The following is a 72,089-nucleotide window of genomic DNA, read 5'->3' on the forward strand; positions in this document are numbered from 1 at the left end:
AGAGGCTAAATTGTAGGTGCTGCGGGTAGAGGAGCGCATAATGCCGCCCCCTGCTGCCTGCCGCTTGAGCAGCTGGTGCAAGTCGCCTCATTATAGGTGCGGCCCTGGGGAAACCCCTCACAGTGGGTGTCCCAATTCTCCCGTCGGTGAGTGCGCCTGCTGAAGTCATGACTGGGTGTCCTGTCACTCACAGTCAGCACTGTTAGCGGGACTAGGTACGTCGATGTCGGCAGTCTCTGTTAGCAGCTTTATTCCTCTGCTTGTTTTGGCCAGCTCTAGCAGTTGGTTTATTCGCAGAAGCCTTGGCACTGCCCTCCTGCGCGCTGCATGTTCCCACGGCAACCAAATGATTTTCTGCGCGCTGTCGCCCTTTTATCTTTGTCATGCCCCCTACTCCTAGGTGCAGAGGTCAGTCTGGGGCCTTAAGCATTCCCCTGTGAAACCTGGGTGACAGCGTCGTCAGTTCCGGATCCGTCACGGAGTAGGTAGGCCTGGTCTGTGTCATCTCCTTACAATCCCATAGAGAATCTAAGAATCTATGGGATATTGTCAAGAGGAAGATGAGAGACACCAGACCCAACAATGCAGACGAGCTGAAGGCTGCTATCAAAGCAACCTGGGCTTCCATAACCCCTCAGCAGTGCCACAGGCTGATCGCCTCCATGCCACGCCGCATTGATGCAGTAATTGATGTAGAAGGAGCCCCGACCAAGTACTGAGTGCATTTACTGAACACACATTTCAGTAGGCCAACATTTTGGATTTTAAAATAATTTTTGAAGCTGGTGTTATACAGTATTCTAATTTACTAAGACAATGGCTTTTGGGTTTTCATTGGCTGTAAGCCATAATCATCAACACTAACAAAAATAAACACGTGACGTAGATCACTCTGTAATGACTCTATAGAATATAGGAGAGTCACTTTTTGTATTGAAGAACTGAAATAAATGAACTTTTTGATGATATTCTAATTTTGTGAGAAGCCCCTGTATATCATTTATATTTTTATTTTTTTAATTTTCCATTTCATTCCTTAATTTGCTATTAGCACAAAAATGTATGTAGAAAATAATCCTGGTTAAAATTATACATCCCTTAGAAATGCTTTTAACACATCCTATGTGAACAAGAAATGTTCCCACATTCATCAACTCTAATTGCTGCTACAAAGGGCGGCTAACAACGCGAGCGGGAATTATTACTGACGGTATAAAGGTATTTCTACAGGTCCACACAATCTGCAGACAACATGTCATTCGCAGATAGCTTGTATAGATAAAATTTCTTTAATTATATAATGCGCCCATCTGAATGTTCTGTCCTAGACTTGCTGTTTTCTAATGAACAACCAAATGTGCGAAAACCAGGCTTTTTTTTTAACTCATTTGCCCCTGGAATAAAATTCTATACCCCAGTCTCCTACTGTGAAGATAAGCATCTACATTGTGGCCTTAACGGGATTTGCTCTGGGACATAGGGTCCAAACCCACTCATAAAAAGTTAATGGCAGTCGTTACACTGGCTGCCCATTCATTACAGGATACAATTCATAGTACTTGTTCTCACCCACAAAGCTCTCCACAGTGCGGCACCCCCTTACATCTCCCTCATTTCTGTCTATCGGCCTAACCGACCACTGCGCTCTGCAAACGACTTTCGACTAACCTCTGCCCTAATCCATACCTCCCACTCCCGACTCCAAGACTTCTCCCGTGCTGCGCCAATCCTCTGGAATGCTCTACCCCAAGATATTAGGACCATCCACAGTTTGCATAGTTTTAGGCGCTCGCTCAAAACACATTTGTTCAGAGCGGCCTATCACATTCAGTAATCAAAGTCATTTTATGCTTGTGTGTGTGTAGCCCATTCACTATCTCCACTATCTCCATCCATCCTTCACTCCCTCAAGATGGCTGGACCATCATTGTAAATACATCATTGTAAATACTAACCTGTGCTTTGTATCGCCCCCACCTCATTGTAGATTGTAAGCTCTCACGAGCAGGGTCGTCTTATTTCGCTTTATTGTATTGTTAACGTTATTACTTATGACTGTTGTGTTTGAAACTGTTCAACTGTAAAGCGCTGCGGAATATGTTGGCGCTATATAAATAAAGATTATTATTACTATTTATTAATGGCTGGTTTTCAGACTCACGAATGGCAGAAGAACTTCAAGAGTAGGCGGTAGACAGTTCAGCAACAGCTTTTCTTGAAGGGAGGCAATGAGTTTGGTGGTTTACCGAGTGTTACATGACCAAAACAAGGTTGATAGTTTCATCAGTCTCACAAAATGGCATCAGGTCTACCCTGGTGTGCCATTTCTCTTCACATGCAATAATAAGCCCTTTCATTTTTTGCAGATCAGTGGGTATCTGAGTGTTCTGCCACCTTCCACGTATGACGCTGTGTGGATTCCAGCATACGGCTTAACCTTTCATCCACTCCCAGAAACAAGACTGTATGGGTGCTTAACTCTATTATTTATTGGGATGATATGGACAACAATGGGAGATGATAACAGATGGTATAGTAGAACACAGTAGTAGGTGAGATCAGGGGTTGTTGTACAAAGTTGTAGATGATATCAGAGATTGTTGAACACAATGTGGATGATTCAGCAGATTGTTGTACAAAATGTGGATGATTCAGGTAAAAACTATAAGAGACAGATATAATAATAATAATCTTTATATAGCGCTAACATATTCCGCAGCGCTTTACAGTTTGCACACATTATCATCACTGTCCCCAATGGGGCTCACAATCTAATTTCCCTATCAGTATGTCTTTGGAATGTGGGAGGAAACCAGAGTACCCGGAGGAAACCCACGCAAACACGGGGAGAACATACAAACTCCTTGCAGATGTTGTCCTTGGTGGGATTCGAACCCAGGACCCCAGCGCTGTAAGGCTGCAGCGCTAACCACTGAGCCACTGTGATGCAGCATGTCAGTACTGGTAGGTAATATACAGCAATATAAGGTATTATCACAACAGTAACAATGGTACAGGATGCTGTTATCATGCATTATATAAGAACTGAGCAATATAACATGCACAGCAGCAAAAGGGAGAGAAATATCTAACAACTAATGGCTGCCAGCTTTACACTCACTGAACGGAGGATGCATAACTATCATGCAGTGTACTAGCATTACAGGAGCTGAACATGCATTGCAAACATCATGAGGAATACATTATGGCCAGCTAACAGGGATGCATAACATAATAATTGCATTATCTTACAGGAATCCGCTTGTTATAAGCAATGGTTTTGCAAAGAGCTGAGCAGGTGCGTGCTGCTCAGGAGACGGCTGGAAAATGGTTACATGTTGTTGGCCAAGGCAGGAAGAAGGGGCGGTTCTGAACAGTTAACCATTCGGGGAACAGAAAATTCCAAACACATGAATAAGAAAGAGAAGGGCAACTTATGACACCTACTGGCAATAGCTGGAACAGCACTTAAAAATATCTAACTGCAGAGAATGGGCAGAACACTGAGCTTTGAGACCCTGAGCTTGGAAGATCAGATGCTACATAGATGAAATATTCTCTTCAACCAATCAAATGGACTGTCCATGGAATGATGGGCTATTTTTCTTTAACTTCTTCACATATTTTGCATTTCTCTACAATAACTACTTTATGAAAATAATTCAATAAACTACTATATATTTTTTATAAGAATCATCGTGAAGAGCTTCTGGTGTACCAAAATACTGTATATACATCACATTTATCTAAAAGTGGTAATCGAGTACTAAGATGTCCCAGTGCTCGATACTCGAATCGACCAGGTCGGACGCTCAGACGGGCTCAACTGGAGTAACGAGCATAATGGAAGTCAATGGGAAACTCGAGCATTTTGCTAGAAGACCCTACTTGGACGGCAGGGGGAGGCAGTAAAATAGCTGAAATGGATGGAAACAGCAATCAAATGGAATGGGAACAGCATATGGAAGACATCGGATGCATCTCTGACTCCCAGATCGCTGCTGAGAACAATGTTGTCAGAGTATTACTTCACTTTTACTGACAATAAAAATGTTAGGAAACTTTGTTTCCTGCATAATGACTTGTATATAAGGCAAAAATAAAAAGAGAAGGAAAAAGAACCAAAGCTTTTTATACTTGCTAGCTGAGTCTTTTATAAGTATTAGTATAACAAGCATAACACTACAGGTTTATTCTTTACTAATAGGTTAATATTTATGTATTAATATAACAAGGATAAGTATTAGCATAAGGGGACAGACAGATGGCCATATAACTCATGGAGGATCGCATCGCAATCCTTGGACTTTCCCTCTCCTGACATGAGTGTGCCAGCGGGATGGATTGCTATGCAGTTGTCACTCTCAGGTCAGGAGGGCCGATGGTCAGTGCGAGCATAGTGATGCGATCCACGCACGAGAAAAACGTCCGTCTGTCTGACCCCCAACACGTATGATAGGGTGGACCTGCCGTCAAGAGCCCCCAAGACCACTGGTGCGATCAGGTGCGCGTGCGACCACGTTTGCTATTTGCACGGGTCACTAGATAAGTTTGACTTCTCTCAATAGAAGAGAATTGGGAGAAGTCGAAAGAGTCGTCACACGACCCCCTGTTCACATCAGCGATGATAGGGCCATTATTACTGTATATAGGGGGACTTATTGTTAAATAGGCACTTAACAAGCATTATTATTATTTGTAGGGTATCTAATGGATGGCAGGTGGTGCTGAGCCGGCTGTCAGTCAGTGCCGGGCTGAGGTTACAGCCGCTACTCTCTATACACAGAGCGGTGACTGAAACTGTGCCAGCGCAACCCGTATTACTGGAAGAGCAAGGCTGCTGGGAGGAATAAAGTTAGTTTCCTCCTGGCAGCAGGGCTCTCAGTGCGGGCGCGGCATGGTGCCAGAATGCTATTAACCTGCAGATTACCCCATATTTGCAGGTTAATAACATTACTTCACATGACAGGTTTCCTTTAAGCTCTGCAGTAGAGCAGGGAGACACGATCTCCCTGCACTACTGCTCTCCGTTTTGTAGACCACAGGTCGCTTTAAGCCTGCGGCCCACAGAACGGCAGGGGGATGCATGGGCTGAGTCACCAGCGCATGCACAGAACATCGGAGTGGGAGCTAATATGAGGGTCACTATACAGTTTGGGGGCCATCATACCATGTAGAAGCTCATATACAGTGTGGGGACCACTGCGGGGGCCATCATAAAGTGTGGGGACTACTGTGGGGGCCATTATACAGTGTGGGAGCTAATGGCCGGGAGGCCATTATACAGTGTGGACTACTGTACATGGCCCTCATAATGTGTGGGGACTACTGTGGCAGATATTATGAAGTGTGAGTGACATTATACAGCATGGGTGCTACTGTGAGGACCAATAATAATAATGTCGAAGCTACTCTGGGGGTGAATATACTGTGTGGGGGACATCATAAAGTGTGAGGACTACTGTGGGAGTCATAACATTGTGTTTTGGGACAGCAGCGGAGACAATTCTATGCATAGAGGAACTCTGGGGGGACATCATACTATATGTAGGGGAGCTGTGGACCCATCATACTGTGTATATGGAAGCTGTGGAAACATTATACTGTGTATAGGGGAGCTGTGGGCCCATCATACTGTGTATATGGGACCTGTGGGCCCATCATACTGTGTTTAGGGGAGCTGTGGAAGCTTTATACTGTGTATATGGGACCTGTGGGCCCATCGTACTGTGTATAAGGAAGCTGTGGAAGCATTATACGGTGTATAGTCATGCTCTGTCATCATTATACAGTGTATAGGGGAGCTGTGGGATCATCATACTGTGTATAGGGGAGCTGTGGAAGCTTTATACTGTGGGATCATCATACTGTACATAATGGAGCTGTGGGCCCATCACACTGTGTATAGGGGAGATGTGGGCCCATCATACAGTGTAGAGGGGAGCTGTGGGATCACCATATGGTGTTTAGGGGATCTGTGAGCCCACCATACTGTATATAGGCGAGTTGTACATGGGGAACTCAGGGGACATTAATAAAAATGTTAAGTGGCCACTTAAACATTATTGTTATATGGGCTCTCAGTATTGTGACCATCAAAGTTGTACATGGAGTATTATTACTTTCTAGGGACAAAATGTGGAGGGCCCATGCACAGGACATTAATATTTTCTAGGGAGCAATTTTACCATCTAGTGCACAGAAGAGGCATAATTACTACGTGAGGACACAGTGGTGGCATTATTATGTGGGGCGGTAAGAGGAGCTGTTATTGTACCACACAGTAGATGCAGAAATAGGGACTCATACGGTGGCAGTAGCTCAGTATTGGGGTATCGGCAGGATGAGGAGTTTGTGCAGGTTGGGAATAGATGTGAACAGTGCAGGAAATGTGAGAAGTCAGATGTGTCTTTGTTGTAATCTCTACAGATGTGTCCTGGCTGGAGAAGTCATTATGTCGGTCTGGGCCAGATGGAAAAGACAGGAAAAGTGAACAACTTCACCAGAAAGAATGTCTCCTGTAAATCACCATGTGTAACTGTACTGTGATCTCTGTACTGGTATCTACCACTACATGGTCATTACATGGCGGTAATACCATCATAGTTATAATCATGATTACCAAGTTAGGGCCCACAGGCGGACACAAAGAGAAAAGGGCCCATGTGCAAGGACAGTATATGGGCCCTTTGCAGCGTAAGAGCTCCTAAAAATGCACATTCGCACCTTCTTTAGATGTAGAAATGGGCCCCCTTACCTCTTGGACCCATGATATGTCCGCCTGTTAGGGGCCCCCTCACATATTTCGCCCCCTCTGAGCTGAACCCCTAGCTATGCCTCTGCTTTCAGGTTTCCATTTGTGGCTTGCATTGGCGAGTCTCGTTCGATATACGCGGCCACACTCAGCGCACTGCGATTTTTTTCCTTGCAGATGAGTGTGATGTTGTCACATCTCCTGTTGTTTGTGGGCTGTTGCCCTTGTTTGCATTCTTTGCCTAGTAACAGTGATGTAGGGGAGAGAAGGAGTCGGGGGAGGGACGTGGAGAGGAAGGAGGAAGTAAGGAATAAAGGAAAGCACGGCCTGGCAGCCAAGCACTAGCACATCAGTGTACGTCTCTGAATTCTTTATCGCCGACATCACGACACTACAACTGGCGACGAGGAAGCGTTCAGTCATCAGCCACAGGTATTTCAGTCCCACGAACAGTCTACAAGGCTATCAGCACTCACTATGGCTTGTCTACCCACATTTCCTGCTTTTGAAGTGCATCAGTCCCAAGCAAACCTGGCAGTATCTTGGGATAAATGGCTAAAGCGATTCGAGATATTTCTGCAAGCCATGAATGTCTCTGATGATACCCGGAAAAAAGCCATGCTGTTACACTACGCAGGGGAGCAGGTTTATGATATATTCACTACTCTGCTGAATACAGGGGAGGACAAGGACTATGAGCTCAGCAAAGCTGCGTTAAGCAAGCACTTCTCCCCTCACAGAAATCCGGCATTTGAAATTTTTAAGTTCAGGCAGTCAAAGCAGTCGCCAACAGAAAGCATGGCTGAGTATCATGTCCGGCTACGACACCTTGCAGCGCACTGTGAATTTGCGGAAGTAGACAAAGAAATCCAAATGCAGATCGTACAAGGATGTATTTCCTCCAAGTTAAGGAGACAAGCACTCAGAGACCCCACCATGACGTTAGCGAAGTTGCTAGATACAGCGCGTATAAATGATGCTGCAGACAAACAAGCTAAACTGATAGAGAACATCGAGCATGAGCCAGACGCGACATCTTCTATAGCAAAGCTTACACAGAAACCAAATGTGCCTCGCACACAGGCAGCCACATGTTACAACTGCGGTGGATTGTATCCTCACCAGAATGTCTGCCCAGCAAAGGGAGGAACTTGTCATAATTGCGGAAAGCAAAATCATTTTGCAAAGGTGTGTAGATCCAAGCCACAATCTCCTCATACCACCGCACAACCTAGGCCACCGAAGATCCAAACACTGCAGATTAATGACGAGTCCCACAGCACCTATTTATTCTCCGTGACGGAAAAGGGATCTAATACTGTGCACGCAGTTACTAATCCAAAACGTGTAATCCTAGTGAATGGCAATCCAATAGAAGCCCTGGTGGACACGGGGGCATCTGTCAACGTCATCAGTCATACAGTCTACAACCAGCTCCTAAACAAACCTACTCTACAAAGTACTAACATAAAGATTTTTCCTTATGGCTCAGCAGCTGCACTGCCCCTGTGCGGAAAATTTCAGTCAGAAGTAGCAGCTGAAGGAAAGTCCATCACTGACACCTTCTATGTGGTAGAATGCTCTGCGGACACACTTCTCAGCTTTACCAGTGCAATATCTCTGGGCCTTGTGAACCTTGTCAACAGCATTACAGGTCCTTCGGCCCACCACATTATGCAGAAGTACCCAAATCTCTTTAAAGGCCTAGGTAAGCTAAAGGATGTTCAAATAAAATTGCATATAGATCCGTCAGTACAGCCCTCTATTCAGCCCCACAGGCGCATTCCATTCCATGTCCGCAAGCTTGTGGAGCAAGAACTGCAAGACCTGGAGGCGTCCGATGTCGTCGAACGCGTTGAAGGCTCGACCCCCTGGGTTTCACCAATCGTTGTTGCACCTAAACCGAAGCAGCCAGGTAAAATCCGACTATGTGTGGATATGCGCCACGCCAATCGGACGATCCAAAGAGAAAGGCACATCACGCCCACTATTGATGACATTCTCGCAGACCTGAATGGTGCGAAGGTATTTTCAAAAATTGACCTAAACTCAGGCTATCATCAACTTGAATTGCATCCAGACTCCAGGTACATTACAACTTTTAGCACGCATGTGGGCCTGCGCAGATTTAAGAGATTGAACTTTGGCATCTCATCGGCCGCAGAAATTTTTCAAAATATCGTCAGCCAGGTTCTGTCTGGCATTGCAGGAGTCCTCAACGTCAGTGATGACATTCTCATTTATGGCACAACCCAAGAGGAACATGACAATCGCCTAGAACAAGTGTTTCAAAGACTCCAAGCCTGCAATCTCACTGTCCATCCGTCAAAATGTGAATTTAACCAAAAATCATTAACTTTTTTTGGATACATCTTTTCTGAACAAGGAGTTTCAGCTGACCCACAGAAAGTGGCTGCCATAAAATCGGCTAGCCCACCGCAAAATGTGTCAGATGTTCGCAGCTTCCTAGGACTGGTCACATACTGTGGGCGATTTATACCTGACCTAGCCACTGTTTCTGAACCTCTGCGAAAGCTCACAAAGAAAGACTCTCCGTGGACATGGGGTACTGAGCAGCAAGCAGCTTTTGACGCATTGAAAACCAACCTAACCAGCGACACTGTCATGGCCTATTTTGACCCGTCAAAACCCACACAGCTACTGGTGGATGCTAGTCCAGTAGGCCTAGGGGCAATTCTCACACAAGTGTCTAGCGCAGGCGACATATCCACAATCTCATATGCCAGGAAGACACTAACGGATACAGAGCAGCGATATTCACAAACAGAGAGAAGCCCTGGCAGTTGTGTGGGGGTGCCTTCATTTCCATTTATACCTTTTTGGACATCAATTCACAGTGATAACTGACCACAAGCCACTCGTTCCAATTTTCAATAAGCCCTCGTCAAAGCCTCCCCCGCATCTTGAACGCTGGTTGCTCCGCTTACAGAACTATCATCTCCAGTTGAGATACGAGGCGGGAGCTGGAAATCCCGCAGACTATTTCTCGAGACACCCAGCACCACAGCCCACCACAGACGACATCCCCGCGACGATTCTGGCAGAGGAGCATGTCAACTTTGTCGTCGCCCATTCGGTACCGAAAGCTATGACCATACAGGAAATTAAGCAAGCGCTGGATGCCGATCACCAACTTCAATTTGTGATAGAGACGGTTCGGTCCAAGAACTGGAGCAGTTTTCTCGCTGAGGCCCGCCTTCACCCTCCTGATCAGGCTGGGTACCTGGAGGTTTTCTTTAACGCGAGACATTCACTATCAGTATCAGACTCAAATATGCTCTTAAGAGATAATCGCCTGGTGATACCTCAGAAACTTCAGAGCAGGGTACTGGATCTGGCGCATGAAGCTCATCAAGGGGTCGTGAAAACGAAGCAGCTACTTCGGGAGAAAGTGTGGTTTCCCGGACTTGACAAAAAGGTAGAGGCACTCGTTGAAACATGCATACCGTGCCAAGCCACTACAGTTGCCCATAGACGTGCACCATTACAAATGACACCCCTGCCAGCCGGCCCATGGATAGCTGTTAGCATCGATTTCTGCAGTCTACCAGATAGCTCCTATCTGCTGGTGATCATGGATGACTTTTCAAGGTTTCCAGTCATCGAACATGTTTCTACAACCTCGGCCAAGGCTGTTTTACCAAAATTAGACAAGATCTTCTCGGCATATGGCATACCTGAGATCGTGAAATCTGACAATGGACCGCCTTTTAATAGCACAGACTTTCAGTCCTTCGCAACCTACCTGGGTTTCACACACCGGAAAATAACTCCTTGCTGGCCTCAGACCAACGGTGAAGTCGAACGATTCATGCAATCGCTCAACAAGACCCTAAGGATTGCTACCATGGAGCACAAGGACTTACAGCAAGAGTTGAACGCATTCCTCAGACAGTACAGGGCTACACCCCACTCTACAACGGGAATACCACCTGCAATGGCACTGTTCAACAGGCCCTTACGGGTCAAACTTCCAAGCATTCCAGCAATCTCCGTCCAGACCCCGATTTCTATTAATGACTCCATATCAAAGGAAAAGATGAAACGGTATGCAGATAAGCGCAACCATCGAGGCAGACAGCCGGCAATACAGGTGGGCGATTGGGTCCTGGCACAAAGGTTAAAAGCGACTAGCAAGTTTGTGTCACCGTACTATCCGGAACCCTTTCAAGTTATAGACTTTAAGGGCACCATGGTTACTGCCCGGAATCAAAGTCGTCAGGTCACACGGAATGTGTCCCACTTTAAAAAACTCCGGGGCCACGTCCCAAAAACCACGCCTATTGAGGAAGCGGAGAGTGACGACTCCCTGCCAGAGACTGGAGATGCCGTAAGCCTAACAGGGGATGTCTCCGGGGATACTCAGGGCTCATCTGGTGATGGGCTGTCTCACCGCTATCCGACTAGGACCTATCGAAGACCACCATGTTCTGCAGTGAGACTTAATGTTTGAACGACAATATTCTTCAAATATTTCAGTTTTTTTTTGTTGTGAGAAAAGAAGAGGTGTGATGTTGTCACATCTCCTGTTGTTTGTGGGCTGTTGCCCTTGTTTGCATTCTTTGCCTAGTAACAGTGATGTAGGGGAGAGGAGGAGTCGGGGGAGGGACGTGGAGAGGAAGGAGGAAGTAAGGAATAAAGGAAAGCACGGCCTGGCAGCCAAGCACTAGCACATTAGTGTACGTCTCTGAATTCTTTATCGCCGACATCACGACACTACAATGAGCACGGCCTCATTGAATAACATCGGTGCGAGTGCAGTGCGATTTTTCTATGCACTCGCCGATGTTATACGCAGATGTGCGCGAAGCCTAAAAGAAGGTAGGACTCCAATGTAAAAAGTCTCAGTGGTCACTAAGGGGTTACACCAATAACATCACTGTCCGTTGAAGTGTCTCAGCGCATGATGCAAGCAGAGGAGCCTTTCATTTCCTATATATTATTACTAATGCTTTCCAATAAGTTCACAGTGTTCCTCCGGGTGCTGGAAGCAGCGCAGACTACGTCCTTTTATGTATGGAGGAGTCAATATTTACCGTCCGAATGGACACGGAATATTCCTTAATATCTGCTATGAGGGTCCAAATCAGAATAAATAGTCACCTAGATATAGGCTGCGCTCTGTAATTGAGGGGAAAAGCCTATATAGCATTCAGCGATAATCCCAGTGATTGCATTACAGGAAAGGCCCTCCTGGCCTTTTTATATATTATTGTAACGACACAGTGAATCATAGTGGATTTAATATATTTATTTCCTTCAATCAATAGAAAATGTCTTTTAAAGTTGAAAAAAAACACTATTAGATTTGCAAGAGTTCGGAACCAGGGAGTGCTGTCACAGGGACATGGGTAAAGTAGCAACAAGCATAACAATAAGTGGGTGACAGATTCAAGTCACAATATTGATTTTGTATATGGGATTTCTATTAAACCTATGGGCACCTATGACATGTAAAATGTGATTTTTACATGTTACTTTACTTGATAAAATTTTACTTCATTTCAACCTGTAGCATTAATTATTCCCTTCATATTCAGATCGCCTTATAAGCAATTTCCATCCTGATCAAAGTTTCAGATTTCTTGCTTGTAAGAGTGTCTCTCCCAGTAATATAGGCTGGATGTGAAGCCTATGTCTCTCATAATGTAGGCTGGATGTGAAGTCTATGTCTCTCCTAGTAATATAGGCTGGATGTGAGATTTGTGTGTCTCTCCTAGTAATATAGGCTGGATATGAGATGTGTGTGTCTCTCAGTAATATAAGCTGGATGTCAGCTTCGTATGTCTCTCACAGTAATATAGGCTGGATGTGAAGTCTATGTCTCTTACAATGTAGGCTGGATGTGAGCTCTGTACGTCTCACCCAGTAATATAATGTGAAAAATGAGGATGAATGAACTCATGGAGATCAACATCCAACACTGCGGAGACACCATCACATGTTTCTCAACGCAGTGATTGTAGAGCAATGCCCCCATCCCTTATGGGAAATATGTAAACATATGCAAAACACAAGCCGCGGAGACACCATCACATGTTTCTCAATGCAAGCAATGACTAGCCAGGTCTTTCCCCGGGAAGGAACAACCACGGGAAGGGCAGTCTCCAATGAAGGAAACCACCTATGCCAAAACATGGTATCCATCCACAGACAGCTGTTTCGGGGTATTTGCCCCTCATCAGTGTGGAGTAGGAAACTGGCCTCAAAACTAATCAATGGGATTATATATTCAGTAGTAACACCAGAAGCACCAAAAAATAACCCCTAAAATTTAGCTTTTAATTCAATGACTAAAAACATTAGTGAAAATGACTAAAAGAAGTAGTAGTAGAGGACAAAAAATGAAGGGAAAAAACTGTTTTAGTTCTCTTCAGTAATCACATAATGGGCCACTGGCTAAATTGCCCTAGTCAGCCCTAGTCTCACCCTTCCTAACCGCGGAGGTTGGCACCCTAGTTGTAGACGATATGGCGCCCCCGCTCAACGTCGGTATCCCTAATAACCCCTATGTCTCCCTAAATATACAAAAAGGGACACAAAAAAGGAACACACACACACTTATAGTACCGAAAAAATATATAAAGAGACATGAATAGTCTCATAGATAATACTAAATTGCTATGAACTTATCTTGTAGTATTTCTAATAGTATGAGAACCCCAAAAGGAACTTATCTCGGAGTCAAAAAAATGATAGATGGGGTTAATATCCGGCAGCTTAGGGAAGGACTTATCTCGTAGTCACAAAAATGCTAATAAGCTGCAAATGGCAGACCCAATTACCAGATAGCAAAATTAAAAAACGGCTACAAGAAAATTCAATGAAAAGCACATAAACTAATATATTTATCCGGAACCCCGGACACACATTGGAAAATAGTACAAAAATTGTACATTAGAGGCAGTGAAAAAAACAGCCTATATAGCACATGCGGCAGCCATTACCTTGCAAGTGAGGGTAAAAATCACCCTAATTCACAGGAATACAATAAAAAATAAGGCTACCATATTCATCTCTGATTATACAACGTGGTACACCAATATTCAAGTAGCAATGCATACAGAGTCACATAGCATAATTGCTCAGTGGATTAAATCTAAATAGATAGTACCACCGCGGGATCTGCCAAAAGTAATGTACAACATTATACTTATCAGCCACTTGATGCATATGGAAACCCGACGCGTTTCCCCCTCTTAATCCTCTGAGGGTTCATCAGGGGTCAAAAAGTGGGGTCTCATTACCCCTGGCCGAGAGAGCAATACAGTGTGCTATATAGGCTGTTTTTTTCACTGTCTCTAATGTACAATTTTTGTACTATTTTCCAATGTGTGTCCGGGGTTCCGGATAAATATATTAGTTTATGTGCTTTTCATTGAATTTTCTTGTAGCCGTTTTTTAATTTTGCTATCTGGTAATTGGGTCTGCCATTTGCAGCTTATTAGCATTTTTGTGACTACGAGATAAGTCCTTCCCTAAGCTGCCGGATATTAACCCCATCTATCATTTTTTTGACTCCGAGATAAGTTCCTTTTGGGGTTCTCATACTATTAGAAATACTACGAGATAAGTTCATAGCAATTTAGTATTATCTATGAGACTATTCATGTCTCTTTATATATTTTTTCGGTACTATAAGTGTGTGTGTGTTCCTTTTTTGTGTCCCTTTTTGTATATTTAGGGAGACGTAGGGGTTATTAGGGATACCGACGTTGAGCGGGGGCGCCATATCGTCTACAACTAGGGTGCCAACCTCCGCGGTTAGGAAGGGTGAGACTAGGGCTGACTAGGGCAATTTAGCCGGTGGCCCATTATGTGATTACTGAAGAGAACTAAAACAGTTTTTTCCCTTCATTTTTTGTCCTCTACTACTCCTTCTTTTAGTCATTTTCACTAATGTTTTTAGTCATTGAATTAAAAGCTAAATTTTAGGGGTTATTTTTTGGTGCTTCTGGTGTTACTACTGTGGAGTAGGAAACTGGCCAGTAGAAGCAATGCCTAGTAGAAGACTGTGAAAAATGAGGATGAATGAACTCATGGAGATCAACATCCAACACTGCAGAGACACCATCACGTTTCTCAACGCAGTAATATAGGCTGGATGTGAGCTCTGTCTCTCTCCCAGTAATATAGGCTGGATGTGAGCTCTGTGTGTCTCTCCTAGTAATATAGGCTGGATGAGAGGTCTGTGTATGTCTCTCAATAAAATAGGCTGGATGTGAGCGATGTGTGTCTCTCTCAGTAATATTGGTTGGATGTGAGCTCTGTCTCTCTCTCTCTCCCAGTAATATAGGCTGGATGTGAGCTTTGTGTGTCTCTCACAGTAATATATAAAACCTACAAAAGACAATTGCTCATTTTGTCTTTTGTAGGTTTTATGTTTTATGGCCAATGTCAACATGCATTTATGTGCTGCATGTGTATCAACTCAAACCAAGCTCAATGTTTGTGTTTTTTCTCTCAGTAATATAGTCTGAATGTGATGTTTGTGTGTTTCCCCCAGTAATATAGCCTGAATGTGAGCTCTGTTTGTCTCCTCCAGTCACATAGGCTGAATGTGAGCTATATGTGTCTCTCTCAGTAATATAGGCTGGAAATGAGCTCTGCACATCTCTCCTAGTAATGTAGGCGAGATGTGGGCTCTGTGTGTCTCTCCTAGTAATACAGACTGGATGTGAGTTTTGTGTGTGTCTCCCAGTAATATAGGCTGGATGTGAGCTATGTGTATCTCTTCCAGTAATATAGGCTGGATGTGAGCTATGTGTATCTCTTCCAGTAATATAGGCTGGATGTGAGCTCTGCATGTATCTAGGGTGCTCAATATGAGAACATCTTCTATTCTGCTCTAATTTACTCTCCATGTAGAGCAGAGAGGAGTCAGGCTGGTTTCACACTTGTGTTGGGCAGAGCTGCGGAGAGCTGCATACTTCCTTTGTCTATCCCCGCCCACTGGCGCACCTCTTCCATTCAGCTCCACCTACGTCTGCTTGCATACCTATCTTTAACATTGGGTACGCAGGTCATGCAGATGTATGCGGATGCCTTCGCTTGCGTCGTTTTGCATTTTGCTGCGGTCGTCGCATCGTCAAAGCAACGCATGCGCAGGCATCTGCATATATCCGCATGGCCTGCATACCCAACAGGTACGCAGGATGCAGGCAGACGTAGGCGGAGCTGAATGGAAGAGGTGCAGCAGTGGGCTGGGCTCAACAGAGGAAGTACGCAGCCCTCCACAGCTCTGCCCAACGCAAGTGTGAAACCAGCCTCAGAGATGAGCAGGAACTGTGATGGATTTTTTCAGATCACTCAGATTGATATGGAACTTACAGGGGAAGAGTCTTGAGGAGATCATTTGCATATTCCCAGTGCCTTCTGGGATAAGTGAAGAGTCTCCGCGAGCTCAACGATCACTGGGTTTTGGCCGTTGCAGCTGAAAAGAGGAAATAGGAAAAACCAGGGGAAGAGAATTTTGGCTCATCTTTCATCGTTTTTAAGAAATCTCAAGATGGAAGAGGCCAGGAGCCATTTGGTGAGCTGCATTTCTTGCTACATGTTCACAGATTTACCAGTGGAAAAGCCAAACTTCCCATGCCACAAATGCAAGCTTGTGTCCCTGTTGGAGGAAAAGTTGCAAAATCTCGAAGAGAGGTTAGCTACGTTGAAGATCATTAAGGAAGGTGAAGAGTTCTTGGACAGAGCAGAATTATCTCTTCATGTTACAGAAAGAGAAGAAATTCGAAGTGCACCTGAAGAAACAGAGGAATGGAGACATGTGACCCAGAGAAGCAGGAGGATCAGGAGGCAGTCAGCACCCATACTGCTCAGAAACCAGTACCAGGCTCTCACGCAGGAAAACGATGAAGAAATACATCAGGATAAGACTTTGCCAACAAACAGCAACCTTGTACACCTTCAGAGTCCTCCTGGATGGAGAAAGAAAAATGTTGTGAAGAAGAAATGGAGAGTGGTGGTCATGGGGGATTCCCTGTTGAGAGGAACAGAAGCCGCTATCTGCAGACCGGATATAACTACAAGAGAAATGTGCTGTCTTCCAGGTGCAAAAATTAAAGATGTGTCTGACAGGATATCAGGACTCTTCAGACCTACAGATGACTACCCATTCCTGATACTACATGTGGGGACAAATGACACTGCAAGAAACGACCTGGAAACCATCTGCAGAGACTTTGAAGACTTAGGCAAGAAAGTGAAAGAACTGGGAGCGCAGGTGGTCTTCTCATCCATCCTCCCAGTGGATGGCCATGGAACAAGGAGGTGGAATAAGATTCTGCAGGTGAACAACTGGCTACGTCGATGGTGCCGTCAGCAACGATTTGGATTTCTGGATCACGGAGTGAACTACTTATACGATGGACTACTTGCTAGAGATGGGGTGCACCTTACGAAGACTGGAAAGCATGTATTTGGAAGTCGCCTTGCTACACTTGTAAGGAGAGCTTTAAACTAGAACAACATGGGAAGGGAAGCAAAAGACCAGAAAAAGCCATACACCTGACAAATGCTATTGAGAACTCTGCTATTAGAAGTGGAAAGGAAGAACAAAGACGAAAGAATCTAATTAATAAAAATATTGGAGAAAGAGAAACCTATCACAAACTAAAATGTTTCTATACTAATGCACAAAGCATGGGCAACAAACAAGGAGAATTGGAACTACTAACACAGGAAAAGAAATATGATGTCATTGGAATCACTGAAACTTGGTGGGACGATACACATGATTGGAATACAAGACTAGAAAGATACAACTTATTTGCAAGAAACAGACTTGATAAACGAGGAGGAGGTGTCGCATTGTATGTTAGAAACGCGTATATCTACACAGAGATTGAAGCTTCAGAGACTGGGAGTTCTGTGGAAACTGTTTGGGTAAGAATACAAGGACAGAACAATGGAAAGGACACCATTGTAGGCATTTACTACAGGCCGCCTGTGCAAGCTGAAGATATGGTTGAACTCTTTATGCATCCAATGGCCAAGTTCTCCAAAAAATATGACATAGCTGTCATGGGAGATTTCAACTATCCAGACATTTGTTGGGAATCTCTCTCAGGCATAACTAATAGGTCAAGGAAATTCTTATCCTCTCTTGCTGACAACTTTATCTTCCAAAAGGTAGGGGAGAAAACAAGGGGAACTGCTACCTTGGATCTAATCCTTATAAACAGGGAGGAAATGGCTGAGGAGGTAAAAGTGGATGGGACCCTAGGAGGTAGCGACCATGCTATTTTAGAATTTTGGATAACTAGAGGCGGAAGACCTGTGAAGACTCAGACGTCAAGGTTAGATTTCAGAAAGGCAGATTTTAAGGGATTCAGAAAGAGAATTGGAGGGATCCAATGGCTGGATATCCTTAAAGACAAAAATGTCCAGGAAGGATGGGAAATCTTGAAAAATGAAATTCTCAAAGCACAGTTGTTAACAATTCCGAAAAGAGGGAAGAATAGGAAGCATTTAAGGAAACCAGGATGGATGAACACAGAACTTAAGCACATGCTAAAAAGGAAGAAAAAAATGTTTATAAAATGGAAAGAGGGAGGCATATCTAAAGAAGAATATAATGCTGTCTGCAGAACCTGCAGGGCACAAATCAGATTAGCTAAAGCTGAAAATGAATTGAGGCTTGCAAGAGATGTCAAAAGCAATAATAAAGGATTTTGGGGATATGTCAAAAGTAAAAGAAAAGTCAAAGATGCTATAGGATTTTTACAGGATGAAAATGATGAAATGGTAAGACAGGATGTTGAGAAGGCTGAACTTTTAAATTCCTATTTTGCATCTGTTTTCTCTCAGAAAGGAAATGTAACATCAACTCTTCTTCACTGTCCTATTAAGGGAATAGAAGAATCCAGGATATCTATAAACAGAAAGATAGTGAGGAAACACTTAGCTAACCTAAATGAATTCAAGTCTCCAGGTCCAGATGAATTACACCCCAGAGTACTGAAGGAGGTAGCAGAAGAAATTTTTGAACCCCTCTCCATAATCTTTGAAAATTCTTGGAGAACAGGAGAAGTGCCAGAAGACTGGAGAAGAGCAAATGTTGTTCCTATCTTCAAAAAGGGGAAGAAGGTGGACCCAGGCAACTATAGGCCGGTGAGTCTGACTTCTATACCAGGAAAGATCTTTGAACAAATTATTAAACAACATGTATGTCAATACCTGGATAAGAATGAAGTGATTAAACAGAGTCAGCATGGGTTTGTAACTAATAAGTCATGTCAGACTAACTTAATTTCCTTCTATGACGGTATCACTGATTGGGTGGATGAAGGAAATGCTGGAGATATATCTTGACTTCAGCAAAGTATCTCACACAATCCTTATTGAAAAAATGACTAAGTATGGAATGGACAAGGCAACTGTTAGGTGGATTCATAGCTGGCTTAGTGATCGGACCCAAAGAGTGGTCGTAAATGGCTGCACATCCAGTTGGAAGAATGTCTCAAGTGGGGTACCACAGGGCTCTGTCCTGGGCCCTGTATTATTCAACATCTTTATCAACGATTTAGATGAAGGAATTGAGGGTAAACTGATTAAATTTGCTGATGACACAAAGCTAGGAGGGATAGCTAATACTAGAGAAGAGAGAGGATTCAAAAAGATTTAATAAACTGGAGAAGTGGGCAGCAACTAACAGAATGGTTTTTAACAGGGAGAAATGCAAAGTACTACATCTGGGCAATAAAAATGAAAAAAGCATATATAGAATGGGAGGAATAGGGCTAAGTGACAGCACATGTGAAAAAGACTTGGGTATACTAATAGATCACAGACTGAATATGAGTCAACAGTGTGATGCAGCAGCCAAAAAAGCAAATGCAATTCTAGGATGTATTAACAGAAGCATACAGTCTAGATCACGTGAAGTCATTATTTCCCTCTACTCCTCTTTGGTCAGACCTCATCTGGAATATTGTGTCCAGTTTTGGGCACCACATTTTAAAAAAGACATCAACAAACTGGAGCAAGTTCAGAAAAGAGCGACCAGAATGGTGACCGGTCTGCAAACGCTGTCTTATGAGGAAAGGTTGCAGGATTTGGAAATGTTTAGTTTGCAAAAGAGAAGACTGAGAGGACACTTAATAGCTGTCTACAAATATCTAAAGGGCTGTCACATTGTAGAAGGATCAACTTTATTCTCATTTGCACAAGGAAAGACTAGAAGCAATGGGATGAAACTGAATGGGAGGAGACACAGATTAGATATTAGAAAAAACTTTTTGACAGTTAGAGTGATCAATGAGTGGAACAAGCTGCCACAAGAAGTGGTGAGTTCTCCTTCAATGGAAGTCTTCAAACAGAGGCTGGACAGACATCTGACTGGGATGATTTAGCGAATCCTGCTTTGAGCAGGGGGTTGGACCAGATGGCCCAGGAGGTCCCTTCCTACTCTACGATTCTATGATTCTATGATTCTATTACAGACAATCTGCAGCAACAAAATGGTAGAAGATTTTTGGTAAAGACTCTTTAGAAAATTGCTTATTTCTGCATTTAGAAAGCAAATGAACAATCACAAATTGTCTGTGCAAAGGTGAATATAGATTTTAATACATATACGTTAATTACACTCAGTGTTACCTATCCATACATAGTGGCATTATTTGGAATATTTTGTGTATACTGGAGGATATTATTTGGGCACTTATTTATGGTATTATATTGACAATGTGCGGTTGTATTATTTTAGCACTATTTGGTAGTACTATGTGGGTGCTGAGATTTAAAGTATTACTTATATACTACAGTTGTTCTCAAAAGTTTACATACCCCAACAGAATTTTTGCTTTCTTGGCCTTTTTTCAGAGAATATGAATGATAACACCAAAACTTTTTCTCCACTCATGGTTATTGATTGGGTGAAGCCATTTGTTGGCTACTGTGTTTTCTCCTCTTAAAAAATAATAAGCCAAAATTTCCAAATGACCCTGATCAAAAGTTTACATACCCCATTTCTTAATACCATGTATTGCCCCCTCTAACATCAATGACAGCTTGAAGTCTTTTGTGTTAGTTGTGGATGAGGTTCTTTACTTTCTCAGATGGTAAAGCTGCCCAATCTTCTTGGCAAAAAGCCTCCAGTTCGTGTAAATTCCTGGGCTGTCTAGCATGAACTGCGCGCTTGAGATCTCCCCAGAGTGGCTCAATGATATTGAGGTCAGGAGACTCAGATGGCCACTCTAGAACCTTCACTTTGTTCTGCTATAGCTAATGACAGGTCGATTTGGCCTTGTGTTTTGGATCGTTGTCTTGTTGTAATGTTCAAGTACGTCCCATGTGCAGCTTCCAGGCTGATGATTGCAAATTTGCCTCCAGTATTTGGTGATAACACTTATCTTTCCTTCAACTTTGACCAAGTTTCCTGTGCCTTTGCAGCTCACACATCCCCAAAAAATCAATGATCCACCTCCATGCTTTACAGTCGGAATGGTGTTCCTTTCATCATAGGCCTTGGTGACCTTTCTCCAAATGTAACGTTTATCGTTGTGGCCAAAAAGCTCAATTTTGGTCTCATTACTCCAAATTACCTTGTTCCAGAAGTTTTGCAGCTTGTCTGTGTGCTGTTTTGCATATTGTAGGTGAGATACTTTGTGGCACCGCTAGAGAGTCCTGTATTTCAGCTGATGTTATTTGTGGGTTTTTCTTTGCATCCTGAACAAATATTCCTGGCAGTTGTGGATGCCATTTTTGTTGGTCTATCTAACCGTGGTTTTGTTTTTACAGAGCCCCTGATTCTCCATTTGTTAATCATAGTTTGAATTATCAATTCCATGGATATATTTTTGTATCCCTTTTCTATTTTATATAGTTCAACTACCTTTTCCCGTAGATCCATTGACAATTATTTTGTTTTCCCCATGGCTCACAATCCAGAAACTTCAGTGGCTGGATGAAAGAAGCAAGAGTCTGTCTGGATCCCAGAAACTCACTCAGCTTTTATGCACACACACTGATTATAAGTAAACAGGTCACAGGTGAGGATGTTATATTTAGTAGCCATTCAAACCCATTTGTGTCAACTTCTGTGCATGTTATCAGGCTACAATCACCAGGGTATGTAAACTTTGGATCAGGGTCATTTGGATGTTTTAGGTTGTCATTATGATTTAAAAAGAGAAAACGCAGTAGTTTGACAATAAATGGCTTCACCCAACCACTAACCATGAGTGGAGAAAAAGCTTTGGTGTTATTATTCATATTCTCTGAAAAAAGATCAAGAAAGCAAAAATTTTGCCGGGGTATGTAAACTTTGGAGCACAACTGTATGTAGAGATATTACATACATTTTGAGTTTAGGAGTTTTTTGGAAGCTGGCAGAATCATGTTGATACTGTATGATGGAAACTTTATTTGGCACTATATGGCCTTTCTGGTAACACAATACAGTATATTATACCAAAGCAGTCACCAAACTTAATTTTCATCCAATTGCTTTATTTCTTTCCCCAGGCATTTCCATCATACTCCCATACAATGCTCTTCCACTCCTGAACTCTTCAAAATATTACTGTTATTTCACTAGAACTGATAAGAGCAAATTCTAATATTTACTTTATAGCCTGTTATTGGAAAACCCAGGTGCAGATATCTCACAGAAGCAAAAGCGTCTCAGCCTGGACACGAGAAGTGCGTCAAGAGGAGGCAAGCAATTGTTTGGATAGAGCCGGTATGGCTTCGATGGAAAGCACAAGTGAAAATGAATAAAGAAATATCAAAAGACTCGTACTAGGCGAACACTGTCCTTTGTTGTTGAAAAAATGTATCTTCCCATATCAAAAGCACAGAACTGAATTGCATTCATTGAAAACATGCCTCCATTCTACTTTACAATACTGATACATCACTGACATTGTTGTATGACATAACTATCATTTAAACCCTTGACCTGGCAAAGAACTGAAAACTATTAGTATAGCATGCAGCAAAATTAAAATTAAATATAAAAAAAAATAATAATAATAATTAGCATGCAATACCTGGTCTAACCATTTGGAGTGCTGTTCAGAAAATATATTACTACAAGTAATGTGAAATACTTTTTGCATGCAATACCACATCTGACCATTTGGAGTGCTGTTTATAAAAAATATAATAATAAATAAAACAATATAAGTAAACATGATTTTTTTGCATGCAGTAACGTGTCTGACTTTATGGAGTGCTGTTTAAGAAAAATGTTATTATAAGCAACGGAGAATGATTTTCGCAAGCAATACTATGTTTGATCATTCAGAAGGCTATTTAGGAAGAACATTACTAAATTCATTGGAGAAAACTTTTACATGCAATATCATATCTGACCATTTGGAGTGCTGTTTAGAAAATAAATATTACTATAAGCAATACAGTACCATGTCTGGCCATGAGGAGTGCTGTTTAGAAAAAATATTAACACAAGCAATAGAGAATACTTTTGAATGCAATTCCACGTCTGACCATTTGGAGTGCTGCTTAGGAAAACTATACTACGAGTAATAGAGATTACTTTTAGATGCAATACTGAAGATGACCATGTGAAGTGCTGTTCAGAAATAATATTTTGAATGCAATACAATGTTACCAATATTACTGCCAGCACTGGAGAATACCTGTATGCATATCATGTTTGAACATTTGTACTGCTATTTAGTAAAAATATTACTACAAGCAATGGAGGATAATTTTTACATGCAATACCATGTTTGACCATTTGGAATGCTGTTTGGGATTATTACTACAAGCAATAAAGAATCGTTTTTTTTCAGGCACAGGCTGTACTTTAATCTTTTACATAGTAGTACAAATATAATGGGGAAAAAAACAATGCTTTTTGAACGGAGAACTTTGTATTATAATATCTGAAAGTGATGGATGATAATTTTGCATTTTATGGTGAGGCCAAAACCACCATAGTTGGAGCCATTCTTACTACTGGCTAAGCCTGAACCCACTATTATCCATTAAGTACATTTTTCCTAATTGAGTATGGAAACAATTCTTTTCCAGAATGCAATGTCTAAGTGCTCCTTCACACGTCCTGGTGATTTTTGTACAGGAAAAAACAGTACTGATAAGATCCGTAGTCCGTGTCCATGAGCCATCCGTATGGACGTATGAGATATCTGTGTGACATTCGTTTGATATCCGTTTGCTGTCAATGGTCCTTGTTTCCCATAGATATGTCCATGATTCAGGGTTTTCAGCCTGTACGGTCGCATCTTGGGATAGTTCAGGTTGAAAACCAAATATCACAGAGATCGATTAAAGCATGGGACAGTATTGCTAAACTTCACGTCGGACAAGTGAGGGATATGGTTGTTTATTATTTTTGTGTTTTTTTACAGGTGACAAGGGCTTCAATGCTTTAGGTGTAGGGTGAGTAAAACTTTGCTATTTATTCTTAAATAAATGTGTAAAAATGGTGTTTTGTATTATTTCAAATAAAGGACTTTATTCTTGCTGTGTGTTTATATACAAACATGCTATGGAGGTACTAATGAGAGTGTCTTATAGACACCTCTTCATTACTAACCCCTGGGCTTGACGTCACCTGACATTACAAGGTGACACCAACCCCAACCCTATTACCCCATTTGCCATCGCTACAGGTCAAGTGGGAAGAGTGAGGCTAAGCAATAGATTGGGTGCTTCTTATAGATGCACCATTTCTGGGGTGGCTGATGTTGGTAACCTGGGGCGCAATATCTCTGACCTCTTCCCAGGTTATATCAATATCACACCATAGCTGTCTGTTTAGCCTTTGCTGGTTTGAAATTATAGGGGAACACTACGTCATTTTTTTCTGGGGTCCCCTGTAAATTTAACAGGAGAGGCTATGCAAACAGCTGTGAGCTGTTAGTAATAGCCTGGGAGCCTTATGGGATATTGTCCCTCATCTCAGGTTATTAACATCAGCACCCAGCAGTGGACTTTCCCTCTGCTGGTTATTAAAATTAAGCAGAATCCCACGCGTTTTTTTAAATTTAATTCTTTATTTTATACAGGAGTTACACAGCGGGTGCTGACCACAACTCCCATCATTGTCTCCTTCATGCGCTGATCTCAGGGAGACCAAGCGACAAAGTTGAGGACTGCCTTCAGTAGCTACCGATAGCCTGGATGAGCGCGAACTGTACCGCTTCTCCCCAAACACCGGCAGCTGAATACATCATTGTCTCCTGGCCATGCTAGTCTCAAGGAGACCAAGTAACAATGATGACAGCTGCCTTCCACAGCCGGCAACTGGGAATAGCACGAACTGTACAGCTTGTTTCCAGGTGTCGGTATGTATCATGCTCATGACACATGGATGTCACAAGTGTGTCATCAGTGTGCAAGTGTGCGCAATGCATTTTCTACTTTGCGGGTTTTTCACATGGACGCACCACCACTGAATACAATGGATGCGCGTGTGTCCGCATTTGCGATCCTTAAAAAACGGACCACATACGGACATAAACGGACGCGTGAAGAAGGCCTAATGCTGAACCGGCTGTCAGTGTCGGACATAGTTATAGCCACTGATCACTATGTACTCAGCGGAGACTGAAGCCACGCCGCCCCTCCCCCCTATAACTGACGGCCAGATGCTGCTGGGAGGGATAAAGTTAATTTCCTCCCTGCAGTGAGGCTCTTGGTGCCAGCATTGTGCAGCTTCAGAATGCTAATAACCTGAAGATTCACTCAATATCTGCAGGTTAATAGTGTTTTTTTTTACATGACAGGATCCCTTTAAGAATTGGCCACACATCCCTTAGAATAACCAAGTCTACAATTGAGTTAGAGGTTTTTTTCCCATCAATTGCATTTGATTTTCTCATCTATATTTCTGGAATATTTTTTTTGTGCTCAAACAAATATTAATTTATTTTATTTTCTGACAACTAAAATTTGTTTTATATCTATATTACTAATCATCGACGGCGACATTTTTTCTAATTCTTGGATTTTCATTTTTTTTACCTTCTATTTCTTTTAATTTATTTTTCTTCTTATTTGTTTTTTTGTCATTTGTTACATTCTGCAAAAAAAAAAATTCAAGGAAAACTTGGATTTCCCGGAGTCTGAATTTTAAGTGGTTCAGTTTGAAGAAATGAAGTCAAATACTGGCCAGCTGAACAGGGTGATGTGATGGCAGGAAAGGTATAATTCTTTTCTAATTTTTAATCCCTTCCTGGCCCTCCGTTCATTACTTTCTGGAGAGAATAATAGACATATTATTTTGGTACATTCGATTCATGATGAATCATTCTGTCAAAATCTAAATTTTCTGATTTTCACTTAAAACCTAAGCACTTCTTACAGGTTCATTGTGGAGACACGGGGGTCGACGGGCGCCCAGGTCCATTAGCCGGAACCGCATGGACCAAAGATCTACCCCATCTGTGGCATGCAAACAGAGAGGTGGTAACGACAAGCTTAGGAAGACAACAGCTCATTCAGGTACAAGGCCAGGTGAACCGAGGGTCACAACCTGACTTCTCCAAACATCTCCATGGAGTCAGGCGACCAGCGGGTCCCAATCCTGGCTTTCTCCAAAAGTATCCATTGTTCGGCAATGGTCAGTGGAGCAGATCTGTATTCTTCCAACCAGGTCAGAGGTTCTCTAGGTTGCTTCCTGTAGAATGATAGATCTGAGTCCCTCGTGATGGAGCCATGATGGATTGGCATCAGTACTGAAGGGTCCCCTGGATGTTTGGATGTCTTGGCAGAATCTCTGCCTGTCTCTCTCTCTCTGAACACAGGCAGATCCTCATTTTATAGGTCACAACTTTACACTTAGGCGTTCCACCACAGGCTTGGGGGGAAGGTGGAAGGAGACCATCCCTCACTGCTGGAGTGTTCAAACAACATACATAGATTGTCCTTCATATTGCAGAGCACGAATGGGTCATCAACATATTAACAAACATCCAAACATTGTGCCTTTGTTTCCCAAAGATAGTAGAACAATACTAGGATTGCAATAAAAGGACAGATACAATAGCTAATCAGCTGCAAGTCAACAAATGGCAGCCATTGAACATTAAATCAATGACAATAAGGGTCAAGAGTCATTCTCACATGCTCTAGCTCATGTCCCTGGGCCTAGTGAAATAATAGTCGTCTGGTTAATTAAGATACAATGTTGTGTCTTCACAATCATAATTTAATTTTTTTTAAACATTTATATTTGCAGGATACTTTTGCATTATTTCTGTAAATAGTGCACAGTCACGGCAAACAATTTTTCTCATATTTATATTTTTATCTTTTTATTTTCAAGATTTTATTTTTCTTTGTTGTTTTTGCTGTTTTGCCAGTTATTACAATGATTTCCTCAGTTACTTCCCAGCAAAGTGCCTCTTAAAATAAAATGTCTTCCTAATCAGGATGATATTAGAGCAGCACAGAATCTGGATTCCACCAAGGAGGAAAGTGGATGAGTTTAATGAAGAAGACGGTATACAAACCATCCATTAGGTAGACTGCGGAGAAGCAGCGGCAAAGGAAATACGAGAGGTCAATAAAAGGAGGCTTTATAATAAACTCAGCGCTATTAGAAATACCGTACAAAAATAATAAGGATTTTCGAGAGCGATGAGATATAAAGCTTTCCATTATTACTTCATGTAAATGCGGCTCAGAATCCCTAATGGACGGACTGGCCAGTAGCACATTGAGTGGCTCCCGAGAATCGAACATTGCGTTGCTCTCCAATATTGAACCTTATTGTATATTTTCATATGGTTGTGGAATATGCTGCCATATACAAGAGTTAATATAGAGCTGTCAAAAAAATCTTGAAAAAAAAATCTAATAATAATAATGATATATGTACAGTATTTTAGGGGCAGGTGGCAGCTCTCGATGGCGGCCACTTTCCACTGGATACCATTCTAGTTAAAACTTGGTCTGTTCTTGGTGCCGTTGGCTTCTTGTGCTTCCGCTTTTTGCTTTGTAAGTGTGTGTCAGATGAATATAAATCTGCAAAAAAACCAGGAAAACGAAGCCACGCAAAATGGAAGCCATCCAGCGCAGATACGGTGCTGACGCCAGTGGTAGACAACTAACAGCACACCGGAGGAATGCCAACTCATTGAGAGGTGACTCTGGGCATAATTACCTGTTAAGTGGGTATTGTTATGTTTTACATTGCGTGCAAGGAGCATTATTATTTTTTTGGGGGGGGCAATAATAGTTTAGAACTGGGGGTATCAGCAGGATGAGGAGTGTCAATATAGGGTATGGCGAAACGGGGGTCAGTGGGAGCTCTCGTCCGCTCGCCCGGCTGTCTTTAGCAAGATTGCATGGACCAGGGCTCATACCACTGAACCCATGCTCTATCTCCCCATGGGCAATTCACTACACAGACAACACAGGGTTAGGGTAATTCAGTGTGGCAATACTTTATTGACTCACAACTCTCAATAGCAAACAGATCAGTCCCAGCAAATACCCCAGATGATGCAAATTACAGGGTCACACCCTTTCGCTAACTCCCCAGGATTAGAGCTGCCTCCAGTGTTGATGAGCAGTCCTGTGTTCTTCCAGCCGGGTCCTTCATACCCTCAGCTGAGATCCTGAAGAGTCACACCTACTAGAAGGAAAAGTCTCTTTATATAGTGGCATATACCCTAACAAGTGTCCTTTCATAGATAAGGGGAACAATGGTAATGAGATCAATAGCATTACTTGAATATTTAAACTATTTACATAGTTTTTCCCTCTCTGCTTTCGATGACAACAAACTGGCTCCGTAACACAATGCAAAGTTAGCATATCAGCAGACCTCACTATTGATCAAGGATGAGAGCACACTATGTTACATCAAAAAGCAGCTTATAATTCAATATCCCAGACTCACACAAACAAAAGTCTGTTTTCTTGACCAACCAGAAATCAACACTTAAATCCAAAAGCCAACAAACAGATCAAAAGTCAATTCTTCTTGGTTTGCTACACATGGTTGTCTGGGTAATTAAGATATCATCTGGTTTCTTCACATAGGGGTATCAGCCGATTGAAGAGTTTGTGCAGGTTGGGGATAGATGAGCACGGTGCTGGAAATGTGAGAAGTCAGATGAGTCGTTGTTGTGAACTCTATAGATGACTTGTGGTTGGAGAAGTCATCTTTGCGGTCTGGACCTGATGGAAAACATGAAAAAAGTGAACAGCTCGAGCAACATAGATTCTAAGCTGTAAATCACTAAATGTTCTATATTCCCTTACAATATATAGTCTGGGGCACTGGTATTTACCACTTTACAGTGACCGTACGGTAGTCATTTTGCTCTAGGTCTGTGTATATTGCTTTTATGCATCGTGGATTCATGTTTAGATGCCCACGTATGATTACGGTGCAGCTTTGCTATTGTAACCATGCACTATCTGAACTTCTAGCATTGATTAGCTCTTTCCTCTTCCTCTTTTTCCTGTAGTTATGAACAAAGCTGTCATTTTTAATAAAAGTAGGAGGAAAAGTAAGCTACTTCCTCCATCACTAACGTACCCGTTGAACTATTTTTCCAAAATCCAGATTTGTTTTAGAGTGGAGGCATCTTTGGTGTAATGACCCCCTTTGTACCCGAACAGAACTTTGGACTAAAGTTCAGTCTGGCACCAGAATCCAAACGGGTCCGCTCATCCCTACAGCTGACATGTTGGTGGCCGCTACGTCAATCATGGACATAAAAGAAGAACATAAGGAGCATAAATTCCATAAATGTAATCTAAGAAATAATGAAATAACCTCCAGAGAAAAGAGAGAAAGAGCTTGCAATCTAACACGCTATCTTCACATGCCTTCCAATGGAGCAGACCCCTTACTTTAAAAAAAAAAAAGGTAATTAAGGAAAATCCTAATGGCTAGCAGATGTGAGACCAATCACCTTGGATGCACAGGAATATGGAGAAAGGCAGATTTACAATCAGGTAGAGATAAGAACTAAAGGGAAAACGTAAAATCCCTTTGTCTACTTAATAGGAATTATGAAGTGAGGTTTTTATGAACTGCATCAATATAATAGATAGGAAAGTCATATTTCTGGAAATATGATCAAATGGAGAACTGAACGCAAAGCATGGTTTCACATTGCTGTGCAATGGCCGGCGTGCCGCCAACAGAACATCGGCCAGATAGATGACAATATCTATGCCATGTTTCCTATCTATGAACAAAAAAAAATTATTATGGAAAAGATGACAGTAATGTATTTTGCCTTGGACCATCAGGGGAAAATATATCATAAAAGCAGAAAATCTCATATTTTCTTAATTCTAAGATACATCCAATAGTTCTCTGAAGTCCAGCCCTGTTATGAATCACTGGAGGGGAGGCATGTGGTGTAACTTGAGCTCATAAAAGCCAATGCCAATTATGATCCTTTTTCAATGCCAGGAAGATACATTGCTGAGTAGGGTTGACCCACATTTTCACCAGAGCGCTTCCCTCAATAAACCTAAGCCATTTCTGTGACATCAGGCTTAGTGACTTTCTTTTGTTATTCCTTTTTATTTCATGTAATTGTATATACCGTATCTTTTTGTTCCCTTTGTAAAATCTTTTTTATATTTTTTATAATAGCTGCCTACATTTCTAGATTAAATATATAAAACTAGATGGAGGCCCGATGCGATAGGGCGGTAATGTCACTATGGGGGCAGGCTTTGCAGTGTTGAGAATCTCTCCCCTCCATTTGCTCACCCACCTATCCACTCTCTCTTTCCCCATGTGCTGACTTCTCCCGTCTGTGCTCTCTTCTTTGACCCCATGTGCTATCCCCTTGTTTGCTGTCTCTCTCCTTCCTGTGCTGTGTTCTCCCCTCAGGTGCTGTCCCGTTAGAGCTGTCTCCCCCCTGTGCTCTGTCTCTCTCACCCGTGTCTGACCGTATACAGAACATACCACAGCTCCTGGGCAGGGGAAGAAGCAAAAGACAATACTGACATTACAGCAGGAGATCGCAGAGGATGCATTTTATGAGGTAAAATATTGTTTAAAAACAGTTAGTGAAATATTTTCCCTCACAAAATGTATCCTCTGCGATCTTGTGCTGTACTGTCAGTATTGTCTTTTGCTTCCTCCCCTGCCCAGGAGATGTGGTATTCTCCGTACACGGTCAGACACAGACAATTTTTAAAATTAACTTTCGTTCATGGGAAAACTCTTTTAATGTGACCGGCTTCCTCTGCCTGTAGACATGTCGCGCATCTGCCACGGGGATCAGCCGAATGATTCACTGCGCCTGCACGGAATTCACGCAGGCGCAGTGTGACGGTGTTCCGCTGGTGGTACCGAGCAAGAGGCTGCATGAATGTGAGTGTGTGAGTGGGGGAGAGTGTGAGTGTGAGAGTGTGAGCATGTGAGAGTGTGTGATTGTGTGAGTGTGCGTATGGGGTATAGAGTGTATGTGGTGCGACGGTGTTTTGCTGGTGGTACCGCGCATCACTTGTGTGTCCCAATATGGCGGTCTGTGAACTTCGTCCACTGGGATACGGTGAAATCTGGACAGAACAGGAAATGAAAACATTACAAGGCAATATATATATAAAATTGAATTGCTCTGTTCCTCTTGCTCTGTAAACTGCATCCCTAAAGCCATCTGTTACCTGCAATGGGTGTCCAATCAGCCTGTATAAACGATTGGTGGTGGCAGTGAGCATTTTCCATGGTTATTGCGGTGTTAGCAGGGGTATATTCCTATGGTCCGTGCGTTGGAATCGGTGGAGTATATACCATACGCTCACTGCAATTTCCCTAATTAACTGGTCTAGCAGTGGGAGCAGCCGTGACCGCATCCATCACTCATCACTCAATTGCATAATCGTCATGAATGGAAGCAGAGTTGTTTTGCCTGACAAAAAATTAACAGTGGGTGGATCTGAGTGACCCTCCCGTCTGTGTATCCTTGACCACTGATGGGAGCTGTGGGATCTGCGTGACACTCTTGGCTGTGTATCCTTGACCATTGGTGGGAGCTGTGGGATCTGCGTGACCCTCTTGGCTGTGTATCCTTGACCACTGATGGGAGCTGTGGGATCTGTGTGACCCTCCTGGCTGTGTATCCTTGACCACTGATGGGAGCTGTGGGATCTGTGTGACCCTCCCAGCTGTGTATCCTTGACCATTGGTGGGAGCTGTGGGATCTGCGTGACACTCTTGGCTGTGTATCCTTGACCATTGGTGGGAGCTGTGGGATCTGCGTGACCCTCTTGGCTGTGTATCCTTGACCACTGATGGGAGCTGTGGGATCTGTGTGACCCTCCTGGCTGTGTATCCTTGACCACTGATGGGAGCTGTGGGATCTGTGTGACCCTCCCAGCTGTGTATCCTTGACCATTGGTGGGAGCTGTGGGATCTGCGTGACCCTCTTGGCTGTGTATCCTTGAGCACTGATGGGAGCTGTGGGATCTGTGTGACCCTCCCGGCTGTGTATCCTTGACCATTGGTGGGAGCTGTGGAATCTGCGTGACCCTCCCAGCTGTGTATCCTTGACCATTGATGGGAGCTGTGGGATCTGTGTGACCTTCTTGGCTGTGTATCCTTGACCACTGATGTGAGCTGTTGGATCTGCGTGACACTCTTGGCTGTGTATCCTTGACCACTGATGGGAGCTGTGGGATCTGCGTGACCCTCTTGGCTGTGTATCCTTGACCATTAATGGGAGCTGTGGGACCTGCGTTACCATCTTGGCTGTGTATCCTTGACCATTGATGGGAGCTGTAGGATCTGCGTGACCTTCTTGGCTGTGCATCCTTGGCCATTGGTGGGAGCTATGGGATCTGTGCGACCCTCCTGGCTATGTATCCTTGACCATTGATGGGAGCTGTGAGATTTGTGTGACCCTCTTGGCTGTGTATCCATGACCATTGGTGGGAGCTGTAGGATCTGCGTGACCTGCCTCTCACCAGCTGTGAATCTTAGACATCTCCTAAAAAACAACTGTGTGCACATTTCCTTAGGGTATATGAACACAGTGATGGATGCCGATTTCCCTCTGAGTTTTGACTATAGGAAGATGCTTCAGGAAAACTCTGGTGGTCTCATCTCTTTTGTCATTTTTGCGTCCACTTTTCGGCCAGATTCTTTTCTTTTCTTAATTATTCATCATATAAGGAGCAAGTGCCTTCCAAACAGACGCCATCAGAAGGATGGACCGGTTACTTATTTTAGCCTACTCATGGCTGAAAATATGCACAGCAAGTAGTTTTTTACATTGCTGTGCACATTTTCACTTTTTTTGCCAAAAGTAGTCATATGCTGTAGGAATTTTTTAGCATTAGAAGACATCTGTGACTGTTTTAGGAGCAATAAAACTCCTTAAGTGTGACTTCTTTTGCATCTGTACCATCCGTGCCCGTCAGTGCCAGCCTCACAATATCATGAGGCCATCACATTCTCGTGCTGCAGACATAATGTTCTCACCAGGACGTCTTTTCCTTTGTGGGTCCAGGATCGTCTGTCCTCACCATAATGTATTTCAGATGATGCCACGCGGCGGAGATGTACACATGGCACCAATCACGCTGGCACCTTTGATGTAGTGCTCTGGATAGGATTGCCCGTCACTTTCATACAGACACTTTTGGGTAGATTGGTTACGCGAGGGGCGACGTACAGCCAGTCTGACTCCACTCTCATTAAACATCAAGAGATGTTTTCCTCGAATTCTTTCTAATTTATCGATTTCTACACCGCATTCAAAAGCCACAAACGTTAATTTACTGGAGTCTCAAAAACGGCGACATTTCTGCGCCCATTGTTCTAAAATCAATCATATGGTTAAAAAAAAATCTTTTCCACCCAAAATCCGAAATGTGAGAGAAAGAAAGGAGAAATTGGCGATCCCCTCACTTTAATGGTTTGTGGGGAAGTACAGTGTTATTCTGAGGAATCTTCACAATGGATCTATCCGGATACAGAGACGATCACATACATTATAGCCCAGATGTGTTCAGATAATCCTCTACAATAGCATTTATTCTTCTTTATTAAAGGGAATCCCTCAGCAGGTTTTTGCTGTATAATCTGAGAGCAGTATGATGTAGGTGCCGAGACACTGATTGCAGCGATGTGTCACTTATTAGGCTGTGTTTTGCTGTTTCAACAAAATCAGTGTTTTATCAGCAGTAGATTATCACTACAGGACTGGGTATCTTGTGCCTCCTAGTCCAACCACGCCCCCAGCACAGAGTACACCGAAAGCAACCAATCAGGGGTGTGGGCGTGGTTATACATAGATCAGCATTCTGAGCTCTTCCTGGTCTCCAGCAGAGAAAACTGTGATTATATCAAAACTGCTGCATCCAGTAAACTAAGTGATACATCACTGGAATCAGGGTCTCTACCCCTACATCATGCTGCTGTCAGATTACATAGCAAAAACCTGCTAAACATTATCTAAAAATACATATACTACTGCCACATAGCTTAATACCATTTAGTTCTCAAATAATATCAGTATATATTATAAAATAATAATAATAAATAAACCTAATGGAAACTTGCGCTAATTAAATGTGTCTTGGTTAAATAAAGATATCTTATGAAGAAATCTTTTACCTTTACTGAAGCTAAAAACTGACGAGGCAGGGAAAAAGGTCTTCAGAATGCAGGGTGGATTTCCAGGTCCTTTCCCAATAATACTCCCCGACACAGGTATATAAAAAGTTACTGGAGCTAAAGGGTGCTACCTCCTAGCATGCCGCCGTCCCGGCCGGTGACTGGCGCGCAGCTGGAGGTGTATATCGGCAGGCTGTAAGAGTACCAGCCGCCGCTTGCAAAAGCAGGCCTGCAAGGTCCGAAAAAGCTGAAGGACCTTGCGTGACGTCACAGTCACGTGATAGATCACGTGACAGGCAAGAAAGCCCTATGGGGCGCTGATGGGGCCAGAAAGCAATGGCAAATCCTACGCGTTGCGGAATTCACTGATTCCTTCTTCAGGGATGGCCCCCTAGAGCAAGAGGAACCCTTATATAGCCTCCAGTATATAGCAATGGAGCATTATACTATGCATTAAAAGCAAATAGCTCAATCTCGCTATTTAAACCGTTTGGGATCAGAGTATTCAATTCAAATATCCATTTACTTTCCACCCTGGACATCTGATGGATAAAATTACCTTTCCTGATACTTCTTTTAACTATTTGAATCCCAGTCACTTTAGTGTCCCTTAGGGAGCTCCCATGATGTGTAAGATAATGATTAGAGAGGGGGTGACCTGTTAATTTCTTACAAATATTCCGTAAATGTTCCCCAATTCTGACATTTAAGGGACGTATCGTTCGACCTATATATAATTTATCACATGGACATGTGATACAATATATCACCCCCTTCGTGTCACAGGTAGAGTTGAGCGATACCGTCCGATACTTCAAAGTATCGGATCGGAATGGATCGGCCGATCTTAAAAAAAAGTATCGGTATCGCCGATTCCGAAACCGGAAGTCCCATTCAAGTCTATGGGACTTCCGGTATCGGAATAAGAAAAATCCTGTTTTTCCCTTGTACAGCCTCTCTGGGGTCTGTACGGGCCTTTCGGGGGGCTGTGCCGGCCTGCCAGGGGGTCTGTGCAGGCTCCGGTGGTCTGTGCCGGCCTGGCGGGGGGCTGTGCCGGCCTGCCAGGGGGGCTGTGCAGGCTCCGGTGGGCTGTGCCGGCCTGCCGGGGGGCTGTGCCGGCCTGCCGGGGGGCTGTGCAGGCTCCGGGGGGGCTGTGCCGGCCTGCCGGGGGGCTGTGCAGGCTTCGGGGGTCTGTGCAGGCATCGTCCGATGGGACTACAAGTCCCATCGGGCGATGCCTGCTACCATGACAGTGATTGACACATTAGCCAATGATGGGACAGTAGTAGTCCCATCATCCGGCTAATGTGTTAAATGTTAAAAAAAAAAAAAAAAATACTACATACATACTACATGCATGCTACATACATACTACATGCTACATACATACTACATACATACTACATACATACTACATACATACCACATATATACTACATACATACTACATACATAACACATATATACTACATACATACTACATACATACTACATACATACTACATACATACTACATATATACTACATGCATGCTACATACATACTACATGCTACATACATACTACATATATACTACATACATACCACATATATACTACATACATACTACATACATAACACATATATACTACATACATACTACATACATACTACATACATACTACATACATACTACATATATACTACATGCATGCTACATACATACTACATGCTACATACATACTACATATATACTACATACATACTACATACATACTACATGCATGCTACATACATACTACATGCTACATACATACTACATATATACTACATGCATGCTACATACATACTACATGCTACATACATACTACATATATACTACATACATACTACATACATACTACATGCATGCTACATACATACTACATGCTACATACATACTACATATATACTACATGCATGCTACATACATACTACATGCTACATACATACTACATATATACTACATACATACTACATGCATGCTACATACATACTACATGCTACATACATACTACATATATACTACATGCATGCTACATACATACTACATGCTACATACATACTACATATATACTACATACATACTACATATATGCTACATACATACTACATATATACTACATACATACTACATACAATACATCCATACAATACATACATAGACATACAGTACATATAACATAGAGTAACATACTTACCAATACTTGTCACATTGTTCCCCGAAGCCATTGTCTTTTACGGAATAAATATTAACATAACAAACCACAAAAATACTCACCCACGATCCGAAGCAGTCCACGAGTGTGTCCCACGACGATCTTGGGTAGAGAACTGCAGCATCAGCTGTTGCTGCCGTTCTCTACGGGCTGCAGGAATCCAATGACGGAAGGTAGGTATCCTTCCGCACTGTATTCCTCCGCCACTTAAAAAAAAAAAGTCCCTAGTCTCACTTTATGCCATTGCTGTGTGGGAAATTCCCATGCAGCAATGGCATAAAGTGAGACTAGGGACTTTTTTTTTTTTAAGTGGCGGAGGAATACAGTGCGGAAGGATACCTACCTTCCGTCATTGGATTCCTGCAGCCCGTAGAGAACGGCAGCAACAGCTGATGCTGCAGTTCTCTACCCAAGATCGTCGTGGGACACACTCGTGGACTGCTTCGGATCGTGGGTGAGTATTTTTGTGGTTTGTTATGTTAATATTTATTCCGTAAAAGACAATGGCTTTGGGGAACAATGTGACAAGTATTGGTAAGTATGTTACTCTATGTTATATGTACTGTATGTCTATGTATGTATTGTATGAATGTATTGTATGTAGTATGTATGTAGTATATATGTGGTATGTATGTAGCATGTATGTAGCATGCATGTAGCATGCAGTATGTATGTAGCATGCATGTAGTATATATGTAGTATGTATGTAGCATGTAGTATGTATGTAGCATGCATGTAGTATATATGTAGTATGTATGTAGCATGTAGTATGTATGTAGTATGTATGTGGTATGTACAGTATGTAGCATGTAGCATGCATGTAGTATGTATGTAGTATATATGTGGTATGTATGTAGCATGTAGTATGTATGTAGCATGCAGTATGTATGTAGCATGCATGTAGTATATATGTAGTATGTATGTAGCATATATGTAGTATGTATGTAGCATGTAGTATGTATGTAGCATGCAGTATGTATGTAGCATGCATGTAGTATATATGTAGTATGTATGTAGCATATATGTAGTATGTATGTAGTATATATGTAGTATGTATGTAGCATGTAGTATGTATGTAGCATGCATGTAGTATATATGTAGTATGTATGTAGCATGTAGTATGTATGTAGCATACATGTAGTATGTATGTAGTATGTATGTAGTATATATGTAGTATGTATGTAGCATGTAGTATGTATGTAGCATGCATGTAGTATATATGTAGTATGTATGTAGCATGTAGTATGTATGTAGCATGCATGTAGTATGTATGTAGTATGTATGTAGTATATATGTAGTATGTATGTAGCATGTAGTATGTATGTAGCATGCATGTAGTATATATGTAGTATGTATGTAGTATGTATGTAGTATGTATGTAGTATGTATGTAGTATGTATGTAGTATATATGTGTTATGTATGTAGTATGTATGTAGTATATATGTGGTATGTATGTAGTATGTATGTAGTATGTATGTAGTATGTATGTAGCATGTAGTATGTATGTAGCATGCATGTAGTATGTATGTAGTATTTTTTTTTTTTTTTTTTAACATTTAACACATTAGCCGGATGATGGGACTACTACTGTCCCATCATTGGCTAATGTGTCAATCACTGTCATGGTAGCAGGCATCGCCAGATGGGACTTGTAGTCCCATCGGACGATGCTTGCACAGACCCCCGGACATCAGCACAGCCCCCCGGCAGGCCGGCACAGCCCCCCGGCAGGCCGGCACAGACCCCCACAGGGTGCACAGACCACCGGCAGGCCGGCACAGCCCCCCGGCAGGCCGGTACAGACCTCCACAGGGTGCACAGACCACCGGCAGGCCGGCACAGCCCCCCGGCAGGCCGGTACAGACCCCCACAGGGTGCACAGACCACCGGCAGGCCGGCACAGCAGCCCCCCGGCAGGCCGGTACAGACCCCGGGCAGTCCACACAGCCCCCTGGCAGGCCGGCACAGCCCCCCGGCAGGCCGGCAGAGACCCCCGGAAGGCCCGAAATGACGGCGCATCATGATGCGCACACACCGCGCATCATGATGACGTCAGGCTGTCAATCAACTTTGAACTTCCGATTCCGATGCCGACTTCCGATATTGAAAAAATATCGGAAGTCGGTATCGGAATTCCGATACAGCAAGTATCGGCCGATACCCGATACTTGCGGTATCGGAATGCTCAACACTCGTCACAGGTGATAAAATCACGAATCTGAATCTCCATGGATTTATTTAGAATAGAGAATTGTTTCTTACTGCCTAATTTTCTGCAAGATACACATTTTTTGCAGGGAAAAAAACCTTTTAATTGCTGTTGTGAATGAGAATTGGGGCCTTTTTTAGATATTGAAATAGAAGGGGCTACCAGGTTACCTAAATTATTTCCCCTTCTAAAGACAAACCTAGGGCGGGCTGGTAGAGCTTCCCCTATGATTTTATCATTCTTCAAAATACCCCAGTGTTTATTTACAATTTTTCTGAGAATTTGACTATTTGAATTATACTGGGTGATGATAGGAATCTCGTCTATACTAATATTTTCTTTATTTTTTATTTTATGTCTGAGGAATTGTTCCCTTGGTATATGTCCAATATATTCCCTGGTTGCTAGCAGGGATTGGGTATCATAACCTTTTTGACAAAATTTTTTGATTAGAGTGTCAGCCTTAGTTAAATAGTCCTGTGACTTGGAACAATTTCTATGAGCCCGTATGAATTGGCTCTTTGGAATATTAAGAAGCCAACTTGGGAGATGACAGCTTTCTAGCGAAATATAATTGTTTGAATCAGTGGGTTTGTGAAATAGTTGTGTCTGAATGGTGTTGTCCTCAATAAAGATTTTTAAGTCTAAAAAGTTAATCTCTGTGAGACTAGTAGTTGCGGTAAATTTTAAAAAATAACAATTTTTATTCAATTCATCAATAAAATCTGTTAAAAGAGTAGGCCCACCAGACCAAATAAAAATAATATCATCTATGAAGCGGTGCCAGAGTACCAGATTCGCGCGCAGCCTGCCCTCGGGAAAGATGGTTTCATGTTCCCACTTGCCAACATACAAATTTGCATAACTGGGCGCGAATCTGGTACCCATAGCGGTCCCCCACTTCTCGGGGTAGTAGTTCGCTCCATAGTAAAAATAGTTGTGGGTGAGTATAAAATAAATACAATCGACAATAAAAGCAATTACTTCAAATACTTTGAAGTATCGGACGGTATCGCTCAACTCTAGTCGCTGGGAAAGCTTTTAGCCTCTGACATAAAGAATTCCGCAGATTTGCAACCCTTTTCATGTTCAATAACTGTGTAAAGGGAAGTTATATCTAAAGTCCCTAAGATGAAATGATCTTTCCATTCTATAGTATTTAAAACCTGTAAAACATGAGTAGTGTCCTTCAAATAGGCTGGAAGGGCAAGGACTAATTGCTGTAAATGGTAGTCCACAAACTTAGAAAGATTAGCCGTCAGGCCGCCAATAGCCGATATTATTGGTCGTCCCGGGGGTTTGATCAGTGTGGGTTTTAACAAGTTCCAGGCGTTTATTGGTATCAAAACTTTTATGAGGAGATTAGCTATAAAAAAATTCTATATGAAAAAAAGAGTGACTTCTAGCGACGTCACGAATCCGTTTGAAATTATAGACCCTTATCAGCATACCGGTCTAAAGAAGAAATCCAATTTCAATCCGATTCAAGAATACTCAGAAGCCTTTGAGGCATTTCAGAATAACGTGATACAGGATATTAGGAGTATATCTGATAAAAGATGCAGAAAATTTAAGTATAATTTATCTAGCAGTGAACGTTCAGCTATTAAACGGCTTCAGACAAATCATGCAATTACACTAAGACCGGCTGACAAAGGGGGCAGCATAGTAATTTTGAACACTTCTGACTATGAGGAAGAGTCTTTGAGGATACTATCGGATTCACGTACCTATGAATTATTGGACAGTGACCCTTCAGAAAGGTACCTTGCAGAAATGCAGGTCCTCATCAAATGTGGTTTCGATAAGGGGTACATAAAGAAAGAGGAATTTGACTTTATCAACACCACTCACCCTAGGATACCATATTTTTATTACATCCCAAAGATACATAAGAGTTTGATCAAACCCCCGGGCCGACCAATAATATCGGCTATTGGCGGCCTGACGGCTAATCTTTCTAAGTTTGTGGACTACCATTTACAGCAATTAGTCCCTGCCCTTCCAGCCTATTTGAAGGACACTACTCATGTTTTACAGGTTTTAAATACTATAGAATGGAAAGATCATTTCATCTTAGGGACTTTAGATATAACTTCCCTTTACACAGTTATTGAACATGAAAAGGGTTGCAAATCTGCGGAATTCTTTATGTCAGAGGCTAAAAGCTTTCCCAGCGACTAGAGTTGAGCGATACCGTCCGATACTTCAAAGTATCGGATCGGAATGGATCGGCCGATCTTAAAAAAAACTTCCGGTATCGGAATAAGAAAAACCCTGTTTTTGCCTTGTACAGCCTCTCTGGGGTCTGTACGGGCCTTTCGGGGGGCTGTGCCGGCCTGCCAGGGGGTCTGTGCAGGCTCCGGTGGTCTGTGCCGGCCTGCCGGGGGGCTGTGCCGGCCTGCCGGTGGTCTGTGCAGGCTCCGGTGGGCTGTGCCAGCCTGCCGGGGGGCTGTGCCGGCCTGCCGGTGGTCTGTGCAGGCTCCGGTGGGCTGTGCCGGCCTGCCGGGGGGCTGTGCAGGCTCCGGTGGGCTGTGCCGGCCTGCTGGGGGGCTGTGCAGGCTCCGGGGGGCTGTGCAGGCATCGTCCGATGGGACTACAAGTCCCATCGGGCGATGCCTGCTACCATGACAGTGATTGACACATTAGCCAATGATGGGACAGTAGTAGTCCCATCATCCGGCTAATGTGTTGAATGTAAAAAAGTCCCTAGTCTCACTTTACATGTAGTATGTATGTAGCATGCATGTAGTATATATGTGTTATGTATGTAGCATGCATGTAGTATGTATGTAGCATGTATGTAGTATGTATGTAGTATGTATGTGGTATGTATGTAGCATGTAGTATGTATGTAGTATATATGTGGTATGTATGTAGTATGTATGTAGCATGCATGTAGTATATATGTGTTATGTATGTAGCATGTAGTATGTATGTAGCATGCATGTAGTATGTATGTAGTATGTATGTGGTATGTATGTAGCATGTAGCATGCATGTAGTATGTATGTAGTATATATGTGGTATGTATGTAGCATGTAGTATATATGTAGTATGTATGTAGCATGTAGTATGTATGTAGTATATATATATATATTTTTTTTTTTTAACATTTAACACATTAGCCGGATGATGGGACTACTACTGTCCCATCATTGGCTAATGTGTCAATCACTGTCATGGTAGCAGGCATCGCCAGATGGGACTTGTAGTCCCATCGGACGATGCTTGCACAGACCCCCGGACATCAGCACAGCCCCCCGGCAGGCCGGCACAGCCCCCCGGCAGGCCGGTACAGACCCCCACAGGGTGCACAGACCACCGGCAGGCCGGCACAGCCCCCCGGCAGGCCAGTACAGACCCCGGGCAGTCCACACAGCCCCCCGGCAGGCCGGCACAGCCCCCCGGCAGGCCGGCAGAGACCCCCGGAAGGCCCGAAATGACGGCGCATCATGATGCGCACACACCGCGCATCATGATGACGTCATTTCGGCTGTCAATCAACTTTCAACTTCCGATTACGATGCCGACTTCCGATATTGAAAAAATATCGGAAGTCAGTATCGGAATTCCGATACAGCAAGTATCGGCCGAAACCCGATACTTGCGGTATCGGAATGCTCAACACTACCAGCGACCAAATTGCTTTTATTGTCGATTGTATTTATTTTATACTCTCCCACAACTATTTTTACTATGGAGCGAACTACTACTCCCAGAAGTGGGGGACCGCTATGGGTACCAGATTCGCGCCCAGTTATGCAAATTTGTATGTTGGCAAGTGGGAACATGAAACCATCTTTCCCGAGGGCAGGCTGCGCGCGAATCTGGTACTCTGGCACCGCTTCATAGATGATATTATTTTTATTTGGTCTGGTGGGCCTACTCTTTTAACAGATTTTATTGATGAATTGAATAAAAATTGTTATTTTTTAAAATTTACCGCAACTACTAGTCTCACGGAGATTAACTTTTTAGACTTAAAAATCTTTATTGAGGACAACACCATTCAGACACAACTATTTCACAAACCCACTGATTCAAACAATTATATTTCGCTAGAAAGCTGTCATCTCCCAAGTTGGCTTCTTAATATTCCAAAGAGCCAATTCATACGGGCTCATAGAAATTGTTCCAAGTCACAGGACTATTTAACTGAGGCTGAAACTCTAATCAAAAAATTTTGTCAAAAAGGTTATGATACCCAATCCCTGCTAGCAACCAGGGAATATATTGGACATATACCAAGGGAACAATTCCTCAGACATAAAATAAAAAATAAAGAAAATATTAGTATAGACGAGATTCCTATTATCACCCAGTATAATTCAAATAGTCAAATTCTCAGAAAAATTGTAAATAAACACTGGGGTATTTTGAAGAATGATAAAATCATAGGGGAAGCTCTACCAGCCCGCCCTAGGTTTGTCTTTAGAAGGGCAAATAATTTAGGTAACCTGGTAGCCCCTTCTATTTCAATATCTAAAAAAGGCCCCAATTCTCATTCACAACAGCAATTAAAAGGTTTTTTTCCCTGCAAAAAATGTGTATCTTGCAGAAAATTAGGCAGTAAGAAACAATTCTCTATTATAAATAAATCCATGGAGATTCAGATTCGTGATTTTATCACCTGTGACACGAAGGGGGTGATATATTGTATCACATGTCCATGTGATAAATTATATATAGGTCGAACGATACGTCCCTTAAATGTCAGAATTGGGGAACATTTACGGAATATTTGTAAGAAATTCACAGGTCACCCCCTCTCTAATCATTATCTTACACATCATGGGAGCTCCCTAAGGGACACTAAAGTGACTGGGATTCAAATAGTTAAAAGAAGTATCAGGAAAGGTAATTTTATCCATCAGATGTCCAGGGTGGAAAGTAAATGGATATTTGAATTGAATACTCTGATCCCAAACGGTTTAAATAGCGAGATTGAGCTATTTGCTTTTAATGCATAGTATAATGCTCCATTGCTATATACTGGAGGCTATATAAGGGTTCCTCTTGCTCTAGGGGGCCATCCCTGAAGAAGGAATCAGTGAATTCCGCAACGCGTAGGATTTGCCATTGCTTTCTGGCCCCATCAGCGCCCCATAGAGTTTCTTGCCTGTCACGTGATCTATCACGTGACTGTGACGTCACGCAAGGTCCTTCAGCTTTTTCGGACCTTGCAGGCCTGCTTTTGCAAGCGGCGGCTGGTACTCTTACAGCCTGCCGATATACACCTCCAGCTGCGCGCCAGTCACCGGCCGGGACGGCGGCATGCTAGGAGGTAGCACCCTTTAGCTCCAGTAACTTTTTATATACCTGTGTCGGGGAGTATTATTGGGAAAGGACCTGGAAATCCACCCTGCATTCTGAAGACCTTTTTCCCTGCCTTGCCAGTTTTTAGCTTCAGTAAAGGTAATAGATTTCTTCATAAGATATCTTTATTTAACCAAGACACATTTAATTAGCGCAAGTTTCTATCAGGTTTATTTATTATTATTATTTTATGGGGACAACTTGAGTGGTGTGTTGTCTTATTACTTGCTGCTTTGTGTTCTGTGGGTGTACGCTTTAGCGCCATTGGTATATACATATATTTATTATATTATAAAATAGGAGGAGATGAGATGTGGTCTGAGGAAAGGGGGCTGCCAGTTTAGCAGAATTTTGCACAATACTTCCATACACGTGAACTTGTGTTTTATTTTTGTTCCGCTCCGTTCTCTGACACCGATCTGGTAAATTAGCATCTGCTGGAAATTAACGTTCTTGTTTTTTACGAGAGCCATAAATTCATTAAGCGTATACCTTTTGAAGATAAATATTAGTTTGGCAGACGCCCGGAAACATTACACACGTTTATAAAAATGTTCTCCGCTACAGAATAGGACGTAATAAATAATTGTGCCACATTCTCTGGATAGATGTGGTTTACTTTTGGGAAATCTTAATATTTGGAGTTTTTTTTTCTTTGTCATAGCCTGGTGGGGGCGCTATAAAAACTCTTTGGGGGGCAGAGTTTCTATGGCAAAGCACTTCTGGGAATTTTTAAAAATTTGGGGGGGAAGGGATTGTGTCTTTTTTTTTACTTTTTTATCCTGCTTTTCTACCGACAGATGTATAGGGCTTTTTTGCAGGGAAAGTTGAGTTATTTATTTTCGCTGTCATTTCTTGGTCCATTTAAATCTATCATTTTAAATATTGCAAAATTTTTTTTTTGGTGTAAATAGGCCTTTAGTCACTGGGCGCATCCACTAGTCCCATGTACATAGGAAGCCGATGAAAATAGGAGAAGAGTTCCTCTTTAACTACGGGAAAAAAACTGAGTTTTGTACTTTTCTCCTGTTTCAGACCATACACCATAGCTAACTGTAAATGCTGTCATCCCCTTCCCTAATCTTCAAAATCAAATTATAACTCCGGCAGTAAAGAATCCCAAGATTCTTGGAGATTTCTTACATTTATATTGTTTTCTCCCATTGCTAGTTATGGCTGAATGGTTATCTTAATTAGCTGTTTAATTAGCTTTCTATCACGTTCGCCTGGTGGATTTAATTCTATAAAATGTTGAATGTCTATTCCGAAAACAAAGTAAATGAGCTGACTCACAATTTACAGAATTTAAAACCCAGTCTTATAGGCAGTGACTTTTTTTTTTTACCTTTATAAAGAAGTTAGAAGTCGAAACTGGGAATTGGTAACCTGAAAATTTAATTCGTCCCCTGAGGAGTACTCATTTTTTTAAACAAATCCCTGCCTTCTGCTTAGTTTCAAGATTTTTCTTAAAGCTGTATTTAAAAAAAAAATGTTTTTGCTTATATAGCACAGGCTGTGTAGATGTTTTGGTGTATGCCTTGTGTATACCTGTTTTAACTACCTGCCACCTTTATTCCGACTTACGCTCTGATATAAAGTCCCTAACACAAACTACAGTTCCCGTAATTCCTCTAGCTTTTTACTGTGTATGGAGTTTCATCACATTGTTTTTGTTTCTATCTAATGTAATCAGTGACAGCTTCAACCATTCTCTCCTGCCTTCTGCTGAAGATAAGTTTCTCTGTGTCCATTCTTAGCTGTGTGAAGCTGTATCTCACAGAATAACACTGGACATTTTACACACATTTATAAATATAACCAGGAAATGTGAAGTATTGCTTTTTCTCTTATGTAAAAGCAGCCTGTGGCAGTTTTAGCCCATCTCCTTTGCGTCATGCAAGTAATATGTGCATTCTGTCCTGACAGTTCTTAGCTTTGTGAAATGCACTGGATGTTTTGTACACAGCAGTTAAAAATATAAGCAGGTAATATGTGCCATTGCTCTTGCTTTTATCCAGTGGCAGCTTATGTCAGCTTTAGCCTGTCTCCCTTACTTATTGCAGGTGATACTTTTCTCCCTGCTACTTTTTTTTGTTTTGAACCTGAATCACATTTTGCAGACAGCACATATAGATATAGGTAAACAGTGTGAGCTATTGCAACAGCTTCCATCCAATGGCAGTCAGTGACACCTTCAGTCTGTCTTATCTCCCTCATGCTGGGGATAAGTTTCTCCCTGTCAGTTCTTAGCTATGTGAAGCTGCATCTCATAGAAATACAATGCAGATTGTGCACACAGCACTTACAGATGTAGGTAGGTATTGTGAGCTACTGTTCCTGCTCCTACGTAAAGGCAGCCAGACAGTAATAGCTTCAGCCTGTCTCCCTGCCTCCTGCTGGTGATAAATTTCTCCCAGTCAGCCTGTCTATGCTGGCCATAGCAACAATTTTCATTTTTAAGATAAAAAATACTCTTTGATTGATCGCCATCGGCAACAGAGACAATCATTTTCTTTAGTACCGTTGTATAAATCTCCTTTCATGTAGGGAGTAGGGACATTTGAATTAGACCCTTTTAATGCAAGATGCCAAAATGTACAAGAAGAATGGAACTAAAGCTCCACTAGGAGATCGACCATTGCCATGCCATCTGTGAGGGGCGGATGAACAACCCCTTTGTTTGCTGTATTTTTGGATCAATATAAGAGTTTAATTTTGAGTTCTGTTCACATCTTGTTTTTAAGGTTTATTGGAACCATACATTGCGATTCATTCCCAGCATCCACCTTTGTTCATTGCTTGGTCTACAGACCTCTCCAACCAAGTGTTTAATCTAGGGCTTTGTTCACATCTTATAGTTGGGGTATTTTAGAGGCATACATCATTTTGTTTCCTGACATATGCTTCCACTGGATGGCCAATGCTTTCTCCGCATGCTTATACAGTAGCACATGTCGGCCAATGTAAAAATCAAGCATGTGATCACTTACCAACCTAGTGAGGTTGATATGCCTCAGTCTGCAGAGCAGATCACCAGATCCATCGCTTAAGGCTATAGTAGTGGACGGACAGAAGGTCCACCTGGGTCAAGTTGCTCAATGGGACCCAATTATGTCTCTGCCACATAAGACTACTTTAGTAAGAGAAATGGCACGTGGCGGGATCCTGCTGCAAATTTTTTGCATTGAACACAAAAGTTGCACAGATCCAGACATATCATCCCAGGAAGACAGCTTGATAGCGATCATAACGGCGGGATCAATATAACACCCGCTATTACATCCTGAGGTCAGAGGTCGCGTCGTGAGTCCTATAAATAAACTGGAGCACTTTTCCACTTGGAACGATATTCAGTGTCTGCTCAGCGTCTTCCAAGTCATTACTGGAGCTCGGGAGAGATGGAAGTCGCTCTATGATCTTATCATCTAATGACTGCAAATCAGAAACCGCAAAAACCACCAACCAAGGAACAAAGGAGCAGGGTTACTGGAAGTCTAAGTGCGAGGTCAGGCTCCGGATCAAGAACGCGCTCTCTGCTATTTATTTCTTCTGTTTTGTTTGCTTAAGTCAATGTTTGTTTTTTGTTTTTATGTCTTTTCGAGCAAACTGGATTATTATTCACTGGATTCAAAGGAGCACTACATCTAGTGGAAACAACAAGAAAACACAGAATGACAGATTTGCAAAAATACTCTGCAATAAAAAAACGTATCGACTATATACCCTGTATTTGTTATCCAGCACTTGCTGATTACTGCCATTTTTTATTGCAGAGTATTTTTGCAAATCTGTCATTCTGTGTTTTCTTGTTGTATCTCAGTTAGTGGGTGGTGTGAGCATTGTCTGATCGACGTGTTCACAATTGTTCATGTCACATGTGTGTTTTTAATCTAGTGGAAACAGAAAAATAATTTACAAATAGTAATATTCCTGGTTGTTTGGCAATGGTGCAGGAGCTAAAATCTTTTATAGAGGTCTGTTTCCCTGATACAGAGCTCTGAATTGCCTGCGTCCCGCCACAGTGTTATAGAGGAACGTAATAAAATGTTATCATCTTTATTCAGACACCACTAGAGGGAGCTCACCGCTTAGGGATTTATACAGATCTCAGTGATAAATCTATATACAGTGAGCTCCCCTAGTGGACTTAGAACAAAACATAAAATAACCGCCGGACGAGACCCGGAGGGTTGGAGGTAGGCAGGCATGACACTGGTAGGGAGGAAGTGACAGGGGAAAAAAAGGGGAAAAAAGGGAAGTGACATACGCAGAGGAGGTGTCAGGTACAACAAAAAGGATACAGGAGGGGCTGCAGCCCTCTTTGACCAGGACGTCCGGACAACAAGAAGACATCCACCATCTGCGCTCCCCGCACCATTCGGGCCCCTTCTCTTACAGGCATGGATATGGTCTCCAGGCTTCAGGCGGCTGCCAGCTCTCACCCTCCAAGATGGCTTGAGGGTATAATTGAAGGTATCCTGGGGGGTGACGGCGGTGGGATCAGCCAGGGCCCTCCAGGAGCAGGGGGGAGATCAGGGCCGGGGTCCCAGGGTAAGTCGATGGCAGGAACCCATAGGGGTAGGGAGGAGGGGTCCCCTATAGGTAGCGGTGGGTCTCAGGGCCAGGGTTCACCAGGCGGACGCCGGCCGGCGGATGCTGCATGCTCCGCTGTGCAGCCGGCTCCATTAGACAGGGCAGCATCGCAGCGGAGTGGGCCGGTGGGCGGGTGCAGGAGAGAGAGACAGGCAGGGCACGTAGAGCAGCAGGGACAGAGGTCTGAGGGGCTGGTGCCGGCGGCCGCAATGTGTCCTGCCTTCTAAAATGCCGGGTAATGGAGCGAGGGCTCCCCGGCAGAGCAGGGGAGCCGCGTGGCCCTGGGCAGCACCATCTTGTTTTCGGGGTCCTTCACAAAGGACCCCGGGAAGCAGGCTGTCTAGCAAGACATCTGTTAAGAATGGAAATGAGGGGCTGTCCAGGGACATGCCTGGGGAGAGGAAAGAGCTAGGAGCACAGCCCGCAGGTTCAGGCCCCCTGAAAGGCTGTCCCTGGACATGACTGTTAGGACCCAGCAGCGCAGAGGCAGGAGTCCTTCTAGCGACCCTGGGGCAAATAGTATAAGGAGGCGCCACCCCAGGGCAGATAGTGCCCCCGCACACCCAAGGGTCACCATAGATTGGCATGGTGAGGGGGTTACACCACCCAGGACGACAGTGCACAGCGAGGCATCAGCAGGGTTCTGCTGCGAGAGTAATCAATCACCAAGTGGTGGCGCTGAAGACGCATGCCCATGGCAAGAACCACCAGGGCCCCTGACCCTGGACGAGGAGGAGGACGACGACAGCGACGATGGGGAGGATTCCAGGACATCAGCGGCCGAAGGGAGGATGACTCCCTAGCGGCCAGGTAATTATGAATCCATGTTTTGTTCGTCTACTTATGCAAGCCCATTATGGAGGGAGGGGGAAGTCAGGGATCACCCGGGGATAGCCTAGTTTCCAACACAGGGTCCTTGGGGTTTACCACCAGCGAAATTAAGGCATTGCTGACAAGTTTAAAAGACAGAATGGACCGCTTACAGGGGCATGGGCCAGCATACATTGCAGCTTGGACGAGTCCCTACGTTCCCCCAGGGACCATGGGCGGTGGGTTCTGGGTTGGTAAGTGGGTCAGAAACAGCATCAATGGGGGAGGAGGATAATAGTCAGTTGGATGACAGAGCACGGGGTGAGGTGTATATTTGTTTTTCGGGTCCACTAGGTGCTCACCTTAAAAGAGAGGTAAAAGAAAAAATCTGGAAGGGTGAATATGTGGACATTTTTTTTCATTACTACCACTAGACAGGTTTGAGCTCCGAAAAGGCAGGAAAAGAAGGGGGTAGAAAGGAGGAGGAGCGGCGGAGTCAATCAGTGCCACAAACATTTTCAAACTGGTCCAGAGCCTTTCGAATCCTAGCTAGTGTCATAGGGGAGAAAGCGCCGGAAAACTGTTCACAACTATTCTGCTATATGGACTCCATCGCAGAAGCTTATGGAGGGTATGGGGGACAGGCGTGGTTACGATATGACGAACAGTTTCGTCAACAGAAGACCATTTGCCCATCCATTAGATGGGACCAAAAAGATATTGGCCTCTGGCTTAATATTATGGCCATGAACAATAGAAATGGGAATTCCTTTCATGGGTAGGCCGGTAATGCCGGCCAAGCAGGATACAACTCAGGAAATGATCAGAGCCGTGGCGGGTCACAGAGACACGGTCTGTGTTGGCAATTTAATGAGGGACAATGTAAATTTGGCATGGGTTGTAAATTCAGACACCTGTGTGCCTCTTGTAGTGCAGAGTCACATGGGGCCAACAGGTGTTCAAGATGGTACGGGGGTAGGACGGGAGAAGCCGGCTATGGTCAAGGGTCAAATACCAGTCAGGCTACACGCGATGCTCCCCTACCTAAAAAGGGACCCAGACAGACAAAAAGCAGAATTATTAATCAAGGGCTTTAGAGATGGGTTTTTCATTCCCTCCCCAGTCTTCCAAACGCCACGCAAATTAAAGAATCTAAATACAGCCTATCAGGCGGGACCACACTTGGTGGTTTCTCCTTTGGGCATTGTCCCAAAGAAGGAACCAAACAAGTATCGTATGATCCATCACTTGTCCTATCCACATGGCAAGTCCTTAAAAACAATGGCATTGATCCTGATTTACATTCTGTCCAAAACGCATCATTTGACGAGGTGATGAAATGGGTGAAAAAAATGTGGAAAGGGGGCGATGATGGCAAAAACCGATGTAGAATCGGCCTTTCGGTTGCTGCCGGTACATCCAGATAGTCAACATTTACTCAGGTGCTACTGGGAGGGGGGAGTATTTTGTAGATAGGTGCCCATCTATGGGATGCTCCTTGTCGTGCTCTCTGTTTAAGACTTTTAGTAGATTTCTGGAATGGGTGGTAAAATGCATAACGGGACGGGGCTCGTTGATCCATTACTTAGTTGATTTTTGGTGTGTACAGTAGTCCTCGCACAATCGGAGGTGCGCAGTACTATCCTAGAAAGCCTGGAGTTGATCGCAAGGGAGTTCGGGGTCCCGTTAGCTCCCGAAAAAATGGTTGGGCCAACGACGTGCATTTCATTTCTGGGGATTGTGATCGATACAATTCATTGGGAGTGTCAGATTCAGGAAGAGAAGGTGGAGGCCTTGAAAGGGGAGATAGGCAGGGCATTGAAAGTGAAAAAACTGGGCAGGGTTTTCTCTATTAGACTAGTGGGTGCAATGTTCGGTTATCGGCAGATAATAAAGTGGACCTGGTTGTTTGGGAGACATTTCTGGAGAAGTACAATGGGCGTTACTTGATGGTGGAAGGGGTATGCTGTAATTCAGACATTGACCTATACATGGACGCAGCAGGCAATTATGGTTTCGGGGCATACTTCCAGGGGCAATGGTGTGTGACCAAGTGGCCAGAGGAGTGGGTGTGTTCGGGGCTGGTAAGGAACATTGTATTACTGGAGATTTTCCCTATTCTAGTCGCAGTAACATTATGGAAGATCTAAAAACAAAAAAGTGCGGTTTAAATGCGATAACATGGGCCTGGTGATGGCCATAAATAGCATCACTGCCTCCTCGCCACCAGTTATTAGAGTGTTGCGCCAGCTAGTGCTACAATGTTTGTCTATTAATGCTCATTTTACAGCTTCTCATGTCCCGGACAAATGTAACTCAGTAGCTGATGCGCTTTCTCGTTTCCAGTGGGAGCACTTTCTGGCCTTGGCCCCGGAAGCAGAAGAAGAGGGCCTACCCTGCCCTCCCGGACTCTGGAGTGTGGCATCAGGGCTGCCGAGCCGCTGATCAAGTCATCCGTAACAAGTAGCACTTGGGCAGCTTATTTATGGGCATGGGATTATGGGAACAGTGGTTGGGACAGGGCAGGGAGCACTTCACGAAGGACACCCCAGCACCCGCTAACCAAATAGTAATCTCTCCTTCCCTCTTGCCTCCCCACCTGACCTCCTCTGCTGAACTGCTCCTTAACCTCAGAGCTCTCCTAATAAAATGCAAAAAAAGCCGCCCACCCTCCTTCTCCCATATGCTCTCCCTCTCTCTGCTTCTCCTCACTGCTGGCGACATATCTCCCATCTATCGTTCAAAAACCAATACAAACACCAGAAATCTTTCCCACCTCAAATCCATGCCAATGACAACCACCACCCTGCTCCCACTCTTTGGATCACTGTGGAATGCCCGCTCCATCTGCAATAAACCTCTTTACCTCTCTTAATTTTTCCTTCCTTGGCCTCACCGAAACATGGCTGACACCCTCCCCTGCTGCACTTAGTTACGGCGGCCTCCACTTCACCCACACTCTTCGCTCTGGCAATAGACATGGCAGAGAAGTGGGCCTTCTCCTGTCTTCCAACTGCACCTTCAACCCAATCCCACCTCTACCCTCCCTCATCCTCCCCTCTTTTGAAGTCCACTCTGTCCGCATCTATTCTCCCTCCAACCTCCAAGTGGCCGTCATATACCGACCTCCAGGCCCGACCACTGCCTTCATTGACCAATTCTCTACCTGGCTCCTTCACTTCCTCTCTGCTGACATTCCCACCATCATCATGGGTGACTTCAACATCCCCATTGACACTCACCAGTCAGCTGCCTCCAAACTCCTGTCCCTTACTTCATCTTTTGGACTTACTCAGTAGTCATCCTCAGCCACCCACACAGATGGACATATATTAGACCTGATTTTCACCCGCCTCTGCTCTCTTTCTAACTTCGCCACCTCCCCTCTTCCTCTATCTGACCACCATCTACTCACTTTCTCATCCCTGTCCTCCTCACCTGTCACCCATTTCCAGCAACATGCACACCCCAGCAGAAACCTCGCACATCTAGACACTCGCACACTCTCTGACTCTATTCTACCACTGTCCTCCATATCTTCACTCCACAACACTGCCACTACTTTCTACAATGTCATGCTTGCATCAGCCATCGACTCGGTCGCCCCTGTCATGCATAACAGAGTGGGAGGAATCAATAGACAATCCTGGCACAATAACATCACTAAAAAGCTTTGGCAAGCATCCAGAATTGCAGAACGGCGCTGGAAAAATACGCATTCGCAAGATGACTTCACTGCACTCAAACAAGCAACACTTGCATTCAAATCTGCCCTCACCTCTGCTAAATAGGCCTACTTTACATCCCTTGTATCTTCCTAATCCCACAACCCCAAACAGTTTTTCAATACTTTTAACTCCCTCCTCTGCCCACCATTGCCCCCTCTGACTTCCCTAATCTCTGCCGAGGACTTTGCCGCACACTTCAAAAACAAGATAGACCAAACACGACAAGTCTTTATTGCTCAACCACTACAACCCCTTTGCATACCAGACCAATGCCCAAACCCCATAACCTCCTTATCCGACATCACTGAAGGGGAGCTTGCTCATTTTCTCTCCAAATCACACCTCACCACTTGTGCACTTGACCCGATCCCATCCCACCTCCTCCCCAACATCACCACCACTCTTATCCTATCCTTAACCCACCTCTTCAACCTATCACTAACTTGTGGTACTTTCCCTTCTGCTTTCAAATATGCCACAATAACACCTATCCTTAAAAAGCCATCCTCGATCCAACAGCCACGTCCAGCTATCGCCCAATATCGCTGCTCCCATTCGCTTCTAAACTCCTGGAGCAGCATGTCCACTCTGAACTTTCCTCCCACCTCTCATCTAACTTGCTCTTTGACAATCTACAATCTGGCTTCTGCCCCCATCATTCCACTGAGACAGCCCTGACCAATATTACCAAAGACCTACTTACAGCCAAAGTTAACGGAAAATATTCTACACTCCTCCTTCTAGACCTGTCCTCTGCTTTCGACACAGTTGACCACTGCCTACTACTACAGATCCTCTACTCCTTTGGCATCAAAGACCTCGCCCTATCCTTGATCTCCTCATACCTTTCCAACCGCACATTCAGCATCTCCCATTCCCACACTACCTCCTCATCCCACCCTCTCTGTTGGAGTCCCCCAAGGCTCTGTTCTAGGACCCCTACTCTTCTCAATCAATACAGATGGCCTGGGGTCACTCATAAAGTCCCACGGATTCCAGTACCACCTTTATGCCGATGATACTCAGATCTACCTCTCTGGCCCAGATGTCACCTCTCTGCTCTCCAGAATCTCAGAGTGTCTATCAGCCATATCCTCCTACTTCTCCTCTCGCTTCCTCAAACTCAATGTGGACAAATCTGAACTAATCATCTTTCCCCCATCTCACAGATCTTCCTTACCCGACCATTCTATAACAATTGACATCACGCTTTCCCCCGTACCGGAGGTCCGCTGCTTCGGAATAACCCTTGACTCTGCCCTGTCCTTCAAACCGCACATCCAAGCTCTCTCCACTTCCTGTCGCCTCCAGCTCAAAAATATTTCCAGAATCCGTCCCTTCCTCAACCCTCAATCTACTAAAATACTTGTGCATGCCCTCATCATCTCCTGCCTTGACTACTGCAACATCCTTTTCTGTGGCCTCCCTGCTAACACCCTGGCAGCTCTCCATTCCATCCTTAACTCTGCCGCCCGACTAATTCATCTCTCTCCTCGCTACTCCTCCGCTTCTCCCTCTGCAAATCTCTTCACTGGCTCCCATTCCCTCAGCGTATACAATTCAAATTACTAATACGGACCTACAAGGCCATCTATAACCTGTCTCCTCCATACATCTCTGAAATAATCTCCTGATACCTTCCCTCACGTAATCTCCCGTCTTCCCAAGACCTCCTTCTCTCCTCCACACTTATTCGCTCCTCACCCAACCGCCTCCAAGACTTCTCCCGAATAGCCCCCATCCTCTGGAATTCCCTGCCCCACCTCTTCAGGAAAGCCTACAGCCTGCAATGATCCCCGCTGCCTCCTCACCACTACTGGAGCTACCGCCTCATAATCACTGGAGCTGCTGCAACCCCCCCACCTACTGTCTCCTTCCCCACCATCCTGTAGCATGTAAGCCCGAAAGGGCAGGGTCCTCTCTCCCCTCTATATCAGTCTGTGATTGTTAGTATGTTTACTGTAAGTGATATCTGTAATTCGTATGTAACCCCTTCTCATGTGCAACACCATGGAACCAATGGTGCTTTATAAATAAATAATAATAATAGGGGTTTTAATGATGGAAGGCAGGCAGGCAGCCGATGGTAAGTGGTCAGCAGCCAAGTTGAACCAATTAATCACAGGGTTAGCGTTCGGGTTTAAATTGAGGAACAGAACAGACTTAAAGAATTTTTTGATAGTACAGGCCGTAAAGGGTTTTCAAAGAGGGAAAGGCCGGAGGGATAGCAGGCGGCCGGTGTCAATCGACTTATTGGAGAACCTAGGATCACAGTTACTGTAGTAGCGGTTTGCAGGTCACACTTTGAGATAGGCCTGTTTAGGTTGGCTTTCTCATTAGTAGTGTTGAGCAACTTTTGTTTTTTTAGGGTCGAGTTTCGTTTCATGAAACCCGACTTTTCCAAAAGTCGGGTCGAGCAAAATCGGCCGACTATAGGGAAAAGTTGGGGTCATCCTGAAACACGAAACCCAATGTAAGTCAATGGAGAATTAAAGTCGGCAGTGAGAGGAGGACAGGAAACACACCTACAGTGCTCATTTGAATGCCAAAAGCATAAATTCTTGTTACTGAAGCTTGTCAACCTTAATTAACTTCATAATACTAGTTACGCACTGAAAAATGAGGGTTATTTGGCTACAGTTGGGGGGAGGGCTGACTCCAGGTTTTCGTGGGCCCAGGGCCAAAGAGCGCCCCTTTAACACATACCACAACTCATGATGCTCCGATACGGCAGAGAAATAGCAGTATAGTACAATGAAAAATACTTCACTTCTTACATCTCATGACTGATATCCATTTTAAATTCTCCAATACCTCCAAAAACGGACAGTATATAACTCCATACAGTATTATGGCCAGCGCTTAGTGCGCTATACAGAGTAATGAGGCCCATATATTTCTCCATACGGAATCATTATTCCCATATAATGTTTGAAACAGTATATGATGAGCTCCACATAATGCTACAGTATATGTTGGTCCCAATGGATGAAGCTCCACTGTCTTATGGGCCCAAATAATGCTCCATATATAATGGGCCCCATTTCTACTGCTCTTGTGTATAATGGGCCCTGTAAATGCTGCTCCAGTGTCTGATGTCCACCTTTGGAATGCTCCAGTGTATGGTGGGCCCCATATATCATTCACCAGAGTATAGTGCTCCCCAAAAATTGCTGTCCCAACATTGAAAACAATTACATAAGTCTCCTTGCTAGGGAATCCCTGCACTACTCTGAACTCCTTGTCGTCCCCATCTTCCATCTCACTGCACCTGGCTGTTTAGGCCCTCCCACCGGCAGAGACACTTTTGCGTACTATGCAGTGCCCTGTGCCAATGCCATCGCCCATGAGTATGCCCCCCACCTGCTCAAGGAACCTGCACTTTCATCTGCACCTTCCTCTTTGTCACCGTGTAAGGTGGTATAGTATGCGGGAAGGGGAACCTGAGTTTCCTCTGGGTCAGATTCTGGCTGTGTAGAGTGCGAGGGGAATGTAGTGGTCTGGGTCAATGTACCAGCAGCATCATCCAGCAGTGGCTGGGCCTCAGTGCATTTGTGGCGTCCCCAAGAGTACGGTCGCCACTGTGGCATTGCCTTCCTCCTAGGGAGTGTGTTGTCAAGCTTGGGAGCAACGAAGGATCTCTCTAGCAGTGAAACCAACACACAACACATTTCCCACTCCAGGCCAGCAGGGAGACCTCTGAACCTGACTGCTGAGGAGCTGCTCTCTGTGGTCGGGAGGAGGTAAGTTAGGGCACTCTGTGCAGGGAAGGGGAAGTGTGTGGACGTCAGAAGGGGAGCTGGAGGATGAGCAGAGTTAAGGCTCACTCCTAGCTGGAGCGCATGGTCCGGATTCCGGTCTCCGAGTTTGTAGGGACACTGACGTTCCTGCAGCAGAAACCGGGGGAAGTAGCAGCTATAAATGCTCTGTACCCAACTAAGGCTCGGAGGCCCCAGCATTGACGTGTGCGAGGCAGAAGGAAAAGGCTACAGCTGTCTGTCATACAAGTAAAGTCTGAGGAACATCTGTTAGACAGGAGGCGTTTCAGTGAACCACGGTCCTGTGAGTGCTTCCCCCACAAGCGCTAGAAAGGAGACGTTCAGGAAGGTACATATTGGCGGAGTGTTGGAAGGGAGCTTTCCATTCTGGTCCCGGAGGTTGGCGGAGGTCCTGACCCGGAGGACACAGCACGGAAGCAGGAATCTGTGTAACCTGCAGACTGTGAGTAAAGCTTTGGAACTGCACGCTCTGGTGTCCTACAGTTATTCCAGCACCGCTACATCTGGGTACCAGCACCTACACCGCCTGTGCCTTTCCCCCATCACTACATCTACACTTCCCTGGGACTCCAGCTCCACCTGTGCACAACACCATCAGTCCCAGAGGATCTGCATGCAGCGTTGGCCTAACATCTATGTTGCCGAACACCACAGGTGGCGTCAAACTATCTATATAAACTCTTTACCATTATACCACGCCATTTACATGGGCGCCCAGGGCCACCGTCCGGGTCACCGCTGCTGTGACACATCCCACTGACACCGGCCCGGTACCGAGTACCCCACAGCCCTGGGAGGGCGACCCATATGCCGACTGCTGATCGGGCGGCGTTATTCCCACGAACCTCCAAACAGCGTCCCTGAAGGCAAAGTTTTTGGTTTCCGGGGGCAGTATGATTGCAAAGCTGAACCTTAAAGGAATGTCCAATAGGGCACCACCAGGAGTAGAGCCTGTGGCTTAATTGGACAGCACCCGGGAAACCACTACCATACAAGCTACAGAAAAGATGGACAGATTGAAAGCTTTGTCGATTCTGTGTGTGGTGTGGTATGTCCGTTTGTAGTTGTGCTAGCGATTTCTCAGCTTTATTCCGTTAACGTCCGAGACTCTGGCATGGCCCCGCGGTACGCGTCAAGCTTACTAGAGGGATACGCGAGGCTGTGGCACGTCAGATCGAGCAATAACAGGTCTAGCATTCCAGTACATGTCCAGGGCTGCATGCACGCTACACTGAAAGGACCAGCTTTTGTCGCTTACAGGTGCAGATAACCTGCTGAACTCCGTTAGTGATGGGGATCTGGGATTCAGATTATTCCCCGCAAACGATGATTTCCCAGTAAGTTCAGGTCAACCGCAATTCCGGAATTAGGCCTAACCGTCATTCCTGAAAAAATTACGTGTCCAAACCACAGGTGCTGTAGCTTGCTTAACAGCTCGGCAGCCGTTCTCAGGCCCAGTATGGATTCAACAACATTGTAGAAAGTTGATAAAGGGTACAGTTTCACCGGATAACACGTATATATGTAGCCTAGTTTACACATTAAAAATATATGTCTATAGATCAGGAGGCAGACTCAGATGTTCTCAGGCCGAGTATGGATTTGACCAGATTGTAAAAAGCTGAGAAAGGGTACTTTATCACTGGATAGCAGGTATATATAGCATAGTTTAAACATGTAAAATCTCCGTGTTCTCAGTATGGATTACACAGCAATCTAAAAAGTGGAAAAAAGGAAATGCATTTGAGGCGTACACAACTATATACTTTTGGTGTTATTTTTAAATCTTCATATATATTTCTGTCTCAGTAATACAGTCCAGCCTCTCCACAATAGGAAATGAGATGCATACAATTAGTGACATAAAGGCTATTGATTGCAGAAATCTAGGAATTATTATTCACGGGAAAAACTTCCGTCACAATTCTCATAGGCGATGCTGACCCTCAATTAATTTGTGTGTTGAGACAGTGAAAACATTTTTTTGTGAATAAAGTCTTGCTGTATCGCACTTCCGTTGATTCCATCACTGTTACTCATCTCAATCCAATTTTTATCACAGGGAGCGATGTAAACATGGTGCTCACTGGCTATCATGATCTGTCACGTAACTTTGGAGTGCAAAAGACAGAAGCCACAGGTCGTAGGCGATTCTATTTGATTGGCATGAGAGGGCACATTTTGAAATGTGCGCCGGAATGTCACACGTTTGTGAGTAGGAAAACTGTGAAAGCTGATGATAAACCACCACTGCATGTAATTGTGAGTCGACGTCCATAAGAAATGGAAGCCACTGATCATCTGGAGCTAGAGCCCGGCCAGCAGGACAGGGCATAGCTACATCTTAACCATCATCTTTCAGTTCAATCAATTTGTAGTGGCAGTCCCAGTGAAGGATTTGACAGCACAGACTAAACAGCGGAGGAGCAGGGAGAGGTAAACATTGCAAATGCTGGGGCCCTGCCCAAGCAAGGGGGGCACACTCGTGGGCGTCGGTACTGGCACTGGGCCCCTCATAGTACGGCGGTGTGTCTGACGGCGGGTGTGCACCACCACTGTCAGAGACACTTGATTGCACTATGAGGGACCCTATGCCAGTGCCTGCGCCCAAGAGTCGGCCTACCCACCTGTCCAGGGCAACGGCACTCGCACGGTTTTGTGCGCTAGGTGGTGACCCCAGCCATGGGGGGGCCGCCCACTTAGGGAGGTTTACAAAGTGGCATATGTAGATGTGGGTCATTCAGCTGCTGCAAAAGGCAAAATAGGTCAAGTTCGCGGAATAGGAGGAGGACCAAAGCAAGCCATTTTTCTGGCAACCTATGTGTCATCAAGGGAAGGTGGGACAAAATCCTTGGAAACCCATGCATGGTTCATTTTAATGAAGGTTAGATCATCCACATTTTGGGTTGACAGATGGGTCCTTTTTTCTGTCAGGATTGATCCAGCTGCATTGAGGACTCTTTCCGATAGCACACTTGCAGCTGGGCAAGCGAGCTCCTGTAAGGCATATTGTGCCAATTCAGGCCAGGTGTCTAGTTTAGCGGCCCAATAGTCAAAGGGGAATGACCTGTGCGGGAGAACATCGATATGGGAGGATAAGTAGTTGTTAACCATAGTTGACAACTGCTGTCTCCTGTCACTTTCCATCGATGCTGTATTAACAGTTGTGTGAGCGGTCCGTGAAAAATCAGTCCACAACATTGTCATGAAACCCCTGTCTCCAAGTTCACTTCTGCTGTGTGCACCACGAACACCTCTGCCAAGCTGCCCCCGGCCCGTACGGCTCGTGTGAGAACCATCACCGCTGCTGTGTGCTGGGAATGCCTCAACCAACCGGTTAACCAGAGTTGCTTGTTTAGTAGCCAATATTAGGTCAAGGTTTTCCTGTGGCGTGATGTTTTGTAATTTGCCTTTATAGCGTGGATCCAGGATGCTGGCCAACCAGTAGTCGTCATCGTTCATCATTTTGGCAATGCGTGGGTCCCTTTTTAGGATCTGCAAGGCATAATCTGACATGTGGGCCAATGTTCCTGGTGTCAATGATGCACTGCGAGTGCTGGGTGGAGGAGCACTTTCTGGCAAATCCACATCCCTCCAGTCACGCACAAACCCTGTACCAGACCTTGCCACGCCAACATTTTCACTTGCCCCACGAGATGCATCCTCCTCCCCTAAGTAATCATCCCCATCATCATCCTCCTCCTCCTCTTCCTCCAACTCGTCCAGGAAAGGTCCCTGAGCAGACAATGGCTGAATGTCATCAAGGATTCCCTCCTCGTCAACATTGGCTGCAGACGCCTGCTCCTTAAGGTGCGTCAAAGTTTGCATGAGCAGACGCATAAGTGGGATGCTCATGCTTAGGATGGCGTCGTCTGCGCTTACCAGCCGTGTGCATTCCTCAAAACACTGAAGGACTTTACAGAGGTCTTTCAGCTTCGACCACTGCACACCTGTCAACTCCATGTCTGCTCTCAAAGTGCCTGGCCGTGTATCCTCCCACAAATGCATTATGGCCTGCCTCTGCTCGCACAGGCGCTCAACCATGTGCAGGGTGGAGTTCCACCTTGTTGCAATGTCGATAATGAGGCGGTGGTTGGGAAGGTGGAGCAATCACTGCAGCTTCTGCATACGAATGAAGTGTACAGGCGACCGGCGGATGTGCACGCACAGTCTTCGCACCTTCTGGAGCAGGGCTGTTAACTCCGGATAATTATTGAGGAAGCACTGCACCACCAGGTTCAAGGTGTGGGCCAAGCAAGGTATGTGGCTGAGTTTTGAAAGGGCTATGGCTGCCACAAAATTACGGCCGTTATCACTAACTACCTTGCCTGCCTCAAGATGTACACTGCCCAGCCATGACTCAGTTTGTCGCTGATAGTACTCGGCCAGCACCTCGGCGGTGTGTCTGTTGCCCAAACACATCATCTGCAACACAGCCTGCTGACGCTTTCCACTAGCTGCTCAATAGGGGGACACCTCGTGTGCAACAGTGGCAGCTGCAGATGGAGTGCTCGTACGACTGCGCTCTGTGGAAGAACTTTCACTTCTGGAGGAGGAGGAGGAGGAGGAGGAGGGTCGAACGCCTACAGCCAAGTGTTTCCTATACCATGGGCTAGGCAGCACTGTCCCACCACCGCTGTCCCCTGTGGACCCTGCATCCACCACATTAACCCAGTGCGCAGTGATGGACACGTAACACCATGAGTTCACGGAAAGCTGCGCTTTCCACCAACCGATAGGGCATCATCTCTAACGAGATTAGTTTGGCAATGTGGGCGTTCAAACCCAGTGTACGCGGATGAGAGACTGAGTACTTTCTTGACCTACTCATAGTGTCTGGGAGGGTGAGCTGGACTTGAGAGCTGCATATGGTGGAAGTAGCGGTGGACAGGGCAGACTGAGAGAGGGTTGATAATGGTGATGGAGTTGGTGTTCTTTCTGATGGCCTAGATTCAGTCTTTCGTTGATATAACAGTGGGATTCCCTGACTGCTGTGGCCTTGCAACGACACCTCAACATTTGCTGCTGTGCTAACCGGTGGGCTTACAGTGGGGGAAACAATGTAGCATTGCTGACTACCTTCTTTGTGATCAGTTGCACATGTGGTACTTGAGGTTTGGTGTTGTGTCCACGCTTGCAAGTGCATGCTGGTTAAATGTCTAAGCATGCAACTGGTATTAAAATTTTTCAGATTTTTCCCTCGGCTAAAGGTCTTTGCGCACTTCTTACAGAAAACCTTGGCCTGATCATGAGGATTTTGTTCAAAAAAGTGCCACACTGCACTCTTCCTACTTTGGCAGACATTTTGCGGCCTAGCACGCTGTGATATTTTGACCCTATGGATAAGCTGTCCAGCAACTCTTTTGATTTTTGGAACCAGTCTTTGGAGTGCTCCGGTCCTGCCAGATAACAGCTGTTGCGATTTCGATGTCTGCTGTGGATGCTCCTTCTCCTCATCTGAGCTATTGGAAGCAGCACCCTCCTCCCACAATGGATGCCAATCTGGGCCAACAACTGGGTCATCCATCACCTCCTCTTCAATGTCATGTGCACCTTCCTCTGTGTCACCGTGTATGGTGGTATAGTGTGCTGGAAGGGGCACCTGAGTCTCATCAGGGTCAGAATCTGGCTCTGTACACTGCAAGGACAATGTAGTGCTCTGAGTGAATGTACCAGCAGAATCATCTATCAGTGGCTGTGCATCAGTGCACTCCATGTCAGATTCATCTTGGCCTGGGTAATTCACCATTTCACTTGATAATCCAGGCATGGTATGTGAAAACAGCTCCATGGAGTAATCAGTAGTATGGCCTGCGTCATCCTTCAATCTTGGTTGGGGTCAAGGACACAAGAAAAGGTGTGGTTCATGAACATGAGCCTCCAATGACGACTCAGTGCTTTTATTTTTTACAACTTCAGAAGAGGAGGCGATAGAGCTGGAGGCTGAGTCAGCAATGTAAGGCAAAACTTTTTCCTGAAGCTCTGGCTTTAAAAGCGGTTTGCCAACTCTTAGAAAACTAAGCCTTCGAGGCCTTGTGGAGCCAGACGATGACGCAGGCTCAACACCTCCTGCATTCGGTCCTATTTTGCTTTTGCCACTACCGTCAGATCCACCACCAACACCATCATTACCAGCTGCCATCCCCCGCCCAATTCCACGGCCTCTTCCACCAGCCTTCCTCATTTTTGGTAGAAATGTAGACAAAATCCAACAAACTATATAGTAATGTAAATCAAGGCACAAGGTGTCTATAGGACAGGGGAGATTTTGAATTTCTGCACACACTTGTGGACACTGGACACTTTTCGATTGTGTGAGGCCCACTGAATGTCACAGCGCTATGTCACAGGCTCGATGTCGCAGGTGTGAAAAATGTCACTAGAGGATAACGGAGATTTTGAATTTCAGCACACACTTGTGGACACTGGACACTTTTGGATTGTGTGAGGCCCACTGAATATCACAGCGCTATGTCACAGGCTCAATGTCGCAGGTGTGAAAAATGTCACTAGAGGATAACGGAGATTTTGAATTTCAGCACACACTTGTGGACACTGGACACTTTTGGATTGTGTGAGGCCCACTGAATATCACAGCGCTATGTCACAGGCAGAAATTGGCTAGTGTATGACAAACTACAAGGTGTATATAGAATTTGGCAGAATAGGAATCTCCCTAGAGTGTAGGTCTGTAAGAACGGAACAAGTCCTCGACTTATCCTTACAGAGCGACGCACAGATAGCGTCACTGTGGCCGTGATAACAGCCGTTACACGATACTGAGAGAGGAGCGTGCACGTACACGGCTGTCCGGTGTACGTAAAATTGTCAAGCTCCGTGTTTTTTAAGTATACGGACTGACACACGCTGTCTCTCTATAGTTTTGAATGTGATCAAACAGCAAATATATTTAACTGTTTGAAAGCTAGACAAAACTAGAAGGTGCAGGTCTGTAAGAACGGAACATGTCCTCGACTTATTCTTACAGAGTGACACACAGATAGCTTCACTGTGGCTGTGATAACAGCCGTTACACGGTACTGTGTGAGGAGTGTGCACCGCTGTATGGTGTGAAAAAATGCACGCTCAGTACCTCACCAGGACAAGAAAAAAAATTGTGATTGCTTTTAAAAAAGCAGTTTGCAGAGCAGTGGGTAAACAGCAATGCAGCTGTCAGGAAGCCTTAGAAGGCAGCCTAACAACCAACACCGCTGATCCAGCAAAATATAGCCTCCACTTGCACTGCACACACAGTGACTGGTGTGTTGTACAGGCAAAATCGCTAGCAGCAGAAGCAGTTTTTCGTGTCTTCTTCCCTGCCTAATGCTCTCCCTACAAAATCAGCAGCAGCAGCAGCTCTCCCTATTCTGAGATCAGCATGAGTAACATGGCGGTCGGCGTGCACGTCCTTTTATACCCCCTGTGACACCCACCAAAGCAAGCCAATCACTTGCATGCCCTTCTGAAAGATGGTGGTGACCCCTGCCTATGTCATCACGTTGCCCACAGTGTCCGTAGATCCTGATTGGCTGAAAAAGAGCGCAAAACAAACTTTTGAAACGCGACTTTGGCGCGTAAGTCGCCGACCTCGTGGCCGACCTCATCCTAGGGTCGGGTTTCGTTTCATGAAACACGACTTTGCCAAAAGTCGGCGACTTTTGAAGTTTTTCGACCCGTTTCGCTCAACTCTACTCATTAGCATTTTTCGGGGCAATGAGGATAGGGGAATTGGTAGCGTCAGGCAGAACGAAACCGGGGGGGGGCATTTTAGCCGAGGACATCATGGTTACTCAGAGGGGATCAGAATTGTGGATTAGAAAATCAAAAACAGATCAGATGGGGAAAGGAAAGAGGGTGCTGATAGGAAAAGCAGGAGATGCTGTCATGTGTCCCGTGAGGTGTTTTAAAGGATTCATAGCCACCAGGCCTCGACAGATCTCTTTTTCTTCTTTATTATGTCCTCTATCAGGTGGCCTGCCCTAGGAAGGGAAAGGGCCCTCCGCTGACTGGTGGAGATGGGAGGTACCCAGGGACGTGACGGTGTGAGAAGCAGGTCGGGCCTCTGTGGACCAAGGTTGCGGTGAAGACCCACGTGAGAGACGCGTGGCTGGACAACGGCCTCCATAATGGGGGCCCGTGGCTTGGACCATCCCTCCGGGGTAAGAGGCTGAGGTGCACTCACCCGAACAGACACAGAAGCATTGGCCGCGCCCGTCCCGTAGGCACTGTACTCCCCAGCAGCTGCTCTGACACACTCGTCAGGAAGATATAGCTCCAGCTCATCCTGGGCTTCCTGTAGTGGTTCCTCTGGGGTAGATGCCAGTTCTGGTCAACGCTGAACTAACAGCAAAGTTCCGGTCGACAGGGTTCCTCTGTCTGACGTCGTGCCATTGGTTCCGCGCGATATTCCGTTTTCAAAGAATGTGGAGAGTCATTCTCCACAGAGGATGTCTTCGCCAGCTGCCGACTCTGCATCCGATGCAAGGAGATCTGGGCCAAATTGCGCCAACCTGGAGGGGGCGCTTTGGCTGGTCGACACACTTATGGTCGGCTGATGTATACTGACGTTGACAGGGGATACGGTTTCATCAAGGAGGATGGAACTGGCACTAAGATCTACATCAACATAGCATCACTAAATTTTGGCAAACACCTGCATGAAGGGGATTATGTGTCATTTTTTAAAGAGGACTGTCCCCGGGGGTATTTTGCAGTGGCAGTCACCCTCTGCAGTGAAGATGACCTGGGACGCTCGTTCACCAACTGAAACTTAGGCCACTGTTATGGTGTCATCTTCTGTGGCTGCAGAGTCTTCTACGGCCCAAAACCGGGCATGGACCACGTTTACAGCGGCGCGAGAAACCCGTTGCTGATTTGTTTGAACTAAACTGTAAAAAATGTTGCGCACCTTGCTCCATCTTGAAATATTGTGGGACTGTTCTGCGTCCCTGTGAGCAAGAAAGCCTGAAGGGCACACTAAAAAGAAGGGGGTGAAATGTGGCTGGATGTCCTGAAGTGAATGGTATTTACCTTTTGTTTTTGTATTTTTGATGCACCCGTTGTGCCCATTCTGCAGGAAAGCAGAGACTTCCTCTTCGGTTCTGTTGCCTCGGGACTGTGCTCTCCTTAAGGGAAGGGGGAGCCCAACTGAGACTTTTGGGCCCAAAACCTGGGTCATAACTAGGGATGAGCGAGTATGCTCGTTAGGATTCGGTACTCGGCGAGTAATGCGGTACTCGCGGTACTCGAATCCTGGCGAGTATTTCACTACTCGCCTCGCAATATTCGGCACAGCCTGCACAGTCCCCGCACAGCCCAGCACAGTCCCACACAGTCCCCGCACAGCCAGCACAGTCCCGCACAGCCCGGCCTAGCCCCCACAGCCTGTCACAGTCCCACACAGCCAGCACAGTCCCACACAGTCCGGTATAGTCCCGCACAGCCTGTCACAGTCCCCACACAGTCCCCCACAGCCAGCACAGTCCCGCACAGCCTGTCACAGTCCCGCAAAACCAGCACAGTCCCGCACAGCCCGGCATAGTCCCGCACAGCCCGGCATAGTCCCGCACAGCCTGTTACAGTCCTCGCAAAGTCCCACACAGCCAGCACCTTCCTGCACAGCCAGGCATAGTCCTCGCACAGTCCCCGCCCAGCCCAGCCCACACACACAGCCCATTACCCGCATTTCCCATAGACTTACATTGGACTCGTTACGAGTACCCGAGTATTAGGAGGTACTCGTAACGAGTATAGCGAGTCCGAGTATTTCACTACTCGATCATCCTTAGTCATAACCTGTATATATTATGACACCTGGAGGACTGTGAACCAGGATAACATTTCTGCAACATGGACTGTGCTGCGTCATTTAAGAGTCTTGGCTCATAATAATGAGTTTATCCCAAAGAGACTACCTCATGTTTTCTCCCTAGGCGGAGTGTTGATTGTACTAATAGAAATTTTTCTCATATACTTGGTCAGGGATGACCAAGTTAACGGGAAGGGGAAATGTAAGGGCATGAAGGAATATTTTCCCTTGTTTGTCCTCCTTTACAGGTCCTGATATTGTCTATGATGTACTTTATATATATGAATATTGAGTGGTACTGCCACATGATTACATGTGTTACCGCCTGTCGATAATGGTATTGCTACACTTTGAGTGTATTACCGTTTCTTGTAAACATATATTGTGTGCTTTAGTAAAGCATGTTTTATTTGTACTAGTTTTAGGGAAAGTGTAGTTCACCTGTTTGCCACTAGATGGGGGACATTTTAGTGCACATGGTTCCTAGATAGAACACCAAGTAAGCACATGGTTAATTGTAGGAGGGGCTGCTGCATAGTAAGGTTGTGCATAGTTAGGCTGTGTTCACACACAGCGGTTTTTTAGCGATTTTTACCACGGTTTTCACTATAAAACCGCTATAAAACCGCTAAAAATAAGCTTCCCAGTCATTTCTATGCATTTTGCACTTTTTGTGCACATTGATGCGTTTTTTTACCACGAAAAAAACGCATCGCAGTAAAAACCGCAGCATGCTAATTAATTTTGCGGATTTTTCCGCGGTTTTGGCTTCTTCCATGCGGTTTGAAACCGCTGCGGAAAAAAAACCGCATCAAAAACGCAGCAAAACCGCTCAAAAAACGCACAAAAGCCACCGAGGAAAAATAGGTGCGGTTTCTGGGAAGGGCTTCAGGTTTTTGAGCAGAAATTTTCTGCAACGTGTGCACTTAGCCTTATACTACAGGGCATTTCCTTGCTATGCTACAAGACAAGTTTGCATGCATCGCTGCTGTTAACAATTGCCCTTTTGAAAAATACCAAACTACATTTGCTCCTTTGTTATTCCTATTATTAACTACATCCCTTCTGGAAGATACCAGTTTTGTAAACAGTTAGTTTTGCTGTGTCTATCTGCACATCTGGCTTAGTTTCATCTGGTTCTACCTGCTCGTCTTGTTTGTCTGCTGTCAGGCTTACCCTGCTGTTCTGGTCCTCACTGATCCATGTTTGTCTCCCAAGAACTGCTTTGATGCACCATAAACCTCTGGTCCATGCTGCTCATTAAATCTTGCAGATTAGAGAATCTATTTAACCAGTTGCACCCATAACAATTGCGTGTTCATACAGTTGAAACCAGAAGTTTCCATCCACCATATAAAAAGACACATCTGCAGGTTTTTCTCAATATGTGACATGAAATCGGAATAAACTTTTCCTGTATTAGGTCAGTTAGGATTACCATAATTATTAATATTTGCCAAATGCCAAAATAATGAGAGAGAGAGAATGTTTTAAGGCATTTTTATTACTTGCTGCAAAGTCAAAAGTTTACATACACTAAGATTACTATGCCTCTAAACAATTCTGGACTGCCCATATAATGGTGTCAGGTGTTTGGAAGCTTCTGATAGGTTTTTTGGCAATATCTGAGTTAATTAGAGACACACGTGTTTATGTATTTGTAATGTACACCTGAAACACACTGCTTCTATGTGTAGCATCATAGGAAAGTCTAAAGAAATCAGGAAGATGTCAGGAAGAGAATTGTGGACTTCCACAAGTCTGGCTCATCCTTGGGTACAAATTCAATATACATGAAGGTGCCTCGTTCATCTGTACAAATAATTATATACAAGTACAAACAAGATGGGAATGTCCAGCCATCATACCGCTCAGGAAGGAGATGGGCTCTGTGTCCCAGAGATGAACGTGCTTTGGTCTGACATTCATATCAACCCAAGGACAAAAACAAAAGACCTTGTGAAGATTATGATGGAAGCTGGTAAGATTGTCTCAATATCCACAGTGAAATGAGTACTGCATCAACATGGGCTGAAAGGCCACTCTGCCAGGAAGAAGCCCTTACTCCAAAAGAAATATAAAAAGCCAGATTGATGTTCGCAAATGCACACAGGAACAAAGAGATTAATTTTTGGAGACATATCCTGTGGTCTGATGAAACTAAAATTGAACTTTTTGAGTATAATGACCATTGTTACATTTGGAGGAAATAGGGAGAAGCTTGGAAGCCTAAGAATACCATCCCCACTGTGAAACACGGTGGTGGCAGCATCATGTTGTGGGGTTGTTTGGTAGATGGCATCATGCGAAAAGAAGATTATGTGGCAATATTGAAGCAACATCTCAACACATCAGCAAGGAAGTTAAAGCTTGGGTGGAAATGGGTCTTCCAAATGGACAATGACCCAAAGCATACTGCGTATTTTATCCTATCCTGTGTGATACTGACAGCTGAGCTGTGTATCTAATACTATTCTGTGTGATTCTGTGTGCTAAGCTGCATATCTAATCCTATCCTGTGTGATACTGACTGCTGAGCTGTGTATCTAATCCTATCCTGTGTGATACTGACTGCTGAGCCATATGTCTAATCCTCTCCTGTGTGGTACTGACTGCTGAGCCGTGTATCTAATCCTCTCCTGTGTGATACTGGGCTCCCCCTGCAGTCTGTGTCAGAGGGTGGTCTGTGTTGGCACGCTAATAAATTGTGTTATTTCCAGCTTTACAGAAGGACGATAACACCGTAGAAATGATAATAATAGGCCTCAGTTACCACAACTGTCTGCAAAGAAAACTGTTGCTGATAGCAGCCAATCACAGCTCATTTTTCATCTATTAAACAACTCTGTGACAGCGTGGCGGATTTTACGTGGCGAGGTTGGTGTATGTGTGGTGAAATGTGTGCTGAGGGTGGTATATGTGGTGAAGCACGTGGTAGTGTGTGGCACATTTTGTGTGTGTTCATATCCCCGTGTGTGGTGAGTATCCCATGTCAGGGCCCCACCTTAGCAACTGTACGGTATATACTCTTTGGCGCCATCGCTCTCATTCTTTCAGTCCCCCTTGTTCACATCTGGCAGCTGTCAATTTGCCTCCAACACTTTTCCTTTCACTTTTTCCCCATTATGTAGATGTTTATGTACTGTTTAATTACAGAAGATGGAGTTCTGCGCTGCGCATTTATCAACATTTAATAAGTCCGTTACAGCAATCAAATTTTTTATGACACTTCTGCCACCTGCTGGATTTAACTTAAAATTGCATTCAACCTTGCTCTGCATGCGACTCAAGTCCAACTCTTAATTATTTTTGTGGTTTTCAACTTGTTTTATTGTGTTTTCTTTCTAATATTGCAATTAACAATGTCTCTTGCAGCATAAAAGTGACCGCAAACAATCCCACGACGCTTACGCTGAATGCGAAAGTGGGTGCATCGTAGCCACATAATAAAAAGAGGATTGTGGCCGTGACATTGATCCAGTGCTGGTGACAGATCTCAGTGGGGAGCAGATGTTAAGAGCCGAGGATGAGGGAATTGTACTCGGCAAGGAAATGTGGTATTTTTATGGACCCGCGCTGCCTTCCCATTAATGTCCTCTATGAAAGATGAACCATTTCTGACAATAAGCAAGTAGAAAAATATATCTGAGAGCGGCAATTAAGGGATATTCCCATTTCAGACAATTATGGCCTCAAGATATCTAGATATCTCGGAAGCCATCACCTATTTTGAGAACAGGCTGCTGTTAGTGGACGGGCAGCCGCGCATGCTTAGCTCTCTTGAGCATGCGCAAAACACCTATCTGTGTACAGTGGCACAAGATGAGACCCCATTCTTGAGAAAGGAGCAGGTGTCTTAAGGGCTTGTCACATTAAGCGACATCGCTGTGTCTGATACTTACCTACGACCCGCTCCCCCGCTGCTTATCGCTGATCGCGCGAGAACATCCAGGACTGTTTCTCGTCGTCAGCTTCCTGCGGCGCTTCCTGCTGTGATGATGAGCGTTGAGCCGGGCGGGAGGACGCAGGATCGCCTCGTCGGACAGGTAAGTAGCGACCGCTGCTATGTCGATGGTGAGATCTGCCTGTGTGGCAGCTCACTAGCGACCACTTAGCGATGTACCAGCGATCCTGACCGCGTCATATCGCTGGTTGGGATCGCTGTTACATCGCTAAGTGTGACAGTACCTTAAGTTCGGACCTGCATCTATTAGATAACTATGTAAATCGTCTCTTTACAGAGGCAGAGGACTTGGTCTATAGAGTCTCCTATTGGAAGTGGCAATCGATAACCCCTTCATGACGGAGCCCTTTTTCGTTTTTCTGTTTATCACTTCCCTTCTTCCCAGAGCCATAACTTTTTTTTATTTTCCATCAATATGGCCAAGTGAGGGCTTGTTTGTTGTGAAACGAGGTTCACTTTTGAACGACACCATTAGTTTCACCATGTTGCGTACTAGAGAACTGGAAAAAAAATTCCAACTGCGGTGAAATTGCAAAAAGAGTGCAATCCTACACTTTGTTATTATTATTATTATTATTTATTGTTATAGCGCCATTTATTCCATGGCGCTTTACATGTAAGGAGGGGTGTACATAATAAAAACAAGTACAATAATGTTAAACAATACAAGTCATAACTGGTACAGGAGGAGAGAGGACCCTGCCCGCGAGGGCTCACAATCTACAAGGGATGGGTGATAATACAGTAGGCGAGGGTAGAGCTGGTCGTGCAGCGGTTTGGTCGATCGGTGGTTACTGCAGGTTGTAGGCTTGTCGGAAGAGGTGGGTCATCAGGCTCTTTTTGAAGGTTTCGATGGTAGGTGAGAGTCTGATATGTTGTGGTAGAGAGTTCCAGAGTAGGGGTGATGCGCAAGAGAAATCTTGTATGCGATTGTGGGAAGAGGAGATAAGAGGGGAGTAGAGAAGGAGATCTTGTGAGGATCGGAGGTTGCGGGCAGGAAAGTACCGGGAGACGAGGTCACAGATGTTTGGAGGAGGCAGGTTGTGGATGGCTTTGTATGTCATGGTTAGGGATTTGTACTGGAGTCTCTGGACAATGGGGAGCCAGTGAAGGGATTGACAGAGGGGAGAAGCTGGGGAATAGCGGGGGGACAGGTGGATTAGTAGGGCAGCAGACTTTAGAATAGATTGGAGGGGTGCGAGAGTGTTCGAGGGGAGGCCACTGAGCAGGAGGTTGCAGTAGTCAAGGCGAGAGATGATGAGGACATGCACTAGGGTTTTTGCAGATTTTTGGTTGAGGAATGATTTTTGATTTTTGTTT

The sequence above is a fragment of the Dendrobates tinctorius genome, unplaced genomic scaffold (genome assembly GCF_039654945.1).
Source record: "Dendrobates tinctorius isolate UK_male_01 unplaced genomic scaffold, ASM3965494v1 ptg000095l, whole genome shotgun sequence".
NCBI lineage: Eukaryota > Metazoa > Chordata > Amphibia > Anura > Dendrobatidae > Dendrobates > Dendrobates tinctorius.